The sequence below is a fragment of the Cibotium barometz genome, chromosome 45 (assembly GCF_041138505.1).
Source record: "Cibotium barometz isolate CiBa-2024 chromosome 45, ASM4113850v1, whole genome shotgun sequence".
Classification (NCBI taxonomy): Eukaryota; Viridiplantae; Streptophyta; class Polypodiopsida; order Cyatheales; family Cibotiaceae; genus Cibotium; species Cibotium barometz.
The window spans coordinates 15472986-15545074 of record NC_141090.1 but is presented as its reverse complement, the minus strand read 5'-3'; the positions used below and the strand labels follow the sequence as shown (position 1 = coordinate 15545074).

At 40.3% G+C, this 72089-nt stretch overlaps 1 protein-coding gene across 12 annotated transcripts; it reads left to right on the top strand.

Moving 5' to 3' along the window:
* Positions 1 to 40296: 40296 nt before the first annotated feature.
* On the top strand, positions 40297 to 44503 carry LOC147612480 (uncharacterized). 12 transcript variants are annotated; one of them, XM_086783109.1, is made up of 8 exons: positions 40310 to 40495; positions 40719 to 40760; positions 40900 to 41009; positions 41169 to 41329; positions 41802 to 43271; positions 43453 to 43551; positions 43708 to 43860; positions 43974 to 44503. In XM_086783109.1, the coding sequence occupies exons 5-8, from the start codon at positions 41988 to 41990 to the stop codon at positions 44100 to 44102; spliced, it is 1665 nt and encodes a 554-aa protein (XP_086639235.1). In that variant the 5' UTR covers positions 40310 to 40495; positions 40719 to 40760; positions 40900 to 41009; positions 41169 to 41329; positions 41802 to 41987; the 3' UTR covers positions 44103 to 44503. The 12 variants fall into 12 exon arrangements, with proteins under 12 accessions (XP_086639227.1, XP_086639236.1, XP_086639235.1 ...); XM_086783106.1 differs by having other exon boundaries at positions 40311 to 40495; positions 41169 to 41425; XM_086783107.1 differs by having other exon boundaries at positions 40311 to 40495; positions 40900 to 41070.
* Positions 44504 to 72089: the final 27586 nt, after the last annotated feature.

Sequence of the window (72089 nt, the reverse complement as noted above, 5' to 3'; positions counted from 1 at the left end):
AGAAGAAGGTTGAAGGCATTGGAATCACAGGTTATGAGTCATCTAGTTCAGAGAGTTTGGATGAGGAGCTTGGCATACCTGTTTTACGCACACCTAGTGCTAGACAGGACAGATATGTGCCACCACATGCTAGAGTTACAGGTGTACAGAGTGACCCACCACAAAACCACATTTGGATGCAGTGAGACGCATCATGCGATATGTGAAGACCACAGCACATTATGGTTTACTTTATGAGAGTGGTAAAAGCTTGGACATACATGGCTACACAGATGCTGATTGGGCAGGTAGCTCATATGACAGGAGGTCTACTAGTGGTTATGCTTTTACACTTGGAAGTGCTGTGGTGAGTTGGAGTAGCAAGAAGGAACCTACAGTTGCTTTATCCAGTACAGAGGCTGAGTACAGAGGTGCAGCCATTGCTACTTGTGAGGCTATATGGTTAAAGAGTCTCTTGACAGATTTATGTGAGCCTATTGATGGCAAAGTTGTCATTCATTGTGACAACATGAGCAGTATACAGTTGGCAAAGAATCCAGTGTTTCATGCGAGGACCAAACACATAGAGGTCCATTATCACTTTGTCAGAGAGAAGGTGTTGGATGGTACAGTTGATCTTCAGTATGTGAAGACTGATGAGCAGGTGGCATAAATCTTTACGAAGCCACTTAGCAGGGAGAAGTTTGAGTACTTCCGGACTATGTTGGGAGTACATGGGATGAGCTTGAGGGGGAGTGTTGAGAGTCTTGATATCCCAAGCTCATCTACATCTTCATCGGCAGTACATCATGAGCTTGAGAGGGGCTGTTGAGATTCAAGCTCGATGTCAGTGTGAGCCAGCTATGCTATGTGCTGGCAGATTAGGTAGGAACATGTGTGAGACATAAATGACCGCGTGTCCAGCTGGTCATAGTGTGTGGACATTAGCTAGGGTTAGTAGAGTGTGGACACAACTCATAGTGTGTTGTGTGGATTATGGATGATGGCATTATGCTTTGTGTGAGAGTGGAGATGGCTTCCCTCTATGGTTAGGGTTTGCAATATACATTAGGGTTTGCTCCTGTGTGTATGTCTCCTCCCCCTCTATCGTTCTTTCAACAGATTGTACAAGAGGAAATTGAAAAGCTTGTAAAATGTGGATTCATATACCCTATTGAGCACTCAGAATGGGTTTCTCCGATAGTCATCGTACCAAAGAAGAATGGGAAACTCAGAGTGTACGTTGATCTCAAAAAGATTAATGCAGCCACCAGAAGGGATCATTACCCCTTGCCATATTCTGAACATGTGCTTGAAAGAGTGGCAGGCAAGGAGGCATATAGCTTTTTAGATGGGTACTCGGGTTACAATCAGATCATAATTGCAGTCGAGGACCAAGCTAAAACAGCATTTATCACGGAGTTTGGAGTGTTTGCCTTTCGCGTCATGGCCTTTGGCTTGACCAATGCACCTGCAACATTCCAACGATTGATAAACACGGCCTTTAAGGAATATCTAAGGGACTTCTGTGAAGCTTTCTTAGATGATCTTTGTGTTCATTCCTCTTGGGATGAGCACTTGATGTGTTTACGAAAAATATTTGAAAGGTGTAGATTATATCGCATCTCCTTGAATCCTTTCAAATGCCAATTCTGGGTTAAACACGGAGTTATCTTAGGGCATATAGTGTCCAAAAATGGGATTTCCACGGACGAGAGTAAAATCAAGGTCATTCTGGAATTGTCACCACCCACCAACTACAAGGGAGTCCAACGCTTTATGGGCCACGTTGGTTATTATCAAAGGTTTATTCTCTTCTTCGCCGAGATAGCTCGACCATTGTATAAGCTTCTCATCGAGTTTATTTGGACCAAAGAATGTGACCGTGCCTATGAGCTATTAAAGAAGGCCTTGGCGAGTGCTCCAATCTTGAGAATGCCTAACTGGGATTTACTCTTCCAGGTGCATATTGATGCATCAAACTTTGCTATTGGGTGTGTGTTAACTCAACCTGGAGAACACAAGCTAGACTACCCCATTAGCTTTGCCAGTCGTGCCAGTTGAACGATGCTGAGATGAACTACACCACTACGGAGTGAGAAGGGTTGGCAACAATGATATATGCAGTAAGGAAATTTTGTTATTACCTCCTTGCCACCAAGTTTGTTTTCTATGTGGATCATCAAGCATTGTTGTATCTGGTAAACAAACCATGCTCCACAGGAAGAATCACACGATGGCTATTGATTCTTCTTGAGTTTGATTTCACTGTTGTTGTGAGACCTGGCAAAAAACATGTTATGGCTGATCATTTGTCTTGCATACCTAATGGTGAGGCTCCTACGGGGGTTGATGATGACTTACCTGACACTTCCCTGTTCATGGTGGAGACAATGCCTGAATGGAGTGAGAAGATTGTTAACTTTTTGGTTAATGGCTTTCCACCCAAGGAGCTTCGTAAAGATCTAGCTCGAAAGCTGATCAAAGAATGCAAACCCTATTGCCTGATAGCCGGGACTCTTTATAAAAGAGGAAAGGATGACGTTCTTAGGCGTTGTGCCCGAGAGAATGAGTATCTATACATTTTGCAAGAGGCACATATGGGCGTAGCCGGTGGTCACTTCTCAGGAGACTTAACTGCGCGAAAGATCTTACAATCAGGGTATTGGTGGCCCACTATGTTCCAAGATGCATCACTCTTTGTGAAGGGTTGCGATGAATGCCAACGATACAAGAAACCCCAGAGGAAAGATCAGATGCCCCTACATCCAATCAAAGTAAACCAACCATTTGAAAAGTGGGGTTTAGACTTTGTAGGTCCAATTAGCCCAGCGGCCCAAAACACACAATCTCGCTATATTATTGTGGCCACTGACTATATGACCAAATGGGCTGAAGCGAAGGCGACACGTAAGGCAGATGCAAGGACAACAGCCAAGTTCCTCTTTGAAAATATAATCACACGCTTCGGTTGTCCTTTTGAACTTGTGAGCGACAATGGTACGCATTTTATAAATGAAGTGATTAAGGAGCTCACAACAAATTTCATGATATCCCATCATAAATCTACTGCTTAAGCGAATGGCCAAGTCGAGAGTACCAACAAGACCTTAATCTCTGTTTTGACAAAGACAGTTGAAGCTCATCGCACGGATTGGGATCTAAAGCTTACAACAGCTTTATGGGCCTATTGTACTGCGTACAAAGTGGCTATTAATTGCACACCATTCAAAATGGTATATGGCCAAGAAGCAGTCATGCCATGGGAATTTGTCATTCCTAGTCCTCGTGTTGCTACTCAAGAGGGTTGGGATGGTAATCCCTTAGTAGAGCGTCTATATATCCTTGAGCGACTAAACGAAGAAAGACAATTGGCTGTATACAATGCCCTTGTGGAGAAGGATAGAAGGAAAAAATGGTTTGATCGCCACCTGAAGGACAAGGACATCAAGGTTGGGGATAAAGTCCTGATGTATGGAGTGCGAAACGAAAAGAAGAAGCTCAAATATGCTGGTAAGGGACCGTATAGAGTATGTGAAATTACCCCACAAGGTACCATCAGAGTAGTGGAGACTCTCGACGGAGTTGAAACCATTGGATTCCTTAATGGGAGTAAATTCAAAAGGTACTATGACCCCCTGATCCAAGAGGAGTTACATGCAATCCATCAAAAGAAGGCAGCTAAAGAATAAGCTGAGCTTAAAAAGATACAAGCAAGAATTGAAGCCAAAGAATGTCAACGGCGTGCTAGGCACCAACGGGAAGCCAACTTGGGGATTACACAAGCATTTTTCGAGGAGGCAGACGAGGATTCACTGGAATCTGACCCACCTCTAAAATACCCAATTGAGTTACAGAGTCCTTATGGGGAGGTGCTGTATAATGCATTATTGGATACAGGAGCTCAACACAATTTGTTATCATATGGCGTGTGGTGTCAACTTGGAAAACCACCTTTATCCAAGAGTGCTATCCAAGTTCAAGGAATCAACAAGAAGAAAACCCATGTCTCAGGAATTCTGCACACTCCGGTTGCCTATGACAAGGGGACCGTAATTCAAAGTTTTTTGGTTATGCCTGTGGGTACCATGGAAGGGACTGTAAACTTAGGGCGCAAATGGATGATGGCCACCAAGTGCAATATCGATTGGGCAACCAGACGAGTCACAACGCAAGAACCAACACTAGGTCTGACCGCTCAAAATCCCACTCCTAAGTCATCCACTCAAATGTTAGATAATGAAAAATCACAAAGTCCAGTGGCAAAACCATCTTTGATTTTTTGCCACCCCTCTAACGCTTCAACGCCAAGAGTGGAAACATGCAAGGTGGTCTTTAAGGCCCCGCTTTCTATGCCAAAGAGCACATACAAATGGGTCCCAAAAGCTTCGTTAACAACTTCTTCCCCTGCTCAATCTCATTCAAATAAGAAGCCTCGTAGAAGGAAAGCAGCTACCCACCCGAGAAAGGGCAATGTAACATCACGATGGATCCCAAAAAAATTATTAGTAGCCCAAGGGTACTACGAGGGGAATGACCAGATTTGGGTCCCTAAGCATAAGCCGAATCCCTCTACATCACCTGTAAAACCTTGTAAACCAAATGTTGCCACCCCAACAATAGTTCAAGACCGTGGTAAGGGAAAGGTAACAGAGTGCTCCGCACCACTTCTTCCAGAGTTAGTTTGGATTCCCAAATGATATCGATCATTACCACCTAGCTCAAGAAGGGGGGAGCCACATGAAGCTTCTAGCTCCTCATGCCAGGCACACGTTGATATAGAAGTTTCTACATGCTCTACACCTACTCTTGTCAACACCCAACAAAAGACCAAGGAGTCTATGTCTCCCTTTGTAAAAGTATCGTCGGAAACCATTTCCTCCATTCGTCAATGGGAGCGTACACTACCATCTCTGCAATTAGATGTGGCCACAAGGGTCATAAAAAGCTATCTGCCCACATCACAACCTATGACCCGCTGGACAAATTGGTTCCAAGAGGCTGCAACATCATTGCAAAAAATATGATCTACCCAAGGAAAGGGGGAGCATGTACTCATGCTCGTCGACATTCTAATGCTTCCTCCTTAACCTTCTCCCCTGACCATGTAATTGCCAAATTCAAGGGGATGTATATATATAGCTTCATACATAAAAAAGAAAAGAAAAGAAAAATAAAAAATAATAAAAAGAGCAAGAGCACAAAAATAGGAGAAATATCCGTATATAATCAAAAACTAGATTGACCTGTCATAAACCTACTGATGCTATATCTGTGTTTGCAGATATGGCAAATGCAAGAGCATCACACACTTCATCCACCTTTGGTGAGAGGTATCATCTGTACCTTTCTCAGATATTTCACATGTGCTATCCTGTAATTGAAACTGAATGGGATCATATAGATGTACTAGCTAGAGAGGAAAATGTTGAGGAATTAGAATGGCTAATTCGCCTATTGACCATGACTGACCCCTACTCCGTAGAGGACATATCCCCGATAGCCCAATGCTTTCCTTTTCCACAAGATGACTATCCTCGCATGGTTACATTCTTGATGAGTTTATGTGGATGGGAAAATGAAAAGGAAATATCTGACAATGATGAATGGACGGATGAAACTCATGGCACTACTGAGGTTGACTTTATTTATTTGGATGATGCGGATAGAGGCTTAGCCTTAGGGCTAGAGCCAGGAATCTACAACATCCTCTTACCGTATCCTCAGTAGTAGTGAGGTGACTGGTAGGTAGGTTAGTGTTTTCAAGTTTTTTCTAGTTTGGATTCCTTAAACGAGTCTTTAATTTTTCACACTGATGTGCCTCTCGAGGTATAGCGCTTGTGTTAGTTGGCTGTACAGGTGGAAAAGTTTGAGGAGGGTTCGCTTTCAAGTCCTGAGATAGCCGCAACGCTCATACATAAATATCTCATCAAATTGCGAGCATTTTTCTCATCGAATCAAGGAGATCTCCAAAATACAGGTGTAATTCTTCCATGCCCACTCTCTTTCATTTTTACTGTTCAATTAATTGCATGAACTGAAGGCATGACCACATGGAAATTGTCAATGTACTACTTAGTTTTTGAAGTTGCTTGACGTGCTAGTGTAAATCATTAATGAGCTTAACTTTATTGGATATATTCCTAGGCAGCATGACGTCTTTAGTTAACCTTGGAATACGATTGTCTTAGGTCTAGGGTCAAACCATCTTAATGTTTGACACCTGGCCATGTGTGTGTTGACCTCTAGGACATAACTTTTACCCCTTTGTCGAAAGGATGCAAGATAAATTATAGTTCAGGAGCGAAGATCAAAAGAAATAAATTAAAAAAAAAGCCTACAATAAATGGCAATACAAGTCTATGATGTGCTTTAATGTTGGCCTATCGCCTTATTGATACTTGGTAGGCGAGGAGTATTCTACTCCAAATCGATGCCTTGGTTGGTAGGGGGTAGCCTTACCTAAGGTGAACTAATAGATTCCTGGATAATGCCTTGTGTTAAACATGGTACCAGGATCGATGTTAGTTTTGCCTTAGGAAGGTCGCCATTATGTGTAAAAATTGTCACGTGCATAAAAAATAAAGGCAAAAGGCTCCTGTAACTCTGATGTTTCTTGTGTCCCTAGGCTCGCGGTATTAACTTGTTCTTAGAGTAGACACAGTGTGGTCATCTGTTTATTTATTAAGCTTGGTTATTTTCCTTGACTTAGGCCAGTTATAAACCTTGATTAACCTTTGACACCTTGCTAACTCTTGATTTATTTTCAATAATTTTAAACTCCTTTTAATTTGCTACACTAGCTCATTCATGTGACCCTTAAACTAAGTTCTCATAGCAACATCCATTGTGGTCTAACATGCTTGAATTTATACACTTTATATCTTTTGAATTCCAGCATACTTTCACTCTACTTCCCTGTTTTGCAGACGATCCACCACAACAACCCTATCGAGCTTACCATACCATAGCCTCCGAGGACGGAATCTACATCAGGAAGGGGGGCATGTTAACCTATGACGGACATTGAGACATACTAGGTTTTACGTCATTAATTTAAATATTTTGAGTCATGGGCCGGGCTTGTCGGCACCATATGTTAAGGATAAAGGGATTGGGTGATCGCCGATGAGAGGCGCACCTTGAATATCAGCAGGGTAAGGGTTAGGATCGGTCGGCCATGTATGGGCGCCCATGTGTGAACGGACAAGTCACCTATAAGAGTCAAATGTAACCCTAAAACCCTCATTCTCATGTGTTGTGAATACAAGAGTGCTCTTGCCTTATCTCCTTGGTTTCCTTCTCCTGCGTGAGAGAGAGAGAGAGAGAGAGAGAGAGTGAGAGAGCGATCGAGCACTGTGTAGCGGCACGGCGGCGGCGGCGAGGCGGTAGAGCGGCGACGGCAGCTCCTCCTTCATTGCTGCGACGCGGGAATCCTGTTGGGAAAAGTATAATAAGTGATAATGCAAGCTTAATGAGAGCATGGAGTGATGAAAGAGCTATGGTGGTTCAAGATAAGCCATGATGGTCACATGAGCAATAGTGTAATTAACTAGTACTTAATCAAAGATTAAGAGAACATAATGACAGCACAATAAGGAGCATCACATAGCATATAAAATTCGTGTTTTTCTCATTAGGAGGGCCACCATTTTATAGCCAAAGTGTACATGATTGAATGACATCATTGCTTACATCTCATCAAGAGCATCCAAGGCCATGTCCCCCCACATGGCTCCCTAGAATATAGCCTCCAGGGAATCTTCTGAAACTCGCCTACTTCAAGTGGGGTTTGACCCTTTCATTCACCTGGATTCTCTTCATATTACATGGTCCTTTTACATTTTATTGTGTGCCTTAACCTTAGACCATGACATTGATCATATATTCCAACACCCTCCCATGATCATGGCATGGTATATTGCCCTCCCTTGATCCAAACATTACATGAAAGAAAAAGCTTAACTCATAAGGAGTATAGCTCTACAGTACATAAAGGAAATTAGCATTGCTCATAGGGAGCATAGCTTCTACATTGCGAAAAGAAAATAGCATGTCATGAAAACATTCCTACATGAAAACATTCCTCTCCCATACGGCGGTGGTTAGAGCGGTGAGTGACACACCTTTGCATTCTGTTTGAGCTTGCTTTCCTGGTTGTATGCTTGTAGCCATTCGTGGCTCGCATACGGTGTTCGGCAAGTCCCCAGCTACGACATGTGCGGCAAAAGCGCACACCTTTCTTAAGCTGCAGTAATCTCTTGGAGTCTTTGGGCTGCCAGGTTCTGAGTCTCTTGGAGTTGTTGAGTGAGCAGCATCACTTTTTCTTGGTGTGCCAGCTCTTTAGTGTGTGCTTCCGCTGGCTTGCGCTTATGGTTTCATTGAGGGCTCGGATTTTCTGTGCATGAGTCTTATTGGTTAGTTCCTGTTCTTGTTGTAGTCGATTTGCCTTTTCCTCCTCTACTTTGAGCTGTGCTGTTAGCTACATGATTTAGTTTTGCAGCACTTCTTCCTTGGCCTTGGCATTTTCCTAGAAGACCTATGTTTGTTGCGCATGTAGTGCTATGATTTCTTTTGTGTGGTTCACTTCTTTCTGGAGTTGTGCCTTTGCTTATTCCAGCTTGGCGTTGAGATCAGCATTCTCTTTGATCTTTTGGACTATGGTCTGGCTTAACACAATGTTATTATTTTCCAAGGATGTGTACATCTTTTCTTGCTCTTTTGCAGCCTTCTAACTTTTTATAATAAGTTCCCTGTGTGTTGACTCTATTGCTTAACTCTATTGCTTCTAGGTTTGCATGTAACTTTTGCACTTGTGCTGATGTTTCCTTGACTTGATTCCAGAGTGCACTGTTGGCGATCATGGAGCATATGGGTTGTGTGAGGAGATGGCATCGCCAAACCTTTTGCTCTTGCTCCCTTAATGTATTGGTTCCTGATTCTGTCTCCAGCCCAGTTTGGTTGATTGAGGAGCTCATCAAGTCCCTCAACAGTCTCCTGTAAGAATTGTTGGTAATTGATGTTGTGCAAGGAGGCAAGCTGTGGTGGTAGCCCTTCTTCATCTTCCAATCGTCTCCGCTTGCTTGGACTTGACGGCTCTAGAGATCTTTGGCATTTGCTTGCTTCCATGGGTCCCTTAGCTGTTGGTGTTTGGGCTAGCTGCCTCTTCAATTCTTGTTTCTTCAGCTTGCATGAGTGTGGCCGATTTTGGAGCTGTTTCAATTGGTGTGTCTGCCAGTGTAGAATCCTTGAGAGGAGATAAGGCAGTAAATATATGCTGGGCATGGCTTGTTGGGGGAGTAAGCTGTTGCTGGGGTTTTTGTGTTATCTGTGTGAAGAGAGTTTCCTTTATTGCCTCCTGGTAAGTCCGGATCTCGATGGCTACTTCCTCCTCTATTCTTTGTGACTCTGTTGTGACATCAGTGAGAATCCCCCACATATTTTTATATGTTTTCTTTTTGCGGTCTTTCTTGATCTGCTTGATGATGTCCTGTGTCTCCATCAAGATGGCTTGCCCTTCTTCTTCAGTTCCAGTTGTTATTTGGGGCTGGTCTTGTAGTAGTGCTAACTGCATTCGTTCTTCTGGTTCGGGCTCTTTGAGAGGCCTTTTTGCTACATGGTTGAGGACCTGTGTGAGGAGGTATGGGTTACTTTAAGTGGTGGGCTTTTAAATAGTTCTCCATCTCCTTGTGTAGGTAATATGCCCAATCATCCTCTTTCTCCTCATGTACCTTGGCAATTCTGTTGAGGCTTACCCTGTTTTGTATTTGTCTACTGGCTTTATTTACAGCATCAAAGATATTGCTCTACAAGCTTTTGCTGTTGCCTCATCTCTAATATTCTCATACTCAGCACCATTGGAATTGTACGATGGCTTCTTGAGCATGGCTTTCAATGGCATCTTGTCAATGCTGTGTGGATGGTGTCTAGTTGTAGCTGGAAGGTGTAGAGCTTCTCTTATCAAGTTCTCGGCGGTGATGAGGAGTTCTTCAGTGGTGCCATCGGCCTTTGTGATTCTCCCTCTTTTGGTTCCCTTGTTGTAGGTTTTTAGGTATTCTACACATAATTCTGTGTCGATTGTTTAGGGAAGAATTTGTGCCATTGCACTTAAGCCGATTTTTTCTAGCTTTGCTTGAACTTCAGCTTCCTCCAGTATCTTCAGAAACTCGAGGCTGTGGTAGTGGAGAGCTACCTTTCCATGGGGCGTATGCGTTTTGCTAGTGATGATGGTTCCCCGAAAGGCTTGGGAATAGGGACCCAATAAATTTAGCTTTGGTTTATATATTGTCCTTTTTCTCTGGCTGGCCAGGGATCCCATAGCACTTGTAGCTTGTGATGCGACTAGGGTTTCGTGTGCTTCGGACTCCGAGGCTGACATCTGTACAGTCACAAGGGATCAATCTCATGAGACTGGTGGGGCTTGATACCATCTTTTTTTTTTGTATAGACATATGTTTATATATATATGTTTTGATGTGGAATAGGTTAGAGAGTTCGTTAGTGTAGAAGTAATTGTATGTTAGTATCAGCATATGGCACGTGAATCAGCAGGGTGAGAAGAGGGTTGACTCGTGAAAGTGCAGACCCGTGAAATGGTTGGGCCGTGAAATGGTAGGGTCGTAAAATGGTTGGGCCATGAAAATGCAGACCCGTGAAATAGTTGGGTCGTGAAATGGTTGGGCCGTGAAATGGTAGGCCGTGAAACGGTTGGGCCATGAAACGGTTGGGGGCCGTGAAAACGTAGACCCACATGAAATAGTTGGGTCATGAAATGGTTGGGCCGTGAAAATGCAGACCTGTGAAATGGGTAGGTCATGAAATGGTGGGCCATGAAAATGCAGACCCGTGAAATGGTTGGGCCGTGAAAATGTAGACCCGTGAAATGGTTTAAGTTGTGATAGCGCAGACCCGTAAAAAGGGTCATAACTATCGTGTAACTAAGATTCAGTGTTCGTGAATCTACATATAGCATGTATGATTTTTTTGGTGCATATGTGATGCGTTTGTGAATGAGTGAGAAATGATTAATGATGATTTCTGCAATATAATTGATGTGCCTATGATTCCTTGCAAACAACAACAAAAACAACAAAAAGAAAAGAAAAGAAAAAAAAGAGTCAAGCTCCCACCTTGAAGTGAATGGTGGAGAAGATCGTAAGGAGGATGGGAGCTTGGAGATGCGCACGCAATCGAATGCAGAAGATCGATAATCGCAAATGATGAAATGATGAAAGAAGAAAGAGAATTTGATTTTATAACGTAGCCGTCGTATAGGGCGGCTACCTTAATGAAAGGAAGCCACATGGCACTGCATGAGTGGCTGCGTGAAAATTATCGTTTCACGACGTGAATTGTTTTGGACTTTTTCACCACGGCGTGAAACCATTTTCTGTAGTTTCATGGCGTTAAAACCATTTTCTGCAGTTTCATGTCAGAGTGCATAAGATCGAATTTTTCTCTCTTTTTTTTTTTTGTTATGCTCAAGCAATCAATCATGCACATGATGAGTGAATGATACAGAGCTTACCTCATACCCATTTGTGCAAACATTGGATACCTGTTTGTTTATTGCCATGAGAACCAAGGGTTCACCTAGGCTCTGTTGGGCATTCGTTGATGCAGTCTTTTTAGTTCCATGTGTGGGAGTTTTTTATTGTTTCTTCCACCCAACTGAACAATGTTGTCATTGTTTCTAGTTGTGGAGGGCTTCTACCTGCATCTCTCTGCTGAACTTCTGGGCTCCTATCTACGTCTGCTGAACATCCTTGCCTTTATCTTTGGATTCCTTGTTCGGCTCTGTAGCTAGGGTGGGTACTTCTGGTGCTTTGGCCCTCCTCATCCCAATTGGGCTGATTTTTCTTTTTCCTCCATACAGAAGTTGGAGTTGTGCTAGCTTGGGGTGGGAGTTGATGTTGCACCCTCTTACCACCCTCTTGTTGATGATTTGAACTGTTTATGGTATTGACCACTGGATTGGGTTTGGGTACCCATATTGCTCCATTGCCTTGATAGTAGCCTTGTGCTTGCAATAAGTCCTTCCGGACCCATTGCTTACGGAATCCTTGGATTTTCTTTGGATGCTTGGAGTCCTTCCACTTGGTTCGTGTTGGCACGGTCAGACTTTTGAATTGTGTGCAAGTTCCTTTTGGGTTTTTATAATATTTATGGTGTCCTTCTTGACTAGCTGACCCTTAAGTAAGTTCTTATGCACCCACTTCTGCATACCCTTAGATGTTGGGTATGGTGTGGGTGAGCTTCTCAGAAAAAGGGTGCTATTTTTTGAGGTGGTGCCTCTGTACTCGTTGTCTGTTCATCAAATATGACGTGCTTCCCTTTGTTTGTCGAGTTCCATAAGGGTATGGACATGATCTTCTCACCTGTGCTTAGCAATGTTGTTCTCTCTTCCCATTGGATATTGCATTTACTGGCACAGATCTAGGATATGACGTGCTTCCCTTTGTTTCTCGAGTTCCATAAGGGTATGGACATGATCTTCTCACATGTGCTTAGTAATGTTGTTCTCTCTTCCCATTGGATATTGCATTTACTGGCACAGATCTAGGATCGTCCTAGAATCATCTCTTCTTCCATGGAACCTGCAGGCATGACAAACACCTTTCCGACCAAGGAATTATTTCTGATGGAAATATTAACATTTAAATATCCTTCGACTTTTGTGGTTGTCAAATGAATGCTACGAACCTGTGCATTAGTTGCTTCAAGATGTGGTCTATCTAATGCTACCCAAGTCTCATAGGAGATCAAGTTATGACTTGACCCTATATTGATTATTGCAATACTTGTTGCATGGCTCTTAGCTACAGTCAATCCCACCTTGAGTCGTGCTGGCTCAATATTCAGTTCCCCTTTGTCCAAAAGGGTCACAGATTCCATGTTGACATGTCTCAGTCTTTTGTGCGTTAATTGTTCGGCCTTGGCCTCCCTAGCCTTAGCCTCTTCTTGTGCTTGCTGGATTTTTTCTTTTGCAAGCTGTTTCTATTGTTTTAAGAGATGTTCTTGCAAGAGCATCTCTTGGGTTAGTGGTCCAAAATATTTTTTTAGTTTACTTCCATTGACATAACCCTCCATTTGGATATCGTCAATTGTTTCAATTCGGACAGATCCTTGAGGTGTGATTTCCGACACTCAGAACGGTCCCAGACCTTGGTATTTAAGTTTCTTTTTCTTGGTGCTACCGACACCATACATGAGGACAAGGTCCCCCGTTTCCAGTTCTTTTTACTTGAGGTTTTTGTCGAACCAACGTTTCTTGCGTATTTTTTCAACCATGAGCCCATGTGATGCCATCAACCTGGTCTCATCTAGCTTTTCCAAGTCAATTAGTCTTTCTGCTAATGCATTCTCTGTTAGATGCTCTTGTACAGCAATCCTTAAGCTTGGGACTAGGTATTCCATGGGAATAACTACTTCAACCCCATAAGCTAGATGAAAGGAAGTATATCTCGTCGCTACCTTATATGATGTGCGATAGGCCCAGAGGGCTGCTGTCAGTTTATATTCCCAGTCTGTTCGATTTGCTTCCAATGTTTTTGTCAAGATAGTACACAAAATCTTGTTTGTACTCTTTGCTTAACCATTGGCTTGTGGGTAATAAGGTGATGATTTTCGATGGATTACTAGGAACCCTGCAAGTAAATGATCAATCACCTCATTGATAAAATGTGAGCTGTGATCACTGACTAATTCTAATAGACATCCAAACCTCGAGATGATTTGCTCGTATATAAATCTTGCTTTCCATGTATCTTAATTGAAAGCATATGTGGGACCAATAGTAGAAGTACATGATGAGCTACCTCCTCCAATGAACGAGGAAGATATGATAGAATATGCACTGAAGAAGGTATTAGGCACTAGAGAAAAAGTGTTACCTCATCAAGTGGAGGGGTTTACATGATGAAGAGGCTTCAGGTCAACCCGCCTCAATTGGAACAATATGAGAACATCTTAGGTGCATTTGGTGGGGCAAATGAGGAGGAACAATGATTTTGCTTGCTGGAATTTCCTATAAATCAATGTTAGAGAGATTTATACCAATTTGGGATTATGATACTTGTATTTGGAAGTATTGGTAATTGAGTTACTTTCATGGGAAGCAAGTTTTGGGCTGTTTTGAAGGCATAAGATGTAGTTTTTTGGCCATTGGAGGCAATTTACAACCATGAATCACATGATGATTCTCTCATATGTTGATTGGACATGTCATTTGCTCATATGCTTTGTGGTTCTACAACAAGCCCCAAGAGAGCCATTGGAAAGCATGTATGTAGGTGTTGTGATACGAAGTTGCACAAATTTATTACTTGGCACACCATTTTTGTAAACAAGCTTTGTATATTCAATGTGTTAGCTTGTACACATTTTGATTTATTTGGAAAGCCTTAGTTTATCAACAAATATAGACTTGATCTTTAATATTTTGTAAAGCGTGATATGCTTTAAAACCCTAGCCTCAATTTATGGGCACTCTACTTTTGAAGATAAGAGAGTGTCGTGCAAGAAAAGCACCTTTTTGTATTTTTGGAGGCTTTGGCCTAATTTGGAATAAAGTACTCATGTGTGGGGAAAATAGGCCATGCACACATGAGGGGGGATGATTGCACCCAATCTTGGAGTCGTGCTTTGTGAGCTAAGTATTTTTATTTTGTTTTCTCTCAATTATTGAATATGTTGAGAATGTGGTATTTGATGAGTTATTTGAACTAAATCAATTCTTGCAAGTTTCTTTTAAATTCTACCTTCCTAGAAAATTAGATCTGTGATAGTGGTATCAGAGCAAGATAAGTGGTATCAGAGCTAGATCTAGGAAGATCGAGACAAGAATTGAAAGCTTAAAAACTTAATTCAAGGGTTTTTGAAGAGTTCCATCTATTATCCAAGGATAAAAGACCAAAGGATAAGGGGAGGGGTGGCAAACCACTCTGTAGAAAACCATCAAACCACCTTCATCTTAAAAAGTGGATTTCTCCAGTCCAAACCCTCTCTATAATCCAATCATATGGATTGAATGAGCTTCTGAAGGAGGAATTAGTCCCATAATTCAATTGCTAAATCATTGCTATTACAGAGAGAAATCCATAATGGAGGGCCTTTGTTTATCTTCCAAATCAATTTATTTGAAGAAGCTTTAATCCCTTTGCAGGTTGATTTTTTAAAAAAATTCAAGCTTAAAATCTCCTTCTCCCTTTTCTCTTCAAAACGGGAGACAACGAAATTTTTTTGTTTTAAATTATTTTTCCCCTTTTCTTCCCCATAGTGTTGCAACAGCGGGTAGCTCGAATTCTTTCTCTCTCTTCTGCACAACCAATGATGGGAGAGAGAAGGCGTTACTTATTACTTTTTTAAAGCTCAAAAGCTTTGATAAAAGCTTAATAGAATAAGCTTGAAAAATAAAAGCTTTATTAAATAAGCTTTATTAAACGCCTCTTTCTTCATTATGAGCAACAGTCGGTGATTTACAGAGAGAAGCTTGTTTCTTTTGCTAATAAAGTCATATAAAATAAAGCTTTATAAAAGTATACCTTTAAAGAATTGAAGCGATTTTAAAGAAGAAAAAGGGTTTATCCAAAGGGAAAGATTTCAGAGAAATTCATATTTTTCAGAGGTGCAAAAAAACCTACAGAAAAAGTTCTCTTTCGAGAAATTGGAAACCTCTTCCTATAAATTTTTTGGCATCAAAGAAGTATTGGCTTTCATAAATTCTTGGAGGACGCTATCTAGCCAACTATAAGACAATGAACTCAAGAGCTAAGTCTTCCGTCTTCATTTATTTGCGTTATTAAATTGCAATGGCTACTTTACCCGCAGCAGCACCCACTTTGCAAGAACAAGTCTTAGCACTTCAAGAACAAATTGCCAGTGAGAGCGAGAACTCTGACACAAATCAAAGCATCAAGTGAAGTGTTCCAAATGCAAACGTGATTCTTCCAACTCTTTCGACTAAGATGAGGAGGAAAGTGATCATATTAGACGCACTGTTAAAGCTACTTTGCATGCTCAAAATTCTCGAAAAGACTCACGAATCAGCCGAAAGGCATTCACTTCCCAAAAATAAGATGGCAAAAAGGATGATCGAGTTCTTATTGCATGGATTAGCCAATTAGATGACTATTTCTTTGGTGAAAAATTCTCAAAAAAGGATAAAATTAAATGTGCTTGTAATCACTTGATCAAGAGTGATGCCTTATGGTGGAATGTAATTAAACAAGGTGAACATAGACCTTCAACATGGAAAGAGTTTCAAAAACTCTTAAAGAAACATTTTCTACCATCTCAGTACAAAGCTAAAGCACGTCAACGATGGGACACTCTACGCCAAATTGAGAAAGAGAATCTCCAAGCCTATATTGATAAATTTTGGGATATTCTTTTATAAGTTCAAGTAATTGAAAAAGTTAAGGAAAAAGAGCAATGTAGGAAATTCATTGCTGGAAGTCTACCATTAGAGCTAAAGTTAATATGTTTCATCCACATGACCTTAGTTTTGCTATGGACCTTGCCTTAAATTGAGAACGAAAAACGTCTATATCGAGAGATTTCAGGATGTAGGATAAATCTTTTACAAAGTCTACTAAATCTTCTTTCCCTTCTAGTAATTTTGATTAAATCCAGGATGAAAAAGGGTAAAGATGTGACTAAAAGAGATGCTCAGAAGGACAACAACAAACCTTCAAATGCTTAACCAAAGAATCGAATCTTTAGATGTTACGAATGTCACAAGGAAGGACACCTCACTCAAGACTGCTCTAACAAAAAGAAGAGTTTTGCATCGATGGCTCGAATCAAAGTTATTGAAGAAGGCAACAAAGATTCTTTAAAGCAAGAGGGTAACTTTGATCCCGACTATTCAAATGAAGGTAAGTTTTTAATTCATGCTTTATTGAGAATTCAAGGTAAAATCAAAGAAAAATAAATTTTTATATTGCATGATGATGATAGCTCGCATGATTTTATTTTTGAAAAAGCATTGAAAGCACTTAACCTCAATTCATGGTACTCTAGTTACAAAGTAAAAGCTGCATTTCAAGGTACTAAAGCATAACTGCACAAAGAGGTTAAGAATTTAGAATTACAAATGGGTTCACTAAAAGAAAAGAGAACATTGCTAGTGGCACCTTTGCAAGGTGTGGATGTCATCTTAGGTATGCCACGGAGACATGAGTATAATCCCCACATTGACTATGATACCCATACCATGTGATTAATAAAAGGTGACCAAGAAATTTATCTTCAATGTTAGACCAACGGTGAATTAGGCCCATTCTCGACTCATACTCAAGTAAAAAGAGCTATACGAAAAAAGGAGGACATTTTTTATTTTTGTCAACCAGCTTACTGCTCAGGATGACTCCCAATCAAATTGTCTCATGACCCTTTCATCTCTAAGTTCTCTAATTACTTCATAGATGATTTACCACTTGGCTTACCAAGACCTCATCTAATTTCTTCATAGATGATTTACCACCTGGCTTACCAAGACCTCATCTAGAAGACCATAGAATTGAGATAATTCCTGGTGGCTCACCGCCATGTAAAGCTCCTTATAGAGTCAACATGCTTGAGCAAAAGGAGATCCAAAGGCAAGTCGAAGAACTATTAGATAAAGAATTAATTAGACCTAGTAGTTCTCCATTTGGTGCTCCAGTTATTCTCATTAAAAAGAAGAATGAAATATCAATTGTGTATCCATTATCGTGCACTAAACAAGATTACTATTAAGAATCAATATCTAATACCTTGAGTGGATGACTTGCTAGATAAGCTTAGGGATCCCAAGTAGCAAGATTTACCTAAAGTCTGGTTATCATTAGATTCGAATGAACGAGATATCTCCAAGACTACCTTTAGAACCCAAATTGGTCATTATGAGTTTTTAGAAATGCCATTTGGTTTGATTAATGCTTTGGCTACTTTCAAGAGAATGATAAATAGAATATTCTTGAAATATTAAAACTTTGTTGTAGTGTTTTTCGATAATATCTTAGTTTTCAGTAAGAATTGTCAAGAGCATGAACAACATTTAGAAAAAGTGTTTTCACTTCTTTAAGAGAATTAGCTTTATGTCAATTTTGAAAAGAGCAAATTCTTTCAAGAAGAAATCTAATATCTAGGACACATTGTTTCTGCTGATGGTATTCGAGTAGACCCCAAAAGGACCAAAAGTATTGCCAATTGGCCTAGACTAAATGATATTCACAAACTCCGATCTTTTCTTGGATTATGTAGTTACTATAGGAAGTTCGTTAGAAATTTTACATACATTGCACATCATTTGATTGAACTTCTTAAGAAAGCTCGACATTTTATTGGACTAGCATATAGGATCATTCCTTCGTTGAACTTAAGAAAGTCTTGACCCATGCACCAGTTCTTACACTACCAGATTTTCAACGACCATTCTTTGTTGTAGTTTTACCGATGCAAGTGGGCAAGGCTTTGGTGTTTTTCTTATGCACGATGAACATCCCATTGCCTATGAAAGTTGTAAGCTTAAACCAGCAGAAAGAAATTATAGTACATATGACAAAGAATTAGCTGGTTGTTCATGCTTTAAGACTTTGGAAACATTATTTAATGGGATCTGAATTCTTAATCAAGACAGACCAACAAAGCATTCGTCATTTATTGACCCAACCATTGATCTCTGATCGACATATCAAATGGACTTCATTTATTGACCCAACCATTGATCTCTGATCGACATATCAAATGGACTTCATTTATCCAAAATTTTCAACCCATGATTCAATATCAACCAGGCAAAGAAAATGTTGTGGCAGATGATTTAAGTAGACGTCCTAGTGTTCACAACATTTTTGTTATTCAAAGTCAACCATTGAGTCCTATGAGAGAATCCTAACTTTGACTTCTCAGCAAGCCGCAAATATGTTTATCAAACAAATATTTGTATATCACGGATTGCCAAAAGTCATTGTTTTTTACAGAGACCTAAGATTTTGTAGTAACTTTTGGATCACTCTATTCTCCAACTTAGGCACTAAAGTAGATTTTTCCACAGCTTTCCATCCGAAAACGAATGGACAAACTGAGGTTACTAATAGTACTATCTTGGATCTACTTAGAGCCTATGTTGCCCAACAATCTAATTTATGGGATAAGTACATTCATCTTCTCCAGTTTGCTTACAATAATAATCCTCATTCGACTACTAGTAGAGCACCTTTCGAAACTGTGTATGGAAAACCTTTGCCTATTCTGGCAACTAGACTTTTCCACAAAATTGAAGCTGCTGATCAATTCACTATCGATTTTAGTAGCATTTTGAATGATGTAAAACATTCTATCGCTCATTCTCAAGAAAAATATGTTAAGAAAGCAAACCGTAAACGTAAAGCGATATCTTTTGAACTTGGAGATTATGTACTTTTGAGAATTGAAAAGCATCAACTTAAGAGTGTTGAAAAATTCCTAGCTGTTAAGCTTGCTCCAAGATTTTATGGACCTTTTAAGGTGATGCACAAAATGAATGATGTTGCATATAAACTTGAATTACCTTCTCATTGGCAGATTCAAAATTCATTTCATGTTATCTTGTTAAAACCTTTCAAAGAATCACTTCACACTCATCCAGTGTATGAAGAACCGTCTCTTACTCCCAAATACTATCATTGATCATTAGATTACATCAACTTGAACTGGAATTCAATATAGCAAATACTTAGTGACTTTTCTGAATCATCCTCGTTGCGTTAAGATACAAGATGGGTGCCTAAGAAATATTTTCGTGCTTTCCTTGAGATCCTCCGTTCTTTTCAACAAACCGGCAATTGAGAGCAATTGCAAACTCAAACAAGAGGTAATGTTATGGGAATATATTTTAAGCCCTCTTAAAAATATTATTCTGCCCTCTTAGATAATTTGGGGATGCTTGGATTATCTTTGCATCAAGCCAAATTATGTTAATATCATGAGTGATGCCATTATAAATATTAATACGTTTGGTGGATATTGACGTAGGTTTGGGGTCTCCAATGTTTGTTTTAATTGGTTTGTATGGAGGGGTGATTCCTTCCCGAGTTACTTACGCCTAGAAAACATGTGCGTGGAAATGGTTTGTATGCTTATGAAATATTTGTTTCACCAATTTATTCTTGGTTATTTTATAGGTGAGAGGATTCCGAACATTGAGGAGAAGTTGCACAAATTTATTACTCAGCACACCACTTTTGTAAACAAGCTTTGTATATATATGTGCTAGCTTGTGCACATTTTGATTTATTTGGAAAGCCTTAGTTTATCAAGCATAGAATTGATCTTTAATATTTTGTAAAGTGTGATATGCTTTAAAACCCTAGCCTCAATTTATGGGCACTCTATTTTTGAAGATAAGAGAGTGTCGTGCAAGAAAAGCACCTTTTTGTATTTTTGGAGGCTATGGCCTGATTTGAAATAAAGTATCTCGTAAATACTCATGTGTGGGGAAAATAGGCCATACAGACACGAGGGAGGATGATTGCACCCAACCTTGGAGTCGTGCTTTGTGAGCTAAGTATTTTTATTTTGTTTTCTCTCAATTATTGAATATGTTGAACTAAATCAATTCTTGCAAGTTTCTTTTAAATTATACCTTCCTAGAAAATTAGATCCGTGATACATCCAAGGTACTCGAGAGTATGACATTACCTATGCTATGAGCAAGACCCTTAGTGGATTTTATAACTCAAATTGGGCGAGTGATTTAGACATGAGACACTTAGTAACATGGTATTGTTTTTCTCTTAGATTGAGATGCATTTCTTGGATAACATGGTATTGTTTTTTCTTTTAGATTGAGATGCATTTCTTGGATAAGTAAGAAACAGATGTTACACTCTCATCTGGGTATAACGCCTACATGCTTTATCATGTAAGGCATCATAAAGGTCCACACATGAAGTAGGTAGACTTTACTCTTTGGACTTTGGACACCATGTACTGACATTATGGGGCCTAAGAGAAGCCTAGATGAAAGTGAGGAAACTCTCCTATGTAGTGTCTAGTTCATCTTTATGGGCTGAGTCTACACCATGAACAATGGCACTGACTACAATTGCAGACCTACATGGTTATATCATGGGGTGGTCACCCCAGGCCTATAAAGATACACAATCAGCCCCTTCTCCACACAATTCATTAGTCATCACTGTGTGAGTTTACTCCCTAGTTTCTACTAGTATCTAACCTCCATCTTAGCAGTTCCAAATCAACTATCAACGCTCCCTTCACAATAGCCCATAGGTGCGTGTTAATCCCATTTGGATTAACAACATGATCCTCAATTGAGGACATTAATAAGTGTCATGCAAAGGCACTTTAAAGGTTGTACATTATCAGATCTTGGCCACCCAAGGCCTAGTAAGTAAGTGCGTCACTACCTCCTCCAGACTTCAGTGAAAATTGGATGCATGTGCTGGCTACCATTGATGTAATACAGCCCAGCAGGAGAACCCAGTATTTGGAATCTGGAACCGTTCCCACAACTTCTATCTACATGGTTAATTGGCAGACACTGGATGAGGAATCAGGAAGGGTGGTAGAGATAGAAACGGTATCTAGCCCGATGAAACGCCATGCTACCAAGCAGACCTACGGATGCCCAATGGTTGAGATACCTTGAGGCTACAAAAGTACATGATGAATTCTCAAAGGATTGGGGCGAGGAGTTGAGTAAAATATCATTGGAAGGGAGGCACAAAGAGAAAATTACCCTTTAAGAAACCGATGCACCCAAGCTTACAAAAGCAGGGCACCGAAAACACAACAAGGCCTTAGCAACAGAGGCAGAACGTGAGGCCAAGAAGATCATGGTAAAAGCCAAAAGTGACAATGAGGACAAACCAGACTTGTTTTCAGTACCCGACCATTTCAAGAACTATACGGTGGATGATTGGAGAGTGGTTCGGCTGATAGCTACTAGGGTAAAAGAGGAGGGGCTGTCGGCATAATACGATGGCCCAGCAGAAGTCAAGGAGGTTGATATTGTGGGACCAGGGGAAGAAGCACGGCCTGTATACATTGCTAAAGATTTGACTCCTGTAGAGGAAGAAGAGCGCATTGTTCTCCTCAAGGAATATAAGGACTGTTTTGCCTAGAATTATAAGGAAATGAAAGGGGTACTATCGGAGGTGGTATAACATATTTCAATCATGGAAGGTTTGAGACCAGCCAGGCAAAAAAACCATATCAGATGAATCCTAAGTATGCAACAATTGTAAAGGAGGAAATTGATAAGCTCATTGCTACAGACTTTATCTATGAGATTGAACATACGGATTGGTTGTCACCAATTGTGATAGTGCCTAAAAAGAATGGGAAACTGAGAGTATGTGTCGATCTTAAAAAAGTAAATGCAGCCACTTGGAAGGACCATTACCCATTATCCTATATCGAACATGTTTTGGAAAGAGTGGCTGGGAGGGAAGCGTACAGATTCTTGGATGGGTTTTTCGGGTACAATCAAGTGTCCATAGCACCAGAAGACCAACATAAGACAGCCTTCAACACAATGTGGGGGACATTTGCTTATAAGGTTATGCCATTCAGTCTCACAAATGCCCCTACCTTTCAACAGTTGATGTGCACAGCTTTTAAGAACTACTTGCAAAAGTGGTTAGAGGTATTCATTGATGATCTATGTGCACATTCTTGATGGGAAGATCACCTGGCTTGCTTGAGGAAAGTGTTTGAACGTTGTCGATTATATCGTACATCACTAAACCCTTTGAAGTGCTAGTTCTGGGTCAAGCATGGTGTGTTATTGGGACACACAGTCTCAAAGAATGGTATATCCACACTGATGATAGCAAAGTCAAATTGATCTTGGAGCTACCACCACCTACCAACTACAAAGGAGTGTAAAGGTTTATGGGTCATGTGGGGTATTATCGATGCTTCATCATTTTTTATGCTGAGATAGCCAGACCTTTGTACAAACTTCTCATTGTCTTTGAGTGGACTAAGGAGTGTCAAAAAGCTTATGATCGTCTGAAGCAAGCCTATTTTGCGACCCCCCAATTGGGATCTCATATTTCATGTACACATCGATGCATCAAATTTTGCTATTGGTTGCGTGCGAGCCCAACCTGGTGAGCTCAAATTGGACTATCCAGTTTGCTTTGCTAGTCATCAATTGAATGATGCAGAGGTGAACTACACCACTAGAGAGAGAGAAGGATTGGCCATGGTCTATGCCATCAAGAAATATCAACATTATCTCTTGGCAACAAATTTATATTTTTTGTAGACCATCAAGCTTTACTATATCTAGTGAATAAACCTTGCACCATGGGAAGAATCACTTGGTGGCTACTATTGTTGTTGGAATTCGACTTCACTGTCAGCATGTGTTGGCCGACCACTTGTCCAGAATTCCAAATGGGGAACCAGAAAGATTCTTAGTGATCCATCGAAAATCATCACCTTACTACCCACAAGCCAATGGTCAAGTAGAAAGTACCATCTTGACAAAAACATTGGAAGAAAATCAAACAGATTGGGAGCATAAGCTGACAGCAGCAGCTCTTTGGGCCTACCGCACCATCATATAAGGTAGTGACGGAATATACTCCTTTTCGTCTAGCTTATGGTGTTGAAGCGGTTATGCCCATGGAATACCTAGTCCTAAGCTTAAGGATTGCTATACAGGAGCGTCTAACTGAGAATGCATTAGCTGAAAGGCTAATTGACTTGGAAAAACTGGATGAGACCCGATTGATAGCATCACATGGGCTCATGGTTGAAAAGTTATGCAGGAAACACTGGTTTGATAAAAACCTTAAGCAAAAAGAACTAAAAACGGGGGACCTTATTCTCATGTATGGTGTGGGAAACACTAGGAAAAAGAAACTTAAATACCGAGGCAGCCTGGGACCATTCCGAGTATCGAAAATCACACCACAGGGGTTTGTCCGAATAGAAATGACTGATGGCATCCAAATGGAGGGCTATGTCAATGGAAGTAAACTAAAAAAATATTTTGGACCATTGACCCAAGAGATGCTCTTGCAGGAACACCTCTTAAAACAATAGAAACAACTTGCAAAAGCAAAAATCCAGCAAGCGCAAGAGGAAGTTAAGGCTAGGCAAGTCAAAGCTAAAATACATAAAGGCCTGATACATGTCAACATGGCATCTGTAATTCTTGTGGAGACAAAGGGGGGATCTAATTATTGAGCCAGCACGACTGGGACTCACAATAGCTAAGGGCATTGCAACAAGTATTGCATTAATAGATACAGGGTCCTGATCTCATATGATACTTGGGTAGCTTTAGAAAAACCACACCTTGAACCCATGGATGCTTAAGTTCGTAGTGTGCACCTAACAACCACAAAGGTTGAGGGGTATTTAAATGTTAATATTTCCATCAATAATAATTCCTTGGTTGCGAAGGTGTTTGTGATGCCTGCAAGTACAATGGAGGAAGAGACGATCCTAGATCTGTGTGCCAACAAGTGCAATATCCAATGGGAAGAAAGAACACCATCGTTGAGCATTGGTGAGAAGGTCATGTCCATACCATTATGGAACTCAGCAAATCAAGGGAAACAAATCGCTGCAGAGGCAACACCTCAGAAAATAGAATCTACACCCATTATGCTGAATTTGCCTACACAATACCCAACATACAAGGGTACACAAAAATGGGTGCTCAAGAATCAACATAAGGATCAACCACAATGAGTAATGAAAAGAGTCAAGGGAAAACAAAATTCAAAAGTCGGAGGCCTCATGACTCGTCAGCAATGAGTCCGAAAGGGCCTATTGCGAGCACAAGTCTACTATCAAGGCAATACAGTAATATGGGTACCTAAACCCAAGTCCATGGCCAAAACCATAAAAAGTTTGAATCAATATACAAAGAGATGTGATTGCTTACAGCATTAACTCTCCGATCGAAGCAGCACCACACCTGCTTTTGTGTGGAGGAGAAAGAAAATTAAGCCAACTGAATTGAGAATGACCACGGCAACAACAATACCTACTCTAACAACATAATTGAACAAGAAATGTGAAGATAGAAGCAAAGAGTTTCCAAATGGAAACCATCCACAACTAGACATAGCAACAAAATTGTTTAGTTGGTTGGAAGGAACAATAAGGAGCTCACACATAGAGCTAAAAAGACTGCATCAGCAAATGCCCAAAAGTACCCAAGTGAACCCTTGGTTTTCATGGTGATATCAAAGGGACAAGGTAAGTAATGCATCATCATATGTATGTGTGAGTATTTGAGCACAGTAAGAAAAAAATTTGATCTTATACACTCCACGTGAAACTGCAAAAAAATGGTTCACGCCGTGAACCAAACTACAGTCGTTCACGTCGTGAACCATTGATTAGTGTTTCATGCCGTGAAGAAGTTTGAAGAGTTTCACGCTGTGAAACGATAGAAACTCTGATAGCCAATTATGAAATGACATGTGGCTTCTTCATTAAACACAACCGCCCTCCGACGACTGCGTTATGAAATCAAATTTTCTTTTTTTTTTGGTCACTTTGCATCGTGTGAGAGCCGTGTTCGTGCCAATTCTGATCATCAAGCATCTTCGCGCCTGCATTCAACTGCATACCCAAGCCCTTTGAGGTGGGAGCTTCCCCTTTTTTCTTTTTCTTTGCTTTCCTTTTTTCTCTTTTTTCTATGATGTTATCAATTGATTGTGTGTGTCCAAACATGTCTACTTGTGTTTGAAATCAGTCGATTGAATGAACGAATGCCTGTCATCTTGTGTTGAAGATAAATCACTTGTGTGCAATCAATACATGTCATTATCCTAAACATGTGCACACACTGTTATAAATTCATGACTGCAGATTCATGTCATGCTGTTTCACGTCTGCAAATTCATGTCACTATGTTTCATGCCATAGAGTTTCACGTCTGCACACGTCATTGTGTTTCACACTCCATACTTTCACGTCATGATGATTCACATCATGCACATTCACGTCATTGTGTTTCATGTCTACACATTCACGTCACTGTGTTTCACGCCACAGAGTTTCATGTCTACACATTCACGTCATTGTGTTCATGCCCCATAGTTTCACATCATATTGTTTCACGTCATGCACATTCACGTCATTGTGTTTCATGCCACAGAGTTTCACGTTTGCACATTCACGTCATTGTGTTTCACGTCTTGTTGTTTCACGTCTGCACATTCATGTCATGGTGATTCACGTTCGCGTATGTTTTTCATGGGGATGGGTTTCACATCTTTTTCACGAATAGTAACTAATCACTAAAATATTAATACACTCACATTCTCTCATCCAAATTTACATACTAACATTAAATCACTAACCAAAAAAAGAAGAAAAAAAGTAACCCATCTCTCATTCGACTGATTGTATATGCTGATAGATGTGGGTCTCCGAATCCGAAGCTCGCGAAGCAACCATCCACCATGCAAGCAAGCAGTGCTATTGGTTTCCCCAGCCAGCCACCGACAACAAGGATCAAGCAAGCTCAAGATAAATTTCTTGGGCCCTTATGCCCAATCATTCCAGGGCACCCTTGTCTCAGGAAAGAAATTATCACACCCCATGGGAAGGTGACTCTCCAGTGCCATAGCCCAGAATGTCTCCACTTGCTAGAAGATATGGAAGTCAAGGAAAAACTTGACAAAGTAGGCCTCGACAGAATGGCAGAGGTACTGCCCCCACGTAGTCGACACAGACCTCTGCGCCCGAATACCTGAAGACATATGACAAGCAAATAAAGAGAGGAAAGATTACAAAGGCTGATGGCACCATAGAACAACTCCTCATCACAAAGGACTTAATCAAAGATGCCTTACAACTCCCACTTGCAGTGAAAGCCCACAAGCACCACATTGATACGATGCCTATAAATGATATGCTTAAGAAAGATTCTTACAATTCAAATGGAGTAGAATACGACAATATCAGAGATGAAGCTACAAAGAAGGCATGTAGAGCGATGTCCCTCCTGATGCAAATAAAGCCTACAGACAGGTACAACAGAGTGAGTTTAAACAAGATTGCAAAAGCTTATGAGGAAAAGGAGGAGGATTGGGCTTTCTATATGCATAAAGAGATGGAAAATTACTTGAAGGCCCATCAATCGAAGATGAGTAATCCATACCTCCTCACACAGGTACTTAACCATGTAGTAAAGAGGCCTCTGAAAGATCCTAAACCAGAAGAGCACATGCAGTTAGCACTCATACCCAACTAGAAGAGAACATGCAGTTAGCACTCATACCCAACCAGAAGAGCACATGCAGTTAGCACTCATACCCAACCAGCCTAAAGAAGCTACTGGCAAGTTAGAAGAGGGGCAGGCAGTATTAATGGAAACATAGGATATCATCAAGAAAATAAAAAAAGACCGCAAAAAGAAAATAGATAAAAGAATAAGAGGAATACTTATTGATGTAGCAGCAGAATCACAACAATTGGAAGCAGCGGTGGCAACAGAAATCCGCACATACCAAGAGGCCCTGCAAGAAAAGATACTTGGCCCTACTATGCAGGAACCACTCCAATAGCTCACCCCTCCAGCAAGCCCTGCACATCTTATTTTTAAAGACCTCTCTCCTCTCAAGGATTCAAACCTAGCAGATACACCAACAACAGAGGCAACTGAGGAACAAACACTGAGGAACCAAGCTGCGGAGGGATGAGTAGTAGGAGAAGCAACAATCATAGTACAAGAACTGGCCCCAGAGTCAAGTAAGAGACAACGAATGCCAGAACCTTCAAGTCCAATAAAAAGGAGAAAGTTGGAAGAGAAAGAACAACTACCCCAGCTAACCTCCTTCTAGGACATGGATTCTCAACAATTCATCCAGGAAACCATGGAAGGTCTAGAAGCGCTCCTTCACGACCCACTCAAAGAACTGGAAGCTGAGTTAAGTATAGGTATGGTGTTGCCACCTATTAATAACAGACATGTTACATGACAGGAATGCCACCCTCTAGAAGCAGTTGAAAGATGCAAATACACAAGTACAAAGCGTAAAGGCAACCCTTGAAGCAGCAGAGTCAACTCAGAGGGAGATTATCCTAAAGAGTTTAAAGGCTGCAGAGAAACAAGAACAGAGGTACAATTACTTGGAAAGTAATAACCTCATCTTGAGCCAGATAATTGTACAGAAGATCAATGAAAATGCTGACTTAAACGCAAAGCTGGAGCAAACAAAAGATCAACTTCAAAAAGAGATCGCCCACACACAGAACCTCATAGCTCTGCATGCCCGACAAATCAAGGAGTGCCAAGATAGTGCAAAGGCTAATGAAGATGTGCTTCACCAACAAATCGAGCAACTAACAGCCCAACTCAAGGCAGAGCAAGAAAGAGTGCACAATCTGCAACAAGAAAGAGAACAAGCGAACAAAGCACATGTAGAAAAGATCAAGGCCCTCAATGAAACCATCAGTGCAAACTAGGAAGAGGTGCAAAAGAATGAATTGGAGCATCAAGAGGCCATATCATAGCTTCCAGTACAACTACAGGACACTCAACAATTGGTGGCACAAAGACTCAATCAAATTACTGAAGCACAACAAAGGGAAGCCACTGCCCGGTGTGAGCACAAGAAGATGCAACAAGGAGATTTGAAGAGATGGATGTGGAAATAATGATCCAAGAAATGACCATCTCCAACCACCTCAGCAATGTCGACTCTCGCCCCTGCATGATCTGGCACGTCAGCTCGCGACATAAGAAAGGAGTCAACGCCCGGAGTCGATAGATGATCTACGTATCCTCCTTGAGCGTGCCTCGGACTTGGGCCAGCTGCCAGTAACTCCTCGGGCCCCTCCTCACACTCTTTGACACTAATTAAACAAAATATTGAACGCGATGCTGACCCAACAATCATCACGGGGGTATTTTGAGGGGCGACCTTATATTAACTAACCCTCAGGACATCTTCTTCTACCCCTTGCATTCTATAGTGCTAAACCTCCGTAGTTGGTGTCGCGTGCTCCAAAATTCAGAAATCCTGGACAACAGTATCGAGAAACTCGACCTGTTTGTTCCAGATGGCATACCAGAGATCTTGTTTGTTCCAGATGGCATTCTATAGTGCTAAACCTCCGTAGTTGGTGTCACGTGCTCCAAAATTCAGAAATCTTGGACAGCAGTATCGAGAAACTCGACCTGTTTGTTCCTTATATTAACTAACCCTCAGGACATCTTCTTCTACCCCTTGCATTCTATAGTGCTAAACCTCCGTAGTTGGTGTCGCGTGCTCTGAAATTCAGAAATCTTGGACAACAGTATCGAGAAACTCGACCTGTTTGTTCCAGATGGCATACTAGAGACGCTAGCCAACTACAAGGTGGTTGCAAATACTTATCAATGGGTAATTAGTTATGGGTGGCTGGAAGTCTACAATACTCACCAACATTTGAATCTCTGTGAGTCTACATTATATCACCCTGTCGGCATCCTTAAACTCTATACTAATATCTACAAGCATTTAGAAGCTATGCTCACCAATGTAAGATATAATTTTGATGCCACTCACATAAACTACCCTGATATTGATAATAATGAAGAAATTCATGAAATACAAAACTTTTTTAAAGCCATAAGCCTACCCACCCCCTAGCACTGGTCAAGGTAAAGAAGAAGGTCCCTCTTCAGTTTTAAAATCCACTTACCCTATATATTCTAATATAACCAGTAAAAGCTTCTCAATCCCTATCCTAGCACACCACCTACTAACTCGTCCCAAGCTGACTGTATTTCCTCTTCTTTCTCTCCTCTAGAGTTAGATTTTCCCACTAACACTCTCGCCCCCGAGGAGGTACTGGCACCTAACCCATCTCCACCACAGAAACCTCAGGAGGTACGCGATCTCACTTCACATGACAATATTGCGCCTTTCACTGAAAATAATGTCTTGGATTCTTTGATAGCTGTAGAGTACGAGGAATTTATTTGAGCAGGCAATCCGCTTTTAAAGCCAAAACTCATGTTCAAAGTTCTCATGCAGATTGCTCCATTCGACTCTACTTGCCAGATCCTGCTAGAAGCGTACTTTGCAGTCACACCAAGAAGGGAACATTATGTACCATACTCTCTCCGTGCCCCACGTCTCGACTTAGAAGAATTACTTCCTTTGGATGGAGAGGGTACATTGTGGGCAAATGTCGCAAAACACACAAGGCTCGCCAACCCTCATTTAGCTGACTTGCTGGAAATTTGCATTGTCACATTCATGATCAGCTACTGTTATAGAAGATGGAGAAAGATACATCCTGTGCACACGAGAGGTGGTTACGCCACCATCATCACTAATGAAGAACAACCACAACTCACAGATTTTGGAATCCAGCCTACATGGAGGAAGGAGATTCTGTTAGTTCCAAAATACAGAAAAGTATACATGAGCGCACCACCAACAATGAGAGTAGATCCATTGTACATGCCGCTTGAATTCCAAGAGGCCAAAAATAGGGACTCCCATGTTTGTTATAACTTCCCTATCTTCACACCAGCAACATTTGGCCATATTCAAGAACAAAGACATCAAATGCTCACATGGATCAGAGCATGGCGAAGGATACCCGCCCGATCCGGCCATTGTGGCAAGTGTCAACTTTATGAAATTGTTGGTGGTTCTAATAGACCAACCAAAAGAAAACTATGATGGCTTTGAAGCACAACACCTGAAGTTCGATATAAATCAAGGGCCTTTAGACAAAGGAATGATGTTGTACTACCACCGATTACGATGTCTTCCAGCCTACATGCACGTTACATTTAAAGACATGGTAGACACTCGATTTTGGAAGTCACACTACTCAGCATTCCGTTGCACTCTTCGGAAGCTCCAGTCCAGATGAAATTTCTATCGACACATGAGTTCGGTGACCAGGTCTTCTGACCTCGGTAACAGGTTATGAGGACAGAACCTACATTAGGAAAGGGGGAATGTTAATCCCATTTGGATTAACAACATGATCCAAATGGGAATGTTAATCCCATTTGGATTAACAACATGATCCTCAATTGAGGACATTAATAAGTGTCATGCAAAGGCACTATAAAGGTTGTACATTATGAGATCTTGGCCACCCAAGGCCTAGTAAGTTTGTTTTGGGTGCCCAAGTGTGAATAAGGGCCAATTATATATAAGGCATTTTCTCATAATGAAAAGGACACAATCCCCTTTGTGCTATTGAGAGCTCTCCCCTTGTGACTTGAGAGAGAGTGAGGAGTGAGAGCATTCTAGCATTGTGCCTCTTTTCATGCTTGTGTACTTATGCTTGTATGAGAGAGTGTGATTGGTTTATGTGATGGTGTGAGCCACTCCACGGTGACAGTGTGGAGGTGGAGCTTGGAGTTTGGAGCTTGACAAGCGAGCTTGGAGGCCTCAAGGGACTCGAGATCAAAGCATTGTAATAAGTACCCCACGACGGTTGTGATCTATTGCTCATCCATTAGGTGAATGTGTAGAGTTCCCTCTTGGAGGTATGGTAGTCCATAATAGTGTGGGGATTTGTTATCATTTATTATATTACTCCAATAATACAATACTCTTCTTTACCTCTGTTATTGGCAATTTAAGTTTGTATTCTCTTACAAAAATTGACTCCCTACCTCCTAGTCCCCTCCTTATAGACATGCACACTGATCCCAAGGCTATATAAATAACATGGTTGTTGTTAAAGGAGATGTATAGACCATATCAATAATAGCTTATGCATCGATTCTATGGAAAATAATTGGTAGTCTTGTAGTGTGTATCCCCTGCCACATTAGATAACCATACACCATACACCACATCACTGTTGGTATGATTGCCACATTTCACATTATATGTGTGTGTGTGTGTGTGTGTGTGTGTGTGTGTGTGTAATTTGATTGTTTACTTTTGTGGTAACTTCCAAAATTCTAGGAAATGCTTGTGCCAACAATTGGAAAAGTATGTGCCAATCAATTACTTTGAAGGTTCTTGATTAGCACTTAAGATAAAGGTGCCGTTCTTGCTCTGTTGAAGCAAAGTTACAAAAAACTTTGTTAAGTCTCTAGATTTTTGAGTGGGATGCATTGCTTGCAACTTTAAGATGAGCAAAGTCATAAAGATGGAATTTAACATTGTTTACTTGACTTATTTTCATATTATTTGTCTAAAACTCTAAGACTCTAAGATGGGTTCACAAAATATTCTGATGAGTTTAATCTAAGACTCTAAGTGACAAGTTCACTTAGTTCCCATACAAAATATTGTATAGGAACTCAGTGAAGGGTTCACTTAGTTCCCATATAAAATATTATCTTTTAAATTATAAAATCTAAAATGAAAAGGTTTTGACCAAGTTTTTACCCTCAATGTGGAGTATTACCTCAGTTACACACATACATATCATGCATATATAGAATTTGCATTTGCTTTCAACATCCATTCTCTATTTACATCGTGGTTTGTTGTTTTAAGTAAGGGAATATTGATGTCTCTTGTGTTGTGCTCCATCATCATAGCCTTTTTAAAGGACTTCACCACCTGGCTACATCATCCCTACTAAAAAGGAGAGATTTGTGGTCTCAACACTCACCTCTAGGATTCAAGGTAAAGAAAGGGTTTTTGTAATATCTTCATGTAATGTACTACAAAAATTTATCTTGAATAATCTATATGATAATATTCAAAATTTGTGTTCTCATGTCAAAAAGAATGACTTCTAAGCTATTAATTATTCTCTTTGTTTTTATTAACAAACATGTTTTTTTAATTAAGCACTCATGATAAATTTAAGTAACCTTCATGACTTTGGATTAAGAACCCATGATAAATTTAATTAAGTACCCATGATAATTTTGAATAACCTTCATGAATTTGGAGGTCATAGGGACTTGAGAGGGATTTGAAACAAAAAAAGCTCTCAAAATAACTCTTTGCTTAAGCATTTGAAACCTTATATGCAACGATGGCTAAAGTTTTAATTTAAAAATCTTTTATTAATATTTCCTACCAGAACCCACTATATTGTTTTAGAGATCTATCTCCTAATAAAACCCACCAATTTGTTTGAGGTTTTAAAAAGAATCTAGATGTAAAGTTTTTGGATCTTACTAGTTTTAAAGTAATGTGCGCATCAATGGTGGCTAAGTTTGAATTTAAGACTCTTTGTTAGTATTTCTTCCTGACGAGACAGAACCCACCATTTCGTAATAGAACCCACTATTTGCTAAGTTTAAATTTAAAAATCTTTGTTATTTGCTAATAGAACCCACTATTTGCTAAGTTTGAATTTAAAACTCTTTGTTATTTTCTGATAGAACCCGCCACATCCTAATAGAACCCACTATTTGCAAACACATAGGGTTTTTAAAAACAAGCTTAGATGCAAAGTTTTTGAATGATAACTTCACATAAATTTTTTACTAATTTGGAGGTAATGTCAAGCTCATTTTTCTTTGATGTCTTGTCCCCTAAGCCAAGAAAAGATTACTCCTTATTTTCATTTTATGTGATCTGTGACATAGGAATTCAAAAGTTGTGCAGTGGAGTTGCTAATTGTGAGTGGATTTTTTATTTGCTTGAACCACTAGAGGTACATAAAGCTTCTAGATTATTTCATGTCCATCACCTACCCCCTGAACACTTCCTATGACATAGGAAAAACCTATAAAGTTACTCACATTCCTTTACTAGATTCCTTGCATGCATATTTGTATGTCTGTATGTTTGCATGTTTGTATGTATGTATGTTTGCATGTTTGTATGTCTATATGTTTGTATATTTTAATGTTTGTATGTTTATATGTTTATATGATTACATGTTTGTATGTTTGCATGTTTGTATATTTATATGATTATATGTTTGTACTTTTTTTATAAAAGAGATCATTATAATAAATTATTTACAAGTTTCAGTATGTTTGTATTTTTTTTAAAAAGAGATCAGTAGAATACATTGAGGTATTTAGATAGGATTAGGACCTCTTGTGAAATATCACATTAAGTTGCCCCACTCTGAGTCATGACACATTTCTAACAGATTCTAGTGAGTGTCAAGTGTTATCTTCTATTTGGCTTTCTTGTTCTTAGCTTGTTCATACTCAAAGGAAATATGCATTTAGTTAGGTGTAACCTATCATTGGCATAAACCTACATCTACCCAAAGCATGCAAATTCTAACCTACTCTCTTAGTCACTTAGTATGATGTGTCCCTTCATGAGGGTTAGTTTACAAAGATCTTGTTATTTTCTAAATAGATAATCTTATTGTATTTAATGTAGAAGTTCTATTTGCAATGCATTTTACAAAGAGTTATTCCTCAGGTTTTGTTTACAATTCATTTAAGGAGGAGTTATTCCTTATATCATGCATATTCTAGTTACTCCTCCATCTCCAAAAGAGCCCAAAAAATTACATGTCATTAAATTTTAATTGTGACCCAAAGAATTCCTTATCTTCATATAGCATGGAATTTCCACAAGTTTTGTTACATTTAAGGAGGAGTTATTTCTTGTATCATGCCTATTCTAGTTACTCCTCCATCTCCAAAAGAGCCCAAAAAATTAAATGTTAATTACTTTTAATTGTGACCCAAAGTCTTCCTTATCTTCATGTAGCATGTAATTTTGAATTATGGCCAAATCTTCTTGTACATCGTGCAAAAGTTCTATTTGCAATGGATTTTAGGAGGAGTTGTTCCTCAAGTTTTGTTGCACTAAGGAGGAGTTATTCCTTGCATCATGCATATTGAAGTTACCCATCTATCTCCAAAAAGCCCAAAAAGTTACATGTCATTCAATTTAAATTGTGACCCAAAGTCTTCCATATCTTAATGTAGCATGGAATTTCCACAAGAATTATAGGAGCCTAGAATTCGTAGCTTCAACTTGTAAGACCTCTTTGAGATATGTTTTTAAGTGGTTGAGATTTTATTGTGAAGGAATGTTGCCCAATGTTGAAAGAATTTTCTTAGAGAGGTTAATATCAAAACAAATTTGAGAAAATCCTCTTCCAAGAAGTGAATCTATTATATGTAATTCGGATTTTTCAAGTGATGAAGTTTGTCTATGTAAGCTTTGTTATTTTCTATGCATATAGATGCTTCAATCACTTTGTAGTGTTTGTAAAAAGTTTTACATCCCCCCAAAAAATGTTTGCAAGTAATTTAATTTAATTTATAACCTAGGGTTTCCTTGCCTTCATGTAGCATGAAAGTTCTACAAAAATTAAAAGAAACCAAGATTTATAGCTTCGATGTTTCTAAGTGGTTTAAATTTTGCCTCAAAGTCCATAGCATTGGAAGAATATCTCTTGATAAGTTGATATCCCATAATTTTTACTTCTTAGTGGATTCACACATGAGGGTCGAGACTCTTTCAAAAAGAAGTGAATAAATTATCTTAGATGTGGATGGTAATAAGAAGTATTACTTTGAATACTAAGAGTATTAATTTGAATACTAAGAGTATTACTTTGAATACTAAGATGCTTTAGTTCTCATAACTTATTATTATTATTTCCTTCTTCTTCTTCCCTTCTCTCTCTCTCTCTCTCTCTCTCTCTCTCTCTCTCTCTCTCTCTCTCTACCCCCTTTTTTTGTACTTGTGTTCATAATAGACTACTTTTCTTGATTGTCAAATCATCACTTATTGAGTTTTTTTTAGTATTTATTTAATTGGTTAAGCTATAAGTTTTAAGACTCGTTGTCTTTATGTGCAAAATGTTTCCTTATGTTTTTTTGCTTTTCTGTTGGTCTGTTGAAAAGGTCACTAGCTTGTGCTTATACCTTATATGCCCACACATGGTACTTCATACAAAGGTTATCTAACCTACCCTACCCAACCTACTTGAGACGTGTCTAGCTTACATCCATGTGTAAACCTACACCACTTTGTGTGTTTTAACAACCTCACATGCATTAGTGACTATAGCCTAGTCAATAGTAATGGTTGTAGGGCTAGATATAATGTTATGAAGAGAGTGACTATAGCTTAGCCAATGAAAAGAGTGATTGTAATGGCTATATGGCTAGATGTAATGCCATGAAGAGAGTCATTCTAGCCTAGTCAACAGCAATGGTCCTAGGGCTGGATGTAATGCCATGTCCTTGTTCTGTTCTTTTGCTCCTCAAGTTTGGTATTGTAGCTCCATCCACACCAAGATTAGGTAATTCATGGTCTCATACCTACGGGATCCATCCTTGCCTGCAACACCTTAGAACTTTGTTTGGTTGAATATACATACTTGGCCAGAATATCTCTTCACATTACCTTGTCATACATAATGTACACTTGAGCCAATCTTCTTTGTTGTTCAAGGAGAGCACAAGTCAGTTTAGTTAGTGGATCTATTTTAAGAATATGAAAAATAAAGGAGATTCCATTTTCTAGAAGTGCACCACCACCCAAATCACACACAAAGACAATATAAAAATAAAGTGCACCACCACCCCTTAACAAAAAAATCACACACAAAGACAATATAAAAATAAAGGAGATCCCATTTTTCCAGAAGTGCCCCCTCCCAAAAAAAGAAAACACACACACACACACACACACATAAAGAGATTTGATTTCTATCCACTTTAAAGAATTCCAAATGTATTCCTTGGTAAAATCTCTTGGTAATGAAACCCAACTTGGAGAGCTTTTGGTTGGGTCCATATAGTATGTGTGCATATTTTTAAGCTAGAACAATTCACAATAGGCATGTAAGGAGTGAAGCTTTAAGAAGCTATATTACTAATTCATATTTATTTTTAAGCTTAAATTTAAGTCACATGTGCAAGTTTAGGAGTTACACCAACCTCTCGTGTACATTCTTCGAAGCTAGAACACTCTCTAATATACATGTTTAGGAGTTAAAACTGACAACAATATCTCATGTTCATTCTTAGTAGGTAGAATTTTCATGTACATTATTAGCAAGTAGAATTTTCACGTACATTCTTAGTGGATTAAATTGTTTCTCATATATATTTGTAGGGCTTAGTAGCTTGAATACCTTCTCATTTAATAGTAGGTAGAATACTCATGTACTTTCTAAATAGAAGGTAGAATACTCGTGTCCTTTTTTAATGCCTTTCATACTTTCTCATACATATTTGTACAACTTAAAAATAATTTCTTATTTACAGTCTAGGGAGTTAGAATGCACTTTTAGGTACACTAAAGATATCTCTTTGGTACATAGGAGCTATCTTACTTTCTCATGAGTCATATACATTTTATAGGAGATGAAATAATGGATAATTAGGGGGCTAGAATTCTCTCATTGGTACATTGTAGACAAATGTAATATTGAATACTCTCAAATGTTTACTTAAATGCTAGAATGCTCCCATGTACATTCTAGAAGCTAAAAAGCTATCTCCATTCCAAGGAACTTGAATACTCTCTTTAGTACATTCTAGGATCTAGAATGCACTCTTGTGTACATTTAAGGGAGTAGAAATACTCTAAAGATAACTGACATGCATCTACTACATATAGTTCTTTTAGAAGTCATCAAGCATAATACATATTGTATATTGCCATGTTGAAAAAACTATACACATCTCACATAATAACAAATTCATGGGGCATTAAACATAAGAGGTGGGAGTACACACTTTGAATTTAGACACATACTTCTAATGGGGACATGTTATTGTAAACTATTACTGACCCACCCCCACCCTCTCCCCAAAGAAAATTGCAAAACAATTTATGAAGCATAACATTGTGAGGTAATCGTTCACATGAAAAGTGTTCTCCCAATTCTTAATGGAGGGAGATTTGATAGCCATCGCGATCCATAAACTTTATATATCTTTTTCTTAGTTGGGGATTCATTAAAAAAGGGAAGCGTTTCGACATGAAATTGTTGTAAGTGACATATAAACTTTATTATCATTGTCAAATTAAGTTAAGGAGAGAGGGAAAGGGACCACACCACTGCATGATCAATTATACAAAGCCATGATGGTGGAAGAAGCCTTAGAAAACTATTTAAAAAGACATTTGAAAAGATGTTCCACATTCATGTCAAATTAAATATTGGAAATGGCTTTAAAGTGATAACATTCCTATAATTTTTACATGTGAAACTCTAAGATTTTGAAGGTTTAATGTCCACATCTAAATGCAAGTTGTTTACTTTACACACAAGCATGATATAATCAAGTGGGTGAAAGGTAGATGGCTTAAAATAAGGGCCCTTTCTTAGTCTACCTTTTCCCCTGTATGCCCATTGTAAGAAGGAAAGAGGGGCCCACACAAAGTCACATACAGTAATATCGTCACTCACATGCAAGTGAAGGGTCACACGGTGGGCCAAAACCAAGAAATGTCAACCTTGAAAAAGGCAAGGTAATGTTGGTTTCTTAGAGATTGCTATATGTGAGTTTTGAAGTTAGGTAATAAATAATAAAATGAACCCTACATAGTTGGAAAATCATTGGTATGTAAACTATTTAGAAGGCATATGAAATTTGGTTTTGATGAAGTGGTCAGATAATATACATGTAACATAGCATAGCATGTTCATGCAAGGACGAAGGCTTTTTTTATTTAAGGGTCACATGCATACAGGAAGGGATTAAGCATATAGTTGTTCAATGTGATAAATTTAAGCACACACATGCACGCGCGCGTGTGCACACACACACACAAAAGGGCTAAAATCAATGTGATTAATTTATGCATGCGCGCACGCACGCGCGCGCACACTCACACACACACACACACACACACAAAAGGGCCAAAATCAATATGATTGCATGAATAAAAGCTCACATCATGAGTCGTTTCTTGAATCTACTTGGGTGGACACACCCTACCCACCACTGGTTTTGCTAAAGTGCAAGTTTTTATTGAGGAAATAAATGTTTTCAAAATCTTCTTTTTGTAAGTCTCCATTAAGAAAATGAACACTTCTACTTGTAATGTTTCAGAATCTTTGTTTTGCAAATTGGGATAAAGGTAAAACATGGTTCTAAACAAATTTCATTGTGCTACTTTTAGGTAAATCCTAAAGAAGCAATTATTAGAGGTTATGCTCATGATCAATCATACTACACAAACATAGGTTTGAAAGTTGTAAATATGAAGAAAAAATGGGATAGCCGAATCTTTTGAGAAAAACACAAAGGAGACAACCAAACCTTTTGAGAAAAACACACACATTTTAGATGGCAAACTTAGGACTAGATGCTGGTAGGAAGGCTATGAACTAACTTGGGTCTTAGTGGTCGAGAGATTCTACTGTTGGCAGCTATACTTCCTAGAGCCCAACCCACACTCTGTAGCTTACTTGTGGTAGTATTGGGCTTGGCCCAACAAGAGCATCCACAAATGGCAACTCTTAATGAAGTAGCTCTAGGTGCTCAAGTAATAATGAAGAAGCATCAAGTGGGTTTTTTGTACAGTTGAATCCACCAAAATATGGGAAGATGCAAGGGACACTTTTGTCCTTACTTCATAGGTTACAATATCGACACATGCATGTTATGGTGTTCTATTTGTTAGGTGGTGTGGTTATAAAGACCTTAGTGAAGCTACAACAAAAAATCTATAATGCTAAAACCACACTATTCACATCGTCTTCTTCTATCCCTTCTACAACAAGCCCACATAGATTGGGAATTTGAACTTACTTGGTGGTACTTGTTTCCTAAAATTGAGAGAAATTGGAATGTCCTTGGTCAAACACCTATGAAACTATGAGAAAAAGTCACTAATGCTAAAAAAACTTCTTTCTATGAGCTTGGAGGTACCCCAAGCATTGGAGCAAAGGAGGATTCCTCTAGGTAAAAGAGGAAAAAAAGGCTACAATGGTGCTCTAACATCATCATCATAAACAAGAGGCTACAATGATACTTCTCACATCATCATCATCATCATAAACAAGAGGCTACAATGATTCCTCTAACATCATCATCATCATCGTCATAAACAACAGGCTCATCATCATCATCATTATCATAGACTATAAAGAAAACAAAAGAAAACCCAATGGCCAATAAACTTGGCCGTGTAGCATTTAACAGCAGTTCATTTTCGAAAATTTGTTTGCAAACCCACAAGCTTGTTGCCTTATCATACAATCTTAGCTGGTCACGATTTGAAAAAAAATTGTCGATTGTATTGATTTTGGCACAATTAGCAAAAAGGAAAAGCCAAGTTAGAGAGAATTTAGCTACCACGATAATTATTCGCGAGACGACGAGCTATACCGTGGGAAAGTATCATGTAAGTGATCCAAGTTGGTACAAAAAGGTTTTGGAGAGTGGAGGTTTTGGAGAGTGGAGGTTCACAAATCAAGAGAAGAATAAAGTGCACAAATATTTCTTTAAGATGGGCTCATTTGTCCTCATCCCATCTCTTTAATTGAAAAAATTAAATAGTGTGGCATCTTCCTTTCTTTTAAGGTACGCTTCCTCCTCCTCCCTTTCTTTCTTTCCTTGTTTCTGAGAATTCCTCCTATCGCATGGCTTTCTCTGTGCCGTCGGATCGAAATTAGGGTTTCACCTTGGCCTTCAACCTCCGCTTCGATGAAGCTTTCATGGCAGGTTAGAGGTTTCTTGTAAACCTTACACACAGTTTTCTTCCCCTTTCTCATTCTATCATCATCGCGTGCAATGCTCTTTTTTCTGCTGTGTTGTTCTTCAAAATCATCAAAGAGGTATCATTTTTTTTCTTAAACAACTGTAAATCACTTGCTTGCTTGCATCAAAAAGTGTTGAATTGATTGTGAATGCCATGCATAGTAACTGCGATCTTGGTCGTATACAGTGTGCTGCACTCCGAGAGAAAAACAAATAAATGTAAATATAAGTAAGTTATTAACTTAATACTTAATGTATGTATGCACGTATATCCACACATACATACATATTTGAATCTCCCATTCTTAATCACTTGTACCCTAGGCTAATCTAACGCCACATTTGGTTAATCCAAACCGGGCCTCAAGTGGAAATGTCAAGCTGGTGACACTAGGTGGATTTAGCTGCACACTAATGATGGGATACAAGCACCAACAGCAGGCATTCGGCATACAAGATGGTGTCAACGCAGGAGATGGTGTGAAGCATCTGATGCTTTTATTGCTTTGTGTTTTGTGAGGGATGATGGAGACATGAATGTATGTAGTGATGCCTTGTATGATACATCAATGAGAGTTGTGATTGGTGTTTGTGAGATGACAATATGATGATAATTACAATTGGGGTTTATGGCCAGGTTATTGGGTCTGACGATGGGATAGAGCAGTGGCAATGCAGTGTGGTGATGAGCTTGTGATGGGGCCTGAAGAGCACATTGTGGGAGCTGGACAGGCTGAAACTGGAGCTGCTACTGGGCAGAAATTGATGCAACATTATTGAGAGGGAATGGTCGAGCAGGTTGGGTTATGAAATACTTGTATAGCTGTTTTAATTGAAGATGGACTGCGGGCTGGGTTCAAGAGTGCAACTTTAGGAGGGTCGACGACAGTATGGGTATGGGTTGTTTTTGTGCCTGTATTACTTGGCAGATATGTTTGGCGCATATTCTTTATTCTTTTTGTTGTGTAAAAAAAATGAGTGCGTGTTTCTTGGAGTAATACAACAAAGCATAAGATGGCCGTTTTGTATCTATGTTTAGGATTAGAATGTAAAGAGTATCCTGTTTTTTTTTGAAGTAATGTGGAGTCTTAGAGATGTTTTGAGTGATTGAGACTGACCTCAAAGCCCTGTTGACTGATGTTTGACAATTTGCAAGTAAAAATTTACAAGAGTAACCTAGTTGTAACCCCTGAAGTGGTATGAAGTGTGTTTTTGAATGCTTTTCAAGGTATCTCTTAGTCTTTTGAATTCATGTTGGTTATGGATGCAGAAGCAGTGAGAATAAGGGATTTTGGACTTACCTATGTCACCACAGTACCTGCTTAAGAAAATTGCTTTGGAATCTGAGTTTTCCACTCTGGAAGTGGGAAGGCAAAATGATGTGACTTCCTTAGTCAGGTCAGTTGAAGCAAGTTAGAACCACTGGGTCCCCCTCTTCACATGTCAGGAAGAGTTCATGCTGACAGGAAGTCCAATTGAGAGGAGCAAAGATAAACTCTCCATTCTCAGCATGGTTGGAGGATCCACACTTGTTGAAAACTCTGTTGAGATCACTGAAACCAATGCAAGCCTTGGTAGAAATGGTGCAGAAACAGAATTTGAAGGAAATACAAAAGCACCACTTGAAGGTCGGGGACAGGCTGCATCTGGCTGCTCTAGCTGCTTTGGCAGAGTCATTGCCAGCACAAAAAGACTTCCCAGTGAAGGAAGCATGCTCTCAGGCCATGGTTTGAGATGCAGAAAAAGCAGGCGCTGTCTAAGAAAGCTCAGCTGCATTTCTTCTTGTGATGTGCTTCCCTCTGCGACTTCTTCAACGACTACACCATTCGACAAACATAAATCAGCTCATAATATCAAGCATAGGAGTGAGGCTGGTGGATTGAGGAACAGCAAAGATGCACTGATGAGCAGTGCAGGGTCTCTGGTCCATAGAAACGTACGGCGCGGGCTAGGAGGTTTTTTGTGTGAAAATAGAGGGGCAGTCAATGTAGATCAATCATCTGCAGGATCAAGAAGAGATTCAGCATTGTCTTTCCGGGCAGGGAACTGGTGCTTAATGAGACCAACGATCATTAATTCTGATGCTATGGTCTCAAGTAATACCCTATCCCGAGTCAATAGTGCTTTGCAAGCATCCAACAGTGGTCATAGTAGAGGAGACCAGGAAACTTCTATAACTTCTTCAGATTCTTGTGAAACTACGTCTGTAGTGTCTCTTTCTAATGAGGAAGTGGTATCACAAAGGCCTGTAGGAAACATCAATGGAGGTTTGGGCTTCTATAGTACAGAGACGGGGGCAATGGATGGTGGTGATAGAAGCAACATGACCGGTCTATGGATTGATTCTGGGTTGTCCAGTAGCACCCCTAGGTCCCTTATGCGAGATCGCCCTAATTCAAGCTCTTCAGTCTTCTCTGGATCGTCTTCTGCCTCTAGGGCTACACGAGTACCTTTCTTATTTGGCATGGCACATCGTACACGATCTTTTGAAGTGATCTCATCCCCTTCGTCCTACGTGAGCAGTCCTGATGTGCATTTATCGAACCCTGATATGCTACGCTCATATGCAAGCACCCTTCAGAGCCCTAATGTAAGCAGAGCAGCCTCTTCTCCAGAGTATCAGGAGGGCTATCATGTACAATCTTCATCTGGGACTCCTGTTTTCAGATCTTTTAGACAGTTTCCACTCCAGCCCTTTGAAGAAAACCAAGAGTGCTTTACATATGGAGGACTTTCTGAGGTAATTTTGCATTAATTCTGAGCTACTAATTCTTCAACTTAAGCACAATTCACCTGGGTATTACATCTTGCCTAATGAGAGTGCCTTGGGGTGCTTAGGGGAGTCCTGCCAGCTGGAATCTTTTTTCCAAGTGGGAGCTTGTCCTTACACTGTCTTTGGATGTATTATGTTTTTGTAACAGCAAGTTTTTATGTGGGAGGCCAACCTGATTCTTGGGGGATTACCTTCACGAGATCATTACAGGGATTTGCGGCTTGATATTGACAGTATGTCATATGAGGTATACATGGAGTCCAGGTTTGATTGTATTTGCACGAGCCATTCATTCGAGTGCTGGCTCCTCTTTATATATAAATATATATAAAAGGCACTTCTTCGTATGTATCTAAATGTGTAAACAAAATAGGCTGAGTGATTATGTGGGTATGCATGATAGGACCTCCTTGCTTTAGAGGAGAGCATGGGGAATGTATGCACAGGCCTAGAGAAAGATGCGATTTCAAGGTGTTTAAGAAGTAAGGTATACTCTGTAAACAATGCCATCAGTTCTACTCAAGAAGACAGTGGAACCAAGTGCAGCATTTGCCAGGTAAGACTATATCATTAATTACTCTTCAAGGCAGGTAAGAGCACAATCATTCACAAGGTATTGACTGTGGCCTTCATGCTTCTCTCTCTCTCTCTTCTCGAAACATTTTGCAGGTGGACTTTGAAGAAGGTAATGAGCTTGGTATACTCAAGTGTGGTCACAACCATCACTTTTTATGCATCGAGGAGTGGCTTTTGCGAAAAAACCAGTGCCCGATTTGCAAGGCATCAGCCTCTTTATGAACTGGGACTTAATGGTTTATTCTTATATACCAACTGTGAAGATAACATGGGTCTCATATTTTTATGGTGTTGCACTCACTCATCCTAGTGAGAAGTGTTATGCGCCCATTATATGCAGCACCAGAAAATAATGGCTGGTTGCACTCACTGATCCTAGTGAGAAGTGTTGCGCTCCCTCATCCTTGTGAGAAGTGTTGTGCGCCCATCATATGCAACACCAGAAAATGCCTTTGTATACCTGTACAAAACATGTCGAATGGTGATAGAGAGACAGCAATACTGCTCTTTAGTCAGCCTCCACCATTTTACTTGCCATTAATTTAAAAAAAAAGGTTCAGTCATGCAGCCGAATTGCGGGACCTTGTAAATGAACAGTGATGAATGAAAGGGTTAACATGAAATCCTTGTCTTCTCATACTTAAGTTATTTGGGAAGAAGTTGAAACCTTCCTTTCGGTATTCAGATCGACCACTTGTCTTTGTGATGCTTTATTGGGTGGATGAATAAATGGGAGTGAAGTATGTTCATCTTGATTTGTCTCTTGATGTGAGTCTTCGAGATCTCAACAATAGATCTCCTACTAGAGTCCTATACTGTGTCCTACAGGCAGGATATATGAAGCCCAAGCAATGTTGGTATCAGAAAAACATTTAAATTGCCCAAACAGGGCTGTAGTGAAAGGCTTGAAAAGATTTGGCCAAGTTCAACAACTGTGCACGAGAGGGTTGCCTTTTGGTCTCCTCCTGTATTTCAAGTTTAGCCATTAGAAAAGCATTCAACCAGTTAATAATAAGGTGCTATGTTATATGCCTTTTAGTCTACTTTGGATGTTTGTTTGATCCAAGAACACACTTTGGAGGATAGGTGCTGGCAAGTTGCACACTAAGTAGTTATTGCCGTTTAACATGTGGAGGTGCCCATGAATCTTGCCAAATCAATCAATACAGGACAAGTCCTGAAGCCTAATGCAGTGAATGACATGATTCTTTTCATATATAACGTCCATGGTGGGTTACGTCTCTTTTTGGAAAGACAAGCTTCAATGTCGTCTTTCTACACTATGCTTTAGTTAATGTTGTCTTGAATGGCTCCTTTTGTAAAAGCTGTGACTTTGGTTGTTTGAGTCATGGCTGTGTACAAGCTTTGCTGCATATATTTGTGGGTCTCTAGGGAAAGAGAGATTGATTTGTATTAATGCCTTCTGAGGCCAAATATGGCCCATGGGACCCTATCAAAAGCATTACAAATGTTTTTCAGAAAAAGAGAGATGCGGAAGGGTTGATGCTTAGTAGTGTTAGTGCACACGAATGGGAGAATGTGCGAGGCTACTATGACTCTCTATGGCAACAGTTTTTGATAGGTTTTGTGATTCCAATTTCCCCCAAGCTAGTGCCTTGCCTCATATTCGAGGTGATAAGGCTTTATGAGAAATATTGTAATTGTTTGGATGGCATATTGTGGGGATAAGAGAGAGAGAGAGAGAGAGAGAGAGAGTTTATTAATGTATTGGGGTTTGAAATGGTTCCATGAGACCAATGATGATACATGTGAGTACTGTGGTGGAAGATACATAGGGTGTGCCCTATGCATCTTCCACCACAGTATAGGGCATGCCCTATAACCTAAACAAATGCATGTAAATGGGAAGTGTGCAGGAAGATAGTGAAAGCAAGGTACGCTAGAGCTTGTGACCATGGTGCATAAAAGCTTGGAATGGTTTTGAAGCTATACAAAGACCTCATCCAATCATAGACATGCATCCAATCTCATGGTGATTGATGACGGCTATTGGTATGGCCAAATATGGTTTACTTTGAGGAGTGTGTTTGGGTGTGGTGTCACACTGAGGGTAGTCCCCCATGTCTAGCTTTGGTTCGGAGTCTAATAGCAATTAGATGTCTCAAGGAGGTTAAGATGGAAACTCCCTCTATGCGGGCCTTAACCTTTGCGCTTGCATCTCTTCTTGATTAACATGTTCTCTAGCTCACCAAAGCCTCCTAGTCATCTAGCTCCTAGCCAGCAAGGTGTGAGGTTTATTGTCTAACATGGGCTATGTTCTCACTTCCTCCTTTCCCTTAAGTTGGTTTGTGTGATTGTAACTCATGCAAAAAGAATGCCACATGTTTGGTTCTCATACTTTGACTTGACAAAGAGGACCAATTATAAGGAGTGAAAGTGGCCTCTAGTCTCATAGTATGTTAGGCATTGAAGGATAGTGTGCTAGGTAGCTTCTTAGCATTGACCTTATGCATATCATATACTTCTAGGTTGACCTCATGCACACATATCACACACTTCTTATCTCTATGTGTGGTTATTTAAGTCAAGAGATTAGCCTTGCGGAAGCATGTGTCGTTGGGCCTTGCCTTAGCGCCACAATTGTAACTTCTCGATGTGGGTGTGTCAGCTCATCTGTCGTGTCCTCACTCGGTTGTCACTTCGAATGCTCGGGGTTAAGGTAGAGCTCTCTATGCCTAGATGGAGGTAAAAAGAGAGAGTCTTTGTCGTGATGGTTCTCTCTCACGAAGGTGGGGGAAGAGGCAAAAGCTAATGCAAGAGGGAAACCTACAAACAAACCTATCTAGCATGCATCCATCAAGCAAGCAAGATCCAATAGCATATTTGTAAGCAAGAATAGAGAAGACAAGAGCTCATTGCAAGGGAATGATTGTGTATTACTTATATTGTAAAAAATGACTTATATATGTCATTTTTTACTTATATTGTAAAAAATGACTTATATATAAGTGACTTGATTTCACACTAGGCCGGCCAAACTTAAAAATGGTTCGACCACTATTACTAGTCTTACGCATGTACACACGAAGTCCTTAGATTGATAAGACAAGAATGTACACAGAGTCCTTAGACTTCCCCTACTTGACATTAATTATAAGACAAGGCTAATTTATATGTTTCAACACTATTGTACAAAAGGTAAGTGTCCATTTGAACATATTAACAACTCAATAAGCTAACATGGTTCCACTCGCTTGACCTACCGTAAAGGAACTTTGCCATCTTGCTCGCAGACATTTATCTTTTGTAAGAAAACGCTAGAACATATAAAGCAGCCTTACCTTGTGCTTAAATGTCAAATAGGAGAAGTCTAAGGACTCTGTATACATACTTGCTATATAGACTAGTAATAGTGGCCGAACGATTTTTAAGTTTGGTTAGCCTAGTGTGAAAACTAGTCACCTGTATATAAGTCAATTTTGACAATAAGTAAGATACAATCATTCCTTTGCAATCAAATACTTGTGAGCTCTTCTCTTCTCTATTCTTGCTTGCATGTGTCATTGAATCTTGCATGCTTGATAGGATTGTTTGTAGGTTTTTTGCTTGCATTTGCTTCTTCTGCCCTTGCCTTTTGTGAGAGGGAACCACCATCACAAAGGACCATCTCTATTTGCCTCCATCTAGGTAAAGAGAGCAATCAAATACTTGTGAGATCTTCTCTTCTCTATTCTTGCTTGCATGTGTCATTGAATCTTGCATGCTTGATAGGATTGTTTGTAGGTTTTTTTGCTTGCATTTACTTCTTCTTCCCTTGTCTTTTGTGAGTAGGAATCACCATCACAAAGGACCATCTCTATTTGCCTCCATCTAGGTAAAGAGAACTCTTCACCCAATCGATAAGGAGTATTCCGACGTGACAACGGAGTGAGGACATGGCACGAGAACAAGCTAGTGCATCCACATCGGGAGGAAGTTGCATTGCGATTCTAAGGCAATACTTAATGATACATGCTTTAGCAAAGCTAAAGTAAGCTTTTGACTTGAACATATTTGGCACTGCTACTATCGGGGGGGCTAGCCTAGGGCTTAGCTCCGTTCATCCATCCATTTTAAGCTATTGGGATTATCCAATATTACTTCGTGGTTATTAGGAGGCTACACTCCAAAAAATATGTGGCTTTGGAGTATTGGATGTGTATGTTTTGATGCTTATTGCATTTGGGCATTCTATTTTCATCTCTTGGAAAGAGAAGCCCTAGTTTCTTAGTGATTTGTATGATTTTGAAGGCTTTGATCTTGTTGCATAGTAATTGTGATTAAGAGTGGAATCCACTCTCAGAACATACATAAGTGTGGATTAGAGTGGAATCCACTCTAAGAACATAAGTAGGTGTGGATTAGTTTTTGTTTATGCATTTCATACATTTTCGTGCATTGTTGGAATGAATAGCTTAAGCGCATGCAAAACCAACCAAAAACAATTAAAAAACACTTAAACACTTGCATAAATACCATTAACTAGAACTAGGATCCTTAATTACGTCTCATCAAGTCCAAAAAATCTCAAAAAACTCTAAAAACTAGGCTAAATGAGCTCTTGAGTTGAAAGATGCGAGCCCATAGTTCAACGTAAAAAGACGCAAGTCAAACACGTGAGCTTGGAGACATGCTCCATGTGTCTGGACTTGTGAGCTGTGAGTCTAGGGACGTGAGTCTAGAGATAGGTATACCTAATATTATACCAACCAATTATTACTACCTTAAAGGCTTCTAAGCTCATACCTACTCATGTCCTTTAAGGATTTTCTTATCATACAATCTATACTGGCTAAAATTTCTGAGGAAAAATTCTTGTCCTTTGTAATTATTAGGATATTAAAGTATAATTAACACCCAATAATTGCACACCAATCCTATCATAGGCCTAGTGCATAAGATTTCATCTCCTAAGTAGGCCTATTTTTATTAAAATAAAGTATGTGAGTCTACAGATGTGAGTCAAGAGGCGAGAGTCAACACACGTGATCTTAGAGATGTCAGTCTGGAGGCATGAGTCAACACACATGAACCTCGAGATGTGAGCTTATGAAAAAAATAAAAAATAAAAATCAAAACACACAATCTCAAAACTCACAAAATAAAGTGTGAAGGAAAAAGTATTTTTATAACTTGAGTAGAAGAGACAGGTCTCAAATCACTAGAGACCGTTTCATGAGAGTGAACCTTGATGAAAACCCGATCTCGACTACTCGTTGGAAATGATAATACAATCCGCTATAGTGCATCAAACCAAACTTCCTCAAATTTAGCGAGTATATGGTCCTAGTAGCAAATGACCAGCACTTAACAAAGCACTTCCCTGTTAAGAAGGCAAAGCACTTCCCTGTTAAGAAGGCAAAACTCCTTTGCAAGAGTGTTGGGAAAAACGGGCTAGCTAAACACAAATGTGAATGGAGGAACAAGACAACACCTAGAAACAGAAGAGCTGCCACAGTTCTCTGAGCCCCAGATTCACAATTCAGCTCTCTAAACAATGCCATAAATTTTACAAAAAGAGTACTAAATCGCCCTATCTTTTGGTGAAGCTCAAATGAAGGAGCGGGAGTAGGAATAGGAACCTCAAGGTTCAATCCCTCAGAAAGTCTAACTCCATAATGTTTTAGTCATTTGGTAGGCTTATCCCAAGCTGAACACGACCCAACAAACCACCAATTTATTAAATTGGGACATGTCTCCTTTGCTGTACCATTGGGGACTAGTGTTTCTCAAAACACACACACACACACACACACACACATTGCACAAGCTTGAGCACTTTTTTCCATAGGAGCTCAAAATAGAAGTGTCTTCACGGAACCAAGTTCTAGTTCTTCTTCGTTCTTAGATGAGAGGGAACAAGGAACACGAGGAAGGGTAAAGAGCCAATGTTAGAGACTACCTTAAACCAAAGGGTTCACAAGGGCATTCACATAATGTGTCCTCAGCCATAGTGAGCATGTAGCCTTAAAGCCATGCTAGTGCCTTTGGAAACCACACAACCCAATCCCATGTCCCTAACCCTGAAACAGAGGATTTTGTGTAACCACACCCTTACGTTCCACTCCCACACGCAGGAGAAGACATGCTTAGGATGGCATTTGAAATAGGAAGGGGGGGGGGGGTGTTTCACAAACATAATAGCTAGATGCTTAGAGTTGGAGAAAGCCAATCCACATTTCAAGGATGATGTGACCAAATTTGATGGAACTAGAGATCCTACTCAGTATTTTGTCGGATCAAATTTGAAGGCCATGGGAAGAATTGATGATCCCACCAAGATTTGTTCATTCGAACTTTGCCCTTGAAGGCAAAACAAGCCAGTGGTTTAGGTATTTAAATCCACATGAAAAGGCCAACTATGACGTCTTGGGACATACATTCCTTGTGGGATTCTCACCCACCATAGTGGAGCCATATGAAGCCTTATCACACAGATCTATAACCTCAAGAAAGAGGAGGGTGAAACAATGCAGGGCGACATTGCTACAACAAGTAAATCTACATGAGATAAAAATCCCGTACCCCCCTTCCCTTGTGAGAGGCTAGACGACTAATTGCTCATTGATCAATTTATGATCAATCTCAAGAGTAGGAGTTCCATGACCATCTCTAGAGGTCTAGACACTACATCTTTGATGAGTGTTTTTGCAAGAAGGCAATAGAGCTAGTAGATAATTTGCAAGATAAGGATATAGAAGTCATCGTCCACACGAACCAATAGGGGATGCATCATCCAAAGCCTCTATGGCTGAATTGGCAGAAAATCTAATAGGCTAGTAGTTGCAAGGCCAACCCAAAGGTCATTCCCATCCAGTTCCTCAAGGACATGAGCATGGAAGAGTTGGCAGAAGATTTGCTCAACCATTTAGACTAGCAGTTGCAAGGCAAACCCCAAGGCCATCACCATCCAGTTCCTCAAGTGAGACACTCACATTTATTTCCATGAAGAGATATGATTTGGCGTGCAATCTGACCATGAAACTATACAAGCATGGAGTGTCTACTTTGAGGCCTAGACAACAATAATTCTATGCATTACCAACACCATGAGAACCACTATATAACTTGGTAGTACCCAAGGAAACATGGCACCACAACCTATGCTACCGCCGGTGTTAAAGAAACCACTAGCCCTATTGTGGATGACTCAGTCGGTCCTCGCCAGGGAACACGAGGACTACCGACACAAGCACTAGGGTTGGGGAAAAGGGAGAGTGGATCCTCTTAGGGAAGTATACCCGCCAAGGATGAGTCGACCTCACCGGCTAGACATGCAAGACCTGTGCTCTCCGAACACCACCTAGCACTGCAGTATTCCTACAGGCCTCTCACTCACACCACACCCACCATTGACCACTCACTCACCCCGCTCACACAGAGAGATAGCCAAAACACCACAAGAGCGCAACATTGAGTACCAACTGTAGACAAGAATGATACAAGAGAGACTCTGCTCCAACACATAGAATGTCATACACTAGAGAATGTGCTACAATGTATGTCGTTCTACAAGAGAGTGTGTCCGAGAGAGTGTCTATCTGTGAGAGTGTGTTCGAGATTGTGTCCCGTGTTGCCGAGAGAGTGCTCCCCTTATCTCCTATTTGGGTGTCCTCCTCCTCGCGGGTGTCCCCCCTCCTCAAAGTCCCAACCCTCATCATGTAGTGTGGAGGGAAGATGTGTGGAGGGAAGATCGATGGTGCTCAAGAGGATCTCGAAGATGATCTCTCCCTGCCTTGGGAAAGGGAGAGGGGAAAGGAAGATGGGGTGTAGGATCTCAAAGAGGATCTCTCCTTGCCTTGGGAAAGGGAGAGGGGAAAGGAAGATGGGGTGTAGGATCTCAAAGAGGATCTCTCCTTGCCTTGGGAAAGGGAGAGGGGTGTTGCCTCCATGAGTGCCATCGGAGTTGGCCATGCACGTCGGAGATGTCGGAGGGCACTGGCGGTGACAGCGGTCGGAGACGTTGAAGGGCACCGGTGGTGACGACGGTTGGAATGGTCGGAGGTGTTGGAAGGCACCAACGGTGACGACAATCAGAGCAATCGGGGAGCTCTAGCAGTGACAGCAGTCGGAGGGCACCGACGAAGACGGCGGTCGAAGCACACCGGGTGGCCGGAGGGTCAGAGGGCACCGGCGGCGGTCGAAAAGTAGCTAGAGCACACCGACGGCCGGAGGGTCAGAGATGATGGTGGGAAGCTCTTGGTGGAGTGTGGAGGACTTGGCTTCCCATCCACAGGTTGCCCACTACTACTCAATTCACCATCCCGGTGAATGCCATAGTGAAAAAGGAAGGGTCTCCCAGACCCAAGTTGCCACCAAGATGGGGTGTGGCTCCTCTGCTATGCCTAGGTTGAGATCTCTCACCTCCTCGTGGTAAGTGGTGGGTGGAAGAGGAGCAGTGCCGATTGCTACTTGATGGAGAGATAAGGGGTCATGGGCTGGGGTGATGTCCAGAGATAAATCACTAATGCGTTCCTCCGTCCAGCCCCAGCGGGTATCTCTTCTACTAGCAAAAGGCTTCCTCCCTAGTCTTGAGATGCTCTGCCCACCGCCACTCCTTGCGCGAGTGCGTCTAGGAGGGGTTATAGTTAGGTGCCTTTGATGACTCCTCTTGAGAGACCTTCTTGCGAGGTTGTCGAGAAAACTCGGGTTCCCCTAGACCTATGACCTCTATCTCTTCATGCTATAAGAGGAACATGATGAGGGAAGAGTAAGGGAATGAAGAAGAACCCTATGACAACTAGTTAGAAGAGGAGAATGAAGGGGTGAATCACCTCCAGAAGCTCTAGTCTTCGGGGGCATACACAACACTCCTCTCATCCCACACGAACAAAAATCACCAAAAAAGAAAAAGAAAAATTTTCATTTTTTTGGAGAGTCCCTTCGTGATCACCAAATTTTGTCTTAGTTGTGGATGACTAAGCAAGGCCTTGCTAGGGAATACGAGGACAAACACTAGGGTTGGGGAAAAGGGAGAGTGGATCCTCTCAGGGAAGTATACCCACCAAGGATGAGTCCACCTCTCCGACCACCACCTAGCACCGCAGTATCCCTACATGCCTCTCACTCACACCACAACTGACCACTCACTCACCTCGCTCACAGAGAGAGAGAGAGAGAGAGAGAGAGAGAGAGAGAGAGAGAGAGAGAGAGAGAGAGAGAGAGACAAAACACCACAAGAGCACAACATTGAATACCAACTATAGACAAGAATGATACAAGAGAGATTGTGCTCCAACACAGAGAATGTTATACACTAGAGAATGTGCTACAATGTATGTCCTACAAGAGAGTGTGTCCGAGAGAGTGTTTGTCTGTGAGAGTGTGTTTGAGACTGTGTGTCCTGTGTTGCCGAGAGAGTGCTCCCCTTATCTCCTCCTTGGGTGTCCTCCTCCTCGGGGGTCCCCCCTTGAAGTCCCAGCCCTCATCATGTAGTGTAGAGGGAAGATCGATGGTGCTCAAGAGGATCTCGAAGAGGATCTCTCCTTGCCTTGGGAAAGGGAGAGGGGAAAGGAAGATGGTGCTCAAGATCTTGAAGAGGATCTCTCCCTGCCTTGGGAAAGGGAGAGGGGTGTTGCCTCCATGAGTGTCATCGGAGTTGGCCGTGCACATTGGAGATGTTGGAGGGCATTGGCGGTGACGGCGGTCAGAGATGTCGAAGTGCATCGACGGTGATGGCAGGCGGAGGGCACTGATGGTGATGACGGTTAGGGCGATCTCAGGGAGCTTCGGTAGGGCGGTCGGAGGGCTTCGGCAGTGACGACGGTCGGAGCGCACCGGTGGTTGGAGTGCACCGGGCGGCGAGCTGGAGGGCACCAGCGGTTGGAGCGGCTAGAGCACACCGATGGCCGGAGGGTTGGAGGTGATGGTGGGAAGCTCTTGGTGGAGTGTGGAGGACCTGGCTTCCCGTCCACACCTATCATCCCCATACCAAATACTTCTCAATCGACACATAATCTAGTTCCCATTTATTAGAACCCAATACCGAGAGGTATGTATAGAGTGCCCACCAATGCCATACTTAGCTCTAATATTATCACCCCAACTGGTTTCTCCTAGAAACCTATGAGTCACATTCATATGGATATCTAGAACAACGTCCATCCATTGAGGCCTTCTTATTTGAAGCTATGGTGTCACAAAGAGAAAGACTTCAATAACATGTTATACATGCCACCTCTTCAATGTTTTCATTTGCAAGCAAGGGCCCACACCGTGTTTCTCAACACCAAGTACATCCCCATCACAAATAGTTTCTCTTAGAAATGCTTCGGTGTACAACTATACTGGGTGACTTTGCCAGTGGACTTGGAGAGTCGAGAGAAGTAACCTTATTATGCACAATGGTTAACATTATCCTCATAGAGCCATCACACCGTGTTTCTCATTATCCTCATAGAGCCATCACACCGTGTTTCTCATTATCCTCATAGAGCCATCACACCACCAAGTACCCTAACTACATCCCCATCACACTAGTTCCTCTTAGAAATGCTCCGGTACAACTGTATTGGGTGACTTTGCCAGTGGACTCGGTTAGTTGAGAGAAGTAACCTTATTAAACACAATGGTTAACATTACTCCTACAATTTTTGATCAAAGCCTGATTACACTCCATGTAATTCATTTTTATGTAAAACTACGCTAAGCGCTTCATATATAAAAGATATGGGATGACCGAGCTTATGACACGTAATGCCGGCTATGAGCTATAAAGCCTAGGTGTACAAAGAGCTAGAGAACTAGTTTTGGGCCCCCAATTGTTAATGGGTAGCCGATCATTATAAAAAAGGAGTTCATGTATATAAGTGACTTAAGGAAATATAAAAAGGATACAATCCCACATTTGAGTCTTCTTCGTCTTCTCTATTACTCTCTTGTGTGGTTATGGTGGTTAACTTGTGTTTTGATGCATGCTTTCTTGCTTGATTGTGAGCGTGTGCTTGTAGGTGATGGTATTTACCTTCTCTCCCTTCTCTTCTTCTCCATCTCTCTTCTCTCTTTCTCTCTCCTTGCATACATGAAGGCATTGAGATAGGAGTTCAGCTTTCCATAGCTCTTTCTCTCCTTTCTCTACCTAGGAAGTGGAAGCTCCACTTGGGTGACAAGTGGTTGTGGAGTGAGCCCCTAGCGGCTTCAAATTGAGGAGTTAATCCTCATCGGGTTGGCTAAGTGCATGTTCCCAAAACAACTCTTGTATCTTCTCGTCTATTCTTCTCTTCTCATGCAAGGTGAATGTTCATTTAGGTGAACATCTTTGGCGCCACTGCTAGAAGGGATAGCACTTAGATTAGGGTCCTTCACAATCTCTTCCTAAGTTAGATACTTATCTCGCCCGGATGGAATGCAAATCCACCGGTTGTAGGAGTTTGGTATGAGTTGCTTGTTTGATTTGTGTTCTTTTTGCTTTTGTTTTTCTTTGAACAATGGAGTTGGAATGGAACATTAGGAGTAATAGGAGCTTTGAAGGCTACATTGAAGGTGGAAGTAACAAGTAAGTGCCCTAATTTTGCCATTGATTCCATTGATTTTTGGTTTTGTTTTTCAAGTAGATAGAAAAATTGCATGTTTGCTTAGTTACACCATTAATCCTAGGATATTAGGTTAAACTAGACATTCCTTGCATCATTAGGCAGCTTAGGACGAGCCTAACCTATGCTTAAAAGAAAACCTTAAAAAATCATCATCAAGGGGAAAAAATCAGGGGAAAACAAGGCACAACCTAGTCTCGGGTTGCAATTCTTAGAAGTGAATGCCCATTCCTTCATAGAGGAACAACCGTACCTTCCTTAGCCATACCTGTTCACTTCCATTTTGAGAATCTCTTCAAATCTATTCCATAAATGGGAGTAATGGGCATTAAAAGAGCATAAATGTTTTGCAATTGAATCTATTAGGAGAATATTGAGAGGTGGTTTCCAAAGATATGTCATTCAGTGCTATTAAGACACCTGTCTACTAGTTTGTGAGTGAATGTCTGTACCTTCACAGATGTACGCTTGTTCCTCCTCAACTTATGAGTGAACAACTGTACCTGAGACAAGCCCACGACCATACCCCCAACACTAAACATCCTTTTTCCACGCTATCCATGGTCGTACTTTCTCCAAATCGAATGTCTGTTCCTTTATGGAAGAATGCTTGTTCCTCAAACTATCCACCATGACCACAACCTTCTAGACTAACAAGCGTCCGTTCCTTCACGAGGGAATGCTCGTTCCTCCCCAACATACCCACACCCATACCCAGACACTTAAGAATGTTCATTCCTTTTAGTAAGATAATGTCCGTCCCAAAATCTTGCCCATGATCATACCCCCATGTTTGAGAAGACGAACGGTCGTAGCTCTTGTTAAGCCATGCCCATACCCACATAGATGAACGCTCGTTCCTCTGAGAACAAACAATTTTTCCTAACTTCCAGAGGGAAAAAATCTACTTGTTCTACAGTGTGATTTTACACCTTCACTCAACACATTCATGCACCTAAGCTTAGGGAAATTATTACAAAACAACCCATTATTTGATGATACCGAACCCTTATATGCCCAATCTCTTGCTAGATCTAATCCATCAACGGTCAACACTGCATGGACCTAGATAGTATTGGTCTTTGATATAGCACCATTGAAAGTGAAGAGCGCCCAAGCATGGGATAAACCACCCTTGACTTAGAGGCAGGTGGATTAATCCCCAGTGTATGGACAAGCCATTATCTCAAGAGCAAGCCTTAAGATTCCCCGCACATTCATAAAGAAGTCTTACCTCAAGATTAGGGAGATTTATCCAGGGAAACATGCAATCAGAAGAGTTCCATCCTCGGGAAACAAGCATGGAATGCCAACCTAAGAGAATTATCACACTCCCGAGGGATCCAAGATCGGAGGTGGGACAGGGCCCACATAACCTAATCTAAACCAATCGAAAAGTCTATGGAGCTATGTGGATTGCCTTGCCGACATATTCACTTCAAGAACCTAGACTAGTGCCAAGTCTAGGTCAAGAACCAAGTAACATAGGCCTTGAAACCTCGTACCAAGGGGGGGGGAGATATTCCACCCGGAGCACCCTAGCCAACACATGGCACCCATGTATAGTAACTACCCACATGATGAGGCTAGTCAACCTCATCTTTATCCCAAGAGAGAACTAGTGTGGTGCCCGATTTGTCAAGCAAACCACACTAGTATGGAGTGTCCACATTTGAGACCTAAACAAACTCTCTGTTGCTGCGCTTACTGTCAGAGATAGGGAACTTATGAAACATCAAACTGCTACCACTAAAGAGCTGCTCAAGCCAAGCCCTTACCACACAGGCCTTATTGCCTAATCATCCAAGGCAAGGTGCTTGCTTTGCCAGCACCTACACATCACAATGCACCTCAACATGGCCATGAAGTGGCCTAGTGAGGTATCCTCAGGGTACCCGATGTACCCTTGCCACCTCCAATCCTTCCACCACAATCTGTGTTACCTTGAGTAACCCTCGTTCACTTTTATTGACCTTGACATAAATTTTCAAAGAAGGTGGGAGAGGTGACTAACAACACCGTTTTTGAGCCCCCTCAACCAAGTAGCCCACCCCCATAAATCATGAGTCATTTTGTGATGGAGAGTGAGTACATGTACTTCGTATACCTAGGAGTCACAACATCGCGGGGGCGGGGGTCAGACTTGAACAATATGTCTAAACAACCACCTATGCAATGCTATCACTATGCACGAGCTCATCGAATAGCTGAATATCCAATCAAGAAAGGGATCGCAAGTACTCTTGTGAGTACCCCGCCTTGAGTTCTTTATGCATAGGTTGTGGGATAGACCACATGTATAAGGATTTCCCATTGAGAATGGGTGTACTTGGAAAAGGAAATGATGTTGAACCAAGCACTAGCATCAACTTGTTGAGTGTTCAGGATGGCTTCATCCACACAATGCCTCTTAATGTAGTCACACAGATGTAAAGAAGGAGGAGAGCTACTGCTCATGTTGTCGCCTATCATTGAAGCATACACTTTGTGGAAGCAGGGAACCCTAGTACAAGCAAGGGTCTTGTCTTGCAAGTTCCTGAACAAGCACGGATAACTAAGCACACTCAAAAGAAAAGGGCCCACAAGGTCGGTAAGGGAGATAGCCATGTCACTATAAAAAGTGGATTTGACAAAGGGACAACTACAAATGTGTCATCTTCCTCATTTGATGAGAAGAGAAGATACTACCTTCCATCTCTCAAGCAAGGGAGCAGATAAACCCTGATCGCCTACCCAAGAAGTTGGCTGAATACCCAAACCACTTGAGGAGAAAGGTAGGCTAAAGGCTGCTCAAGAGCTAGTCAAGGAATGTCAAGCTCAATTAGAGGAGGGACCTTAGGTAGTTCAGGCTGCAGGAAGTTCCTTGATGCCTAAAATAGAACCAATTGATGAAACCCATGAGCTAAACAAGGATTTAACTGCCAAGTACTCTTTGGGGATCTCCCTTAAGAGGTTGAACCAGAACCCGTAGTAGCAGTTCCACATCAGGTGGATCCTGTTGTCTGCTTAAGGGATGTCCAAGTTAAGTGTAATGCTAACATCACATACACATGTATACTAGTAGGTGTAGATACACATAGTTCTCATTTTTACAAAATGGCCACCTAAGTTTGGGTGTGTGGCCACTTATAAGTTTTTTTATAAATAACAATGTAAGGAATGAGAACACACACTTCCCTTGGGCAGTCTTAGAGCTCTTGTGATCTCTTGCTCTTATCCTCTTGCTAGAGTATGTGAGAGTGTGTGTGTGTGTGAGTTTCTTGCAGTAGGTTATTGGGTTGCATCACCATAGCTATGGATCTATGAGTGGGTATGTCCAAGAGAATCAACACAAACACCATTCGGTGACAAGCGATGGAAGGTAAGTTTGCACTAGCTACCTAAGTTTGGGTGCGCGGCCACTTATAAGTTTTGTATAAATAACAATGTAAGGAATGAGAACACACACTTCCCTTGGGCAGTCTTAGAGCTCTTGTGATCTCTTGCTCTTATCCTCGTGCTAGAGTATGTGAGAGTGTGTGTGTGTGTGAGTTTCTTGCAGTAGGTTATTGGGTTGCATCACCATAGCTATGGATCTATGAGTGGGTATGTCCAAGAGAATACACAAACACCATTCGGTGACAAGCGATGGAAGGTAAGTTTGCACTAGCTACCTCTCTAAATGGTTGGAGAGCCTCCCTTGGGAAGCTCTAAATGGATTTCCCTTGTATCCCCATGACAAATAAGTTGTTTCATCTCTTTCTCGCTTGTTGAGCCTTTCATGGGTGTGTGCATAATGGCATTGTTTGAGTTTTCTTGAGAGTGTGGTGAAACAAGTTTATTAACATTGGTGTCGCTACTGAGGAGGTAAGGGCTCAAATCTTAGTTGTTCTTGCTTATACTGAGGAGGTAAGGGCTCAAATCTTAGTTGTTCTTGCTTCTAGTGCTTTTCTCTTGTATTTTCTTCCATTTTTGCCCATTTTGTATGTATAACAGAGTGGATAAGGTAAGATAAGGAAGGGAAAAAGGAAGAGATAAGGTTGGTTGGTTTTGTATTTGTTTTGATTTTTGTTATGTGGGTTTTTTTTCTTGGTTAATGTGGATTTAGTGTGTGGGATTTGTTATGTTTTTGTGTGGTTTTTGTGTCGATTGAGTTCTCTGTAGAAAAATGAAAAAATAAATTTGTTTTTCATTTTTGAAGGTCCATAATAGTGGACTTATTTAACCCCAAATTATGTTTTTTGGCTTTAATTCTACCACTAGATTAATATATTAACTATTAGCATTGAATTTGCATCATTATAGTAGCATCTAAACTTGCATTTGTATTAATATTGGGTGAAATATGATTTTTTGTTTTTTAGCTTAAAGCCCATTTACAGAGTGCTTAGTTAATCCAAAATTGGATATTTAGCATAAAAACTAACTAATTAATCCATATACCAGTTAATAGCTTTGCATTCTAAGCATAATAGATGCATTTAGACTTACATTTCATACATTTTGCATTAGATTAAGTATTTACTAATTACTCTATAAAGAGAGATCAATGAGTTTACTCTCTAAATAAGTCAATTAATAAGACTCTAATCCAAAACCCAAGCTTGGATCTAGAATTTAGACACCTAAATTGAGTTATTTCAAGCCTTAAAACCATGTTTGACCACTCTTGAAATTTTGAGGTAATTAACTCAATTTAACCATGTTTGATCACTCTTGAAATTTTGAGGTAATTAACTCAATTTAATCATGTTTAGGGCTTCTCTTGAATAGATTTAGAGTTTTTAATTTTTTCTAATTGATCTTTATCCATTCCATGTACTATTGAGGGAGTTGGAAGCTATTTTGCTGGTTTTAGTCACTCTGTAAGCTCTACAGTGAGGAGAAATTGGCATGTAGAAGCTCTTAAACCTCCAACCAAGCATCCGATCTTGTATCCAGGGACACATTCAGAATTAGCTCGACACATTCAGAATGTTGGAGTGGTTTTGGCTTGATTTTTGGATTAACTGTAGGGGCTTGTGGATGAGCTTCTCGTATTCTTGGCAAGCATACTCAACAACCACTACTATGATAAGTAGTGGGTAAGTGTCCTAATCTATTATATTTGCAAGGAAAGAATTTAGTTTGAGGGCATACAAACCCCCTCAAACACTGCTTCTCCTTTATAAAGATTTTAGATTCAAGGCAAGTCTCATCTTTTGGTGAGCAAGGTGGAGTTCTTGGGTTGCCTAAGATCATCTCCAAGTGCTAGCAACTCAACCAAAGCTGTGAGGGCTTAATCAACGAGAGTCTCAAGCCATGGTAAGTATGGTAAGGCTCTTGTACTCTCATATTCTTTAGCAACATACTCTTTTGGGTCACTGTTGCAAGTCATATTGTGTCTACACTTGCACTTGGTAAAGAACCAACATGCTGCTAAAGTTTGGAAATGAAATGTTGATCCTTTGATAGAGGGGATGGAGTAGAAGGAGTAGAGGCTTTGTTAGAGAGGGCTTTTGATGGAGAAGGCACGTCTTCAATTAAAGGAGCTGTCTCACGGGAGTAAGCTAGTAGCCTTTTGTGGTGATCATCATATTCAGCGTAGGATTCTCTTTGTTACAAAAAATGGTAGTACCATCTCCATGTTGTGAACTTTCAATTTTGGAAGCAAAAATCCATTCATACCCACCTTTAAATGAAACTAAGATTTGACCATTTTTTTGTCAACAAAATTGGAGGGACATGCTCTCGAAGAGGTTATGGAAATGAAATATTGATCCTTGATATAGAGGATGGAGTAGGAGTAGAGGCTTTATTAAAGAGGGCTTTTGATGGAGAAGGCACATCTTCAATAAAAGGAGCTTTCATGGGAGTAAGCTAGTAGCCTTTGTGGTGATCATCATAGAGATTATTCAGCGTAGGATTCTCTTTGTTGCCAAAAAATGGTACTACCATCTCCATGTTGTGAACTTTCAATTTTGGAAGCAACAATCCATTCATACCCACCCAAAATTAAAGTTTTCATCCAAAATCATGGCATATACATGTCCTTAGTGAAAGGAATGTGAGCTTGCAATGGCCTAATAAATCTCATAGTTCAAAGTTCATGAGATTGTCTTCATGTCATGGGTAGATTTGAGCTTGTACTATTTTTATTTCCATGACCACTTTAAATCTAGCTTTGATGTTAGGAAGCTTTTGATTAGGTTCAAGCATTGGAGGTTTTAATTCTTTTAAGGGCTCCTCTTTGCACAAGAACATTAACATTGTGAACGTCTTCTTAGGAGTTTCTAAGATAATAAGTTGTTTGGATTGATCAACTAAATGCGTTACCCATCTAGATGCCACCGACTAAATGATGGATTGATCAACTAAATGTTGTACCCATCTAGATGCCACCGACTAAATGATGGATTGATCAACTAAATGTTGTACCCATCTAGATGCCACCAAGGATGATTTCACCCTCAAGTGCATCAAAGGTTACATCAAAATCCCATTCCACAATTTCACCTATTATGAGAACAATTTACATGAAATAGCCCAAGACTTCAAATATACTCCCCACTAGTAACTAGCATAGTAATGCATCTAGGGAGAGCATTGTTGATTTGCCTAAGGTTCCGAGGACATAACATTGTAGCATAAGGGCTAACTAATTATGTTTTCCATTCTCAACAATCCTTCCCCACTACTAGGAGAGGCTTAGATCCCATTGATTGGTTCATGTTAGTGTTAGTAGTCGATGATGCAAGAGTTGATGCACCTACTCCTTGTATTAGGGACTAAATCTCAGAGTTCCCAAAATGAACTCAATCCAACAATCAATGCTCTCTTGGCATTTGGCATAGAATCAAAAGCATATCCTCATTGCATCATACATTGACCAATGGCATATTGCATGTAAACTTTGTGCCAATGAAACAATGTAATCTTTGTGTCGATGAATATTGAGTGTTGATGGAGAGCTTTGCTTGCTAATCTCCTAGCCAAGCCTTCCAACCCCCTTGGCGAGTATTCGCAAGCCAAGGGTTGGAGCCAAGTCTTTGCGCTAGTACCTAATCCTATGATGTACCACTTTTCCAAGGCAATCATGGCACATCGGATTTAAAAAATTCTCCCCCTAGCCTCTCCACCATATGCCAAGTTACTCTCACACATTCTAGATTCAATTGGATGAAATATGGGGTACAAAGTGATGTGATAGGTGTTATTTGAACTTCAAAGATGTAGGTAGGATGACTTACAATTGCTTTGCATGAACTCATGCACAATCCATCATTTAATTAACATGTACTTACGCTATACTTTCCCTTCCCAAGATCAATTATCCAAACAATATCAACACCAATGCAATAATCAAGGTGAAGCAAATAGCATGTGGATTACATTCCCAAGCATATAGATGGCTTGAATGTCACACCAATGATTGAAGAAGCATCAAATGATTCCAACGGCATCCAATAGTATATGGAATTGATCAAGAACTCACAAACTTGAGAAGCATAGCTTGATCATTGGTCCATTTGAAGCATTAGCTTGTTTAATGACACCATTAGTGTACCTAATGATGATTAGACAAGGCTAATGGCAAGTTGAAGTGGCCAATGTTAAGAAATTAGGGTTTCTTGAAAGAAATACCAAAATCTCAAGTGGAGATTCAAGAAATCCAAAAAATCAACCAAGAAATACAAGGGAATGCTTAGCAAATGTTAAAGTGTTACCAGGAAGCCATAATCTTGAATGTTGGTAGAGGAATGTCCTTGCCTTGATAAAAAATGTGGAACTCTATTTGTAGCTTTGTATAGAGTCCATGGGCTTCATTCCTCAAGAAATAGAGCTCCAAACTGGTAGGAATTGTTGGAAGAATATATTGCTAAGCCTAGGAAAACATTTAGGACTTGTATTAAGCTTGTATGCGGTGTTAAATAGTGATTTTGCTGCCCAACTTGGAGAAAACAACCGCCATCCTGCCTACATTTCCCTTGATTAAAACCCTAACTAATGTTGCCCAAGAATCATTACTAAACCTTGGCTAGATGCTTGGTAACATGTATATGAAGTTTGAACAAGAAATTTTATGAAACCTATGAGATTCTAGGGTTTTCTTTTGAAGCACAAGAGGGGCTGAAAGTTTTGCAGCTTTCCATGATGAAATTTGGGGAAAATAGGATCAACGAGAAGCTCTGATACCACTGCAATGAACTAGCATTGATAACCCAAGGCATGGAGTGATAACATGGGTGTAGGACCACCATCCATGAGCATGAAGAAGGGCAAGATTGCCATGAAAGCTTCTTAGCTTGTAATTTGGACTAGTATGAGTTAATTGTGATTAGCAGTTCACATTGGCCTATATACCATGACCCCCTTTTTATACATACTTATTAATGTCCATTCTACTTGGCCTTTGGACCATAAGCCTATATTCCTCAATTACACTTGGTCCCTTGGCCCAATACAACTTATGCTTGGCCCTTGGCCTCATGTATGCAATTTGTGTCCACACTTATGTGTCCATCGCTTTGTTACATACCCATAGACCCATTCCTCCTCAACAAATACCGAGCAAGGCACCTCATTAAAAAGGCTTCCCCCTACTAACAATTGATTGTGGGACAACTCTACAAGTAAGGGAATGACATAATCATAAGATACTGTATCTGCGAAGATGAATATGTCTTCATTTTAACGCAGGCCCACTCCGTCAGTGTCGGAGGACAGTGTCGGAGGACACTTCATTAGAAGATATCACTGCTCACAAAGTCCTCATAGCAGTAGGGCTATGGTGGCCCCAAACTTAATGATAGATACGGAAGAATATGTCAAACGATGCAACGAATGCCAAGTGGAAATCCCATGCCCTTGAACCTTGTCGTGTCTTCACAATTATTTGAGAAGTGGAGCATTGATTTCATAGTACGTCCGGCGACAGTGGCTCGATACATCAGAATGGCGGCTACATAATATTGTTCTAAATGGGTCAAAGATAGGGTGACAATGGCACAAATTTTGTCAATCAAGTGATACATTCTTATTACAATAATTCCTACTTACCCACCCCTATTATCCCCATGCCAATGGCCAAGCCAACATCATAAATAAAGTTCTTTGTGCCAACTTGACCAAAACAGCTGAGGCCAGCCAATGATTGTTGGGAACAAAAACTGCCTACTGCCTGCTGCACTCTAGGCATATCGCACCTCCTATAGGATAGCCACAAACGCGACACCCTTCAATTTAATGTATGGTATTGAAAGTGGTCATGCCTATGGAGTTTGGTACCTATCTTGAGAATTGTGGTACAAGAAAAACTCACAGGAAATGTCCTAGTCTCTCACCTTTTTGAACTTGAAAGGCTCAATGAAACACATCTCCTTGTTGTATACAATATGATAGTAGAAAGATTGAGGCGTAAACAATGTTTGACGACCAATTCATAGGCAAACAAATAAGTGAGAGAGAAAAGTTCCTCATCTACAACATGAAAAATCACAAAAAGAAATTTAAATTCAAAGGATTAAGTTCCGAGTCAAACTGAAATAACCTCGCATGGTGCAGTGTGCATAGAAACACTCGAAGGCCTCTCCCCACTATGAATACCCAATTGCCTCATGAATCCTCATCAATAGCCAACTCTACAGCTACCTAAACTTGCATCAAAGAAGCCGCCACTGCTGCTAACCCCACTACCAAGGCTAACCCCACTACTAAGACTAACCCCACTAACAAGGCTAACCCACTCAGGTATAACTTTGGCCCCGAGGCACACAAGGTAGTAAGAAGTCTTGCCCATGGGTGCCCAAGAAGCTCCTTGCAGCCCAAGGATATTATGAAGGTGCTTCAACTTTGTGGATTCCCCACAGATCTACTTCCCAAACTCATGCCCTCGCAAAACCGTCTCCTCATACCTCTTGAGATATGAAGGTGCTTCAACTTTGTGTATTCCCCATAGATCAACTTCCCAAACTCATGCTCTCTCAAAACCATCTCCTCATACCTCTTGAGACGACCCCTAATTTGACAACCACAAGCCCATAAGGTATAGGAGAACCTTTGGCAAAAACCTTCCACAAAGCTAAACCAACCTCTGCCTCGCTCCGCAATGACTTACAAGTGGATCCCTAGGCCTCTACTCCAAGATCAAAACTTCTATGAAGGCAATCAACAAATTTTGGTCCCTCGACAACCCAAGTACACCATTTCTACCCCCATGATCCCAAAACTACCAACATTTCAATGGAAGCTGAAGATAGCCTTCCATGGCTACCACCACTGCTATACTGCATAGGACAAAGGGAAAGAAAAACTTTACATTAGGGCTAAAAATGCCTTAAAAAGGGTCCTTTACTAATCTCGTGATTAAGAAAAGAGCCAAAGAGAGTGTGCCACGTGCACAAGAATATGGTATTCTTGTCTCCTCTACTTTGGAGGTAGTAGAGTCCATTTCGAGCTTTTTTTCTCTAATTTAGCCAAAATCTCTATATTCAGACCGATTGTGGTGGTCCCTAGGATTCGTTATATTGACAATATCTATCAAAAGATTTGAAAAAAGATGGCATGTAGTTAATGTGGAAATTTTTGAAGTTTGGACAAACTACCTCCAATATTCCTTTTGGTGCCCATACCATTTTCATTCTTCTTCTCAACGTCTAGAAGCTCTCATCTTCTAGCTCTCTCTCATCTCTTTTTCGACCTCACTAAGCTTCATTGCATCTTCTAGCTCTCTCTCATCTCTTTTTTGACCTCATTGAGTTCCATTGTTTCATTCTCTTGCTTCTATTCTATATGGAATCCATAGGACGTCCTTCTCATTCAATAAACTCTTGTGTCGTACACAACAAAAGGGATGATAGAACTTGGGAACCCAAGAGTTTCACTGTAAACGACTGGGTTACTATGTTGCCCTCATGCAAGGGATCTCACAACGTGAAAAAAACAAAAAGAGAGGATACAAAATACCATTGGAAGGGATGCATTGCTGCTCTCAAGGTCACATTTGAAGGCTGGATTGCTTAGGTCCAACATGTTTACATGGCAAAGGATATATACGTACCTCCAACTCAACATATTCCCATGCAAGCACATTGTAAGTTGTAGTTCAATTTTGTAAATATATTTTTTCTTTTAATACAAGTTTTAACTTCTGATTTCTTCAAATATCTTTCCCTTAATAAGTTTTGAGTGGCAGCTTGTGGAGAGCTTTAGTGGTACTTTCCAAGCCATCCACAAAGAATTGGTAGAGCTCATGTATGGTGACCAGAATGCGGCTTTTTTTAATAAGGGTAATCTTTTTGTATACTACGCACAGTACATTGTTCCCCCAAAAACAAGTGTGTAGGGCAAATTGAGGATTTAGCAGCGCCAAGCCTTTCTTCTCTTTATTGGGACATTCCAGATGAAGCGACAATGCAGAGCTTCAAACAAATATCCCAGGATATTCAAAAGGCCATGACTTGTGGGAAGGATCTCGAGGAGGATACGGTTATCATGGTTCGTGCCTCTACATGTCTTTGTAGCTTTCTTCAAAGACACAGAGTTACAGAGGACAAAGGCATCATGGCTAAGTAGAAACTTCCCAACAAATTATTTGGACAACATTATAGGATTGTTTTGGAAATCTAGAGAGTATGACCATAAGGGTGACTACATAAGGTGCAGTGCATGCCCTCAATCCTTGGCTTTGTCTTACAATATCTCTCGACAATCTCTTACTATGGGTTATGATTATAGGAGATACAAACTTAAGTTGGGTATCTAGGAACCTTTGGATTCTGATATAGATTACATGTCATTTAGGTTTGAGTTGCAGGTTATTCCACATGCTGAAAGAAAAGAGGTTAATGTTACCTCTCAGTGGACGTTAAAAGGCGTTAGGGAAACCTTGGAGTTTCTTGACAATAGCACCCCTAGTTATAAATTCAAGGTCAATGGTACTATGATTGGAAGAAGAGCTGAATGCTCTATATATTGTATGAGTTGTTTACCTCCAACTTCTGTAATTTTTGAACCATGAATGAATAGACAATTGACATTTTTCTTGACCATTGCCATTTGTGAACAAACATTTAGTGATAACTACATCTTTCATAAATAAATTGTGATTTATATACAATAAATGTTACAAATACATCTTGTGAGTTACAAAATGTCATTGCGTATGTGTGAAGTTACAAAATATTCTAATGCTCTTGATCTTCTCTTTGTTTATTTGGGCTCCCAGACTTTGCTTGCTCTTGATCTTCACTTTGCTTATTTGGGCTCCCACACTTTGCTTATTTGGGCTCCCACACTTTGCTTGCTCTTGGGCTTCACTTGGTTTTTTTGGACTCCCAGACTTTGCTTCCTCTTGTCCTTGAGCAGGAACAACACCAAAGTTGAGGGGCTTCTGAGCAGAGGGCTTCTTTGCATGAAATTTCTTTTGTGAGGTCCTCTTGCTGAGATGTCTTCTTTGTAGAGGACTTCTTTGCAATGGTTTCCTTTGAGGATTTTTGCATCTTCTCAAATTTTAAAGGAGAATGCACTGTGAAACCCTTGCCTTTGCCTTTATGTCTTTTCAGCTTCTTATCCTTCCCTTTTCTTTGAGCGTGATCTCTTGGAGGAGGGGAGTCAGGATCTACAGGTGTAATTTCTTTGTCCAACATTATCTCAATACATCTCTCTCTTATCCACCAAATATAAGATTCAGGGTATTTATTGCACTGCCAAAAAAAGTGGAGTTTTAAGACAAATAATGTACAAATACATTAAGAGTAATGCAAAGGATTCTCTAGTTTTCTTATATTGACTTGTTGTTTTAACAACGTAAAATCTATTGTCTTGCAGGCATTTACAATCACCCTCCATCCACAACTAGTAACGTCAGACTGAATTGGAACCTGAAATAATAGTGTAATTAGAAGAAATCCATCTTCAAACAAAGAAACATCCAAACTCAATTCTCAATACCTCTTGCCGAAGATACTTGAATGGCTTCTTTGGATCTGCAAGATCTTCATAATTCTTCTCTAAATATGCTAATACAATTTTGCAAGCACTACAATAAAGAGCATATCCAATAGGTGCAATGTTTGTAACAAATATATGATAGTTGATGAAAAGAGATAATATGGTAGTTGATGAAAAGAGATGCTTACATTTTGCATTGACCATAGATACTAGCTAAGGAGTTCATGAAAGTAACCTCTCTATCGAAAACATCAATGAGTATAAGACTCCAATGGTGACTGCAAATAAAACAATAGTAAGAAAATATCTACTCACATGAGTTATTAATTTAAAACTATTAAAAAACACTATGAAAGATCCATGCCCCCTCCGCACAACGAATTTGGGGTTGCTAGCAGTGGAAGTAGCACTTCTTGCGCAGGGCAGAGCCTCTCACTCGGGGCCTCGCCCATGGATATCCGGACAAGAGACTAATCTCTCGGTTCTTCCAAAACCGAACTCGAAAAAACTTCCCTTTTCCAGAAAGCACGGGTGATTCCTCCAGGATATTTTTATTCTAACGTAGTCAAGGTCATCACTAACCAAACTGATCCGACCGAACCCGTAAGTCACATGGTCAGATCAAGGAAAAGACTTGCACTTGGATCATAGAAACCAACGCTTTTTTCCTCATCGACGAGAGGCATAGCTGTTGATTCTTTTCCATAGAACAAGGACTATCCGGGATTTACTTCATCTATCGTACCATAACAGAATTGAGTCTCATTTTAGGGATCCATCAGTCCAGCCTAACTCCATCCAATCCCATGGGTTAGCTAACTGCCCAACCACTCTAGTGATAGGATCCATTTAGGAATTTGGTTATGTTTTATCCCGGGTACCAGGGAAAAGAGTTCCTAGGTCCCCTAGCCGGCGCTTCATGCAAACTTCAAGATAGTCACACCACTTACACACCCAATATGAAATTGCCTTTTTCACAGATTCAGCTATCTTTAAAACAATCTTTTAATGAAACCATAGTATCACTGATCATAATCCTCCAAAATATCCGGTTGAATTCTAATTTCCAATCATTACTTCAATCATTCCTTCATCGGTGTACCTATGGCATCATTGGCAACCAAAATGCTCACCACCTGTCCACTCAGGGGCCTTTTCAATAGTTCCTAGCTCATAGTACCTGCAAATATATTCACTTATAAAAATCCAGATGGACTCTGCGTTGAAGATCAGCAAGATCAACCAATAGATTCATATAAAAGAGCCACGGACTCATCCGTTGAGGACCAGCAAGGTCAATCAACCAGATCCATGCCTAAGTTTAGAGAACAACTCTAACACCTTGTTCCATTTTCTTCCTTGACGTACGCGTGGGTATCTTCGACGAGCCCGAGCACCATATGGTCAGCACCCTCTAGTATCCTTCGCAGGTCACCTAGCGCTTCACTCATAGGCCACTTCCTTGGTCCCTCATCCACCATCCGGAAACTCACCATTTAAATCAAACCGAGGCTGGTCAAGACCTCGACTGACCTTGCTACGCGAGATATTCTCCATTGACTCTCCGTCAGCTGTTGCAACTTTATCACTTAGGTCTCCACGACCTCATTCAAGACGATCAAAATGCTTCCCCAGCATTACATAAAACAATCATTTAAAAATAGGACATAAATACAGTTTCTAACGAACTCTCATCTTTTCACATCGTTCCACATCATTTCCTATTATTCCATATTCTTCTAAATCAATTCACTTTACTTAATCCACATCCAATCATATATATCCTCATCGTCCTTCATCCATTCTCATCCAATCACATCATATTACATCTCATCACATCTATCCTCATCACATCTCATCCATTTCTCATCTACCCATATCCACATCACATCACATCACATCCATTCACATCTTATCTTATCCATTCACATCACATCTCATCTATTCACATCTATCCCGGTTCACATCCATTCATATCACATCTCATCCATTCACATCTATCCCAATTCGCATCACATCACATCACATCCATTCACATCACATCTCATCCATTCACATTTATCTCGATTCACATCACATCACATCCATTCACATTTATCCCGATTCACATCACATCCATTCACATCACATCTCATCCATTCACATCTATCCCGGTTCACATCAAATCACATAACATCCATTCACATCACATCTCATCTATTCACATCTATCCCGATTCACATCACATCTCATCACATCTATCCACATCTTCTATCTCAATTCACATCACATCACATCCACTCACATCACATCTCATCCATTCACATCTATCTTGATTCACATCACATCTCATCCATTCACATCACATCTCATCCATTCGCATCATGTCACATTACATCCATTTCACATCACATCACATCACATCACATCTATTTCACATCACATCTCATCACATCCATTTCACATCACACCACATCTATCCACATCATATCTCATTCATACACATCCCATCTCATTCATCCACATCCATTCATTCATTCACATGCACGACTATTCACATTCACATCTATCACTTCACATCTCATCACATTCACATCCACATCCCTTTACATCACACCACATCCTATCACATCCCATTCACATCTTCTCACATCCATTCACATTACATCACATCTTATCGCATCCACATCCACATCCACATCCATTTACATCACATCCACATCCACATCCACATCCATTTACATCACATCACATCCTTTCACATAACCGCACATCTCATTCTCATCTCATCATTCACATCCACATTCATTTACATCACATTCTTTCATATACACATCCACATCCATTTACTTTACATCTCATCCTTTCACATAACCTCTCATCTCATTCTCATCTCATCATTCACATCCACATTCATTTACATCACATTCTTTCACATGCACATCCACATCCATTTTCTTTACATCTCATCCTTTCAAATAACCTCTCATCTCATTCTCATCTCATCATTCACATCCACATTCATTTACATCACATTCTTTCACATACACATCCACATCCATTTACTTTACATCTCATCCTTTCACATAACCTCTCATCTCATTCTTATCTCATCATTCACATCCACATTCATTTACACATCACATTCTTTCACATACACATCCACATCCATTTACTTTACATAGCATCCTTTCACATAACCTCACATCTCATCATTCACATCCACATCCATTTACTTCACATCTCATCCACATTCATTTTCATCACACCACATCCTATCACATCCCATTCACATATTATCACATCCATTCACATCCTATCGCATATCCCATTTACATCTTATCACATCCATTCACATCCCATTTACATCTTATCACATCCATTCACATCCATTCACATCTTATTCTCATTTAGTAGCTTTTCCTACTTCGATACCGATAATGGATTTTTTTTCTAAATTTCTGCCAATTGCTTGGCCTAGATAAAGGTTCTTTTTCTTGACGACTATTTCGGTATTCTTTCTCAATTTCTCGAGTGAATTATATTCAATATTCTTCTTTGAAATAAAAGAAGTCATGGGATTTACAAAAATCAAATCTACCCATATTTTCCAATAATGCTCAAAATTCTACTTTTGATAAATACTCATTATGCTACAAATTCCTCTTTTTCTATAAGATTCCTCCCTCCAAATTTTGAGCTATATAGGTGTAAGAACCTCTCCTTCTGATCTTGTAATTATTCCCCTCTCTGAAATAGAAGAAAGATCCTATTTTGGCCTGGAGAGAGA

Coding starts and splice junctions, on each gene's coding strand:
- LOC147612480 (XM_086783101.1), top strand. CDS start 41,988: ATGCTGACAGGAAGTCCAATTGAGAGGAGCAAAGATAAACTCTCCATT. Junction 43,272..43,452: donor CATATGGAGGACTTTCTGAG/GTAATTTTGCAT, acceptor TTTTTGTAACAG/CAAGTTTTTATGTGGGAGGC. Junction 43,552..43,707: donor TTGACAGTATGTCATATGAG/GTATACATGGAG, acceptor TATGCATGATAG/GACCTCCTTGCTTTAGAGGA.